The sequence below is a fragment of the Ceratotherium simum genome, chromosome 23 (assembly GCF_057802395.1).
Source record: "Ceratotherium simum simum isolate JZ-2026a chromosome 23, ASM5780239v1, whole genome shotgun sequence".
In the NCBI taxonomy this organism is placed as follows: Eukaryota; Metazoa; Chordata; class Mammalia; order Perissodactyla; family Rhinocerotidae; genus Ceratotherium; species Ceratotherium simum.
Window position 1 is genome coordinate 44326984 of NC_141922.1, and position 72089 is coordinate 44399072.

The 72089-nt window shown below is 37.7% G+C and overlaps 2 protein-coding genes across 6 annotated transcripts; one reads left to right on the forward strand and one right to left on the reverse strand.

Annotated features, from left to right (window-relative positions):
- Positions 1-14217: 14217 nt before the first annotated feature.
- Positions 14218-23908, forward strand: RBM12B (RNA binding motif protein 12B). 5 transcript variants are annotated; one of them, XM_087447656.1, is made up of 3 exons: positions 14218-17621; positions 17711-17759; positions 18345-23908. In XM_087447656.1, exon 3 carries the CDS (start codon positions 18373-18375, stop codon positions 21283-21285), a length of 2913 nt encoding a protein of 970 aa, XP_087303782.1. In that variant the 5' UTR covers positions 14218-17621; positions 17711-17759; positions 18345-18372; the 3' UTR covers positions 21286-23908. The 5 variants fall into 5 exon arrangements, with proteins under 5 accessions (XP_087303782.1, XP_087303783.1, XP_087303784.1 ...); XM_087447657.1 differs by having other exon boundaries at positions 14218-16514; XM_087447658.1 differs by having other exon boundaries at positions 14218-15075.
- Positions 23909-25195: 1287 nt separating this feature from the next.
- Positions 25196-52426, reverse strand: CIBAR1 (CBY1 interacting BAR domain containing 1). Its single transcript, XM_087447659.1, has 9 exons — positions 52274-52426; positions 51490-51724; positions 49102-49170; positions 48032-48133; positions 45095-45100; positions 43767-43871; positions 34318-34431; positions 28699-28818; positions 25196-26545 (listed from the first exon to the last, which is right to left on the reverse strand). The coding sequence occupies exons 1-9, from the start codon at positions 52297-52299 to the stop codon at positions 26456-26458; spliced, it is 867 nt and encodes a 288-aa protein (XP_087303785.1). The 5' UTR covers positions 52300-52426; the 3' UTR covers positions 25196-26455.
- Between the last annotated feature and the right edge of the window lie 19663 nt (positions 52427-72089).

The window sequence follows — 72089 nt, forward strand, 5'->3', positions numbered from 1 at the left end:
AGTAGTAGCTTGAAATGACTTTTGGCTTTCTCAAAAAACAAATTTTGGGGCTGGCCTGGTGGCACAAGCAGTTAAGTGCACGTGCTCCGCTGCGGGGGCCCGGGGTTCGCTGGTTCGGATTCCGGGCGCGCACTGATGCACCACTTGCCAAGCCATGCTGTGGTGGCATCCCATGTAAAGTAGAGGAAGATGAGCATGGATGTCAGCCCAGGACCAGTCTTCCTCAGCAAAACAAAAGAGGAGGATTGGCAGATGTTAGCTCAGGGCCGATCTTCCTCACCAAAAAAAAAAAAAAACTGTAAAATAAATTTCCATTAAAAAAACAAATTTTGTAATAAAAATGATAATTTGTCACTATTAAGGAAAATACACACACACACACACAATATTCTCAATGCATGTGGAAAACACATTTAAGGAAGTTACATAACTTTAACCATTAGCTACCATTAGGCCTAGAGTTCCTCATGTGTCCTTCCCCAAAAAAACCAGCATTCACTTAGTCACTAATATCTATGACACAGGAGGTGTATGTTCTGCAAACTCTTCCTTAAAGAGGACTTCTAAAAAATGTTTTTGAGTAATTACCGTGTTGTTGGAGTGACTAATTTGAAGTGGAAACCACTTATCTGAAAACAATTTTTAAAAAACATGTGACTATACAAATGTTAATGGGGACTCAGAAACGGTGTGGTCAGAATAGTTGAGATTAATCTGCAAAAGCTTCCTACAGGCAAATTTTAACTCTAGTCTTCCTTAATGAAGTGCATACTGTTATATGCTCAGTGGAAGGGATTAGGGCAATAATATTTACTCATTGCCTACTATATAATTAAAGCAATAAAAGAGCTCCCATTCATGATGGTCTTCTTTGTGTCCCCCACTAAGCACTGTGCTAGGCACTTAACAGCATTAACCTTAACTCTTCATAATAACCCTTTGAGGGAATACTATCCATTTTTTTGTATCCTTTTACAAAAAAAGAAACTGAGGATCAAAAATGTTACATTTTAGGAAGTGGTGAAACTAGAATCTATCTCCACCTGGCCAACTCCATAACCTGTTATCGTTTCAATCTATTAAGTGGCTTCTTTGTGGAATAGATAGAGAAAAATTTTGGTATATTCTACATGTAGGACAAACCTACTGTCTTTAGTTAACAAGATGATATTGACATAATATACCACAGACAGCTGAATGATGGTTATCTGAGACCTTTGAGTGCTGCATCTAACAAAACTGCCCCAAAGAGCTAAATAGAGATTATTTGTAGCAGAAGGACTAAAAATAGACACAGTTAAATTTGAGATAACTGTAGATACTATAGGTTTGTCTGTATAAATTGCCTATAAGGATAGGAGAAAGAATGTTAGCTAAAGCTGTTAAGCATCAATTGGGACTGTATCATTAGGGATATTTTTGCTACAAGTAATAGAAGATCAGGTAGTTTAAGCCAGTTCACAATGGCTTAAACAAAAATAAATATGAGAAGTCTGGAGGTAGGTGGCTGCTGGTGTTCGTTCAATGATGTCAGATAGTCATCTCTGCAGTTCTCTTGGCTTTTCCCTCCTAGTTGCAATATGAATGCCTTACACCAGATATCAAAATTCAGATTTAAGATGAGAAGAAGGAAAAGAGCTGAACTAGAGATGTTGCGTCTGTCTCTTTAATCAGGAAAGCAAATGTTGTCTCTATGCCATGTGTTGTGCTAAACTTCCTCCATGCATCATTTCAGTCTTTTTAACAACCCTATGAATAGGCAGTACGGTTATACCCATTTATCAGGCTTAAAGACATGCCCAGAATCATCCAGCTGAAATGTGCAAGAGTTATACATAGAAGTGGATGTGACTAGGAGAACATGGTTTAATGTCAGCTTAGGAAGAAGGGTACCAAAAAAGGTGAGAAAGTGGGTTCAAAGAGGATATCAAACGCTTATTGAACACCTAGAATGAGATAGGTACTGTACCATGCCTTACCTACATTATCAAAATTAATCCACTCAACAACCTTATGAAACCTATAGTGTTGTTACCGTCTTTTTATAGATGATTGAATGGAAGCACATAGAGATTTTTTAAAACCTGCGTCAAAGCACAGCTTGTAATTTACAGACACAAACTTTGAATCATGGTATTTTAACTCTTGGGGCTGCTTAACCACATGCCCCCTAACAGTATAAATGCTGCAAAAAAGTCAAGGAGGCTGAGGATGGAGAAAAAGTGTTTGGATTTGGCAATTAGGTGATCATTAGTTACCTTTTAGAGTGCAGTTTCATTACAGTGGTAGGAGTGGAAGCAAGCCATAGAGCAGTAGTGAGAAAGAACAAGCACCAGATAGAGGCTACTCTGAGGAACTTGGCATTGAAAGGAAGGCAAAAGAAGGGACTGAGCTAAAAGAATTTAATTTTTTTTTTTTTTTTTTTTTTAGGATAAGGAGAATATGTCTATAAGTGGAAAGGAAAGGAGTAGTAGAAGAGAGATTCAAAATAAAGAGAGGAATAATTGACTCTCTCTTGAGCTCCTAGGAAGGGGTCAAGGACTAGGATGTAAGAGTGGGAGAAGGACCATCTCAGAGGAGGAGAGTCATTCTTTCACAGATTGGAAGAAAACAGGAAGATGAGTGAATCCATAAAGAAATCCTGGGCTGGGGAGCAAAGAAATAGAGCAAAATCAGTTTCCTGAGTAAAGAACATAGGTAAAAGTAGGAAATATTTTGAAAAGGCAGAGTGGATAATTGGAAGGGAAATCATTTAGAGATGAAAACTGACAGCAAGTCTAGATCTTGCCTTCAAGGCTAAATCCTGTTGGAGCAAGAGCAGATAGAGGACAGGCCAGGATATTTCTAGGGTTAAGGTGAACAGTTTGTGGAGAAGATGAGTGCAGTTTGGTTATGCTGAACATGAGTTGCCTACTTAGGTAGAGAGGTATAGTAGAAATGGATGTCAAGGTGTAGTGCTTGATGAAGAAGTTGGTACCAGAAATGGGAATCATCTTGAGTATTCCAAAGACTATTGTGTTTTGAATCCCCAAGCTGAGTTAAGAGAGACATAATCAACAGGAAAGAGAGCCCTAGGTGAGAAGTCAGAAGGTAGCTCATCTTTGGTAGGGAGTTCAATAATTTTTCAAACATTTATTGAGCACTTGTATGAGTAGACACTTGTTAGGGACAAGAGCTATCTGTGGTGCTTTTCCTCAGGGGCATCTTAATCTAGTAGAGAAACAGACATAGAAACAACTCATTAAAATATGTTCAGATAACTGTTCTAATTGAGACCGTAGAACTGGAAGATGGGATTAACCCTGCCTTAAGAAATGGGAAGGAGATCAATGGAGAAGTCACAGAGGAGGAGATATTGTAGGACAGGACAGGCAGAGGGACCAGCAGGAACAGACCCAGACATATGAGTGAGCGAGCAGACTGGGGAATGGTACGTATCCCCACATCCCTGAGGTGTACAGTGTGGTCAGTGGCAGGAGATGAGGCTGGAGAAGTAGGAAGGAATAAAAATGAAGGCTCTTGAATGCCTATATTTGCCTACCATTTCAAGCTTGTTAGGACTTTAAGCTAGGGAATACCATGATCAGATTTGCATTTTAGAAAATATCTTGGAGGGCCCGGCCCGGTGGCATGGTGGTTAAGTTCGCATGCTCAGCTTTGGTGGTTTGCAGGTGTGAATCCTCGGCATGGACCTGCGCACTGCTTGTCAAGCTATGCTGTGGGGGCATCCCATATACAAAATAGAGGAAGATGGGCACAGATGTTAGCTCAGAGCTAATCTTCCTCAGAAAAAAGAGGAAGATTGGCAATGGATGTTAGCTCTGGGCCAATCCTTCTCACCAAAAAAAAAAAAAAAAAAAAGAGAGAAAAGAAAATATCTTGGAGAAGAGGTATATGGAAACCTCTAGAGGTAGAGATCACTTGGGAGGCTAAAGCAGAAGTCTAGGGTCTAAATTAGGGCAATGGAAGAAGGGAGAGGCAGAGAGGATGAATGAAAGAGCTGTTTAGGAAGAAGAATCATGAGAATTTTATGACAGAGGAAGTAAAGAAACAGAAACAAGGATCACTCCCAGTTTCTAATTTGGGTGGCTGGGTGGATTATGACATTAAAGGAAGATAGGAAATACCTGAGGCAGATAAAAGCTTCTTATTGAATAAAGAAAAAAATTTAAAGGTAGAAATTAAAGCTATAACAATTATCTAATATGTTGGTGCAAGTTAGGGCCATGGATAATAATTGAAATAATTGATATTAATTGCTTGCTTTCAATGTATCAGGCACTGTAATATCTCATCTCATAAAATTGTGGCCATTATCATCACCTTTATTTTACAGAAGAGAAAACCAAGGCTTAGAAACCATATGTGACTTCCTAAGGTCACACTCAGATCATGATTCTAACCCTAGCAATTTGATACCAGAGCCCACACTCTTAACCCCGATTCCTTACTGCTGCTCTGGAATCCCTGGATGTGCTTTCTTGGGCATTAATTTTAAAAAAAGGGAGAGGCCAATGAGCCTATGAGGGGATTAATGAATTAAAATATTACAAAGAACTTGAAGAACAAATTCAAAGTGTGGAAGCGGAGGTGGTGGTCAGAAAGGGGAATTAGTGAGGTCAGAATCTTACAGTTGGGGCACTTTGTGTGGTGAGCCCTGCACTCTTTCCCAGTCTCCTGACTCTTAGTGCCAATGCCTAGTAGACATAAACAACCACTGCATCATATTCAGTATGTTCCAAACTGAACTTGGCTTCCATGATGGAATACTCTCCTGGTTTTCCTCCAGGTTATTCCTAGAATAAACTTTCTGGTTATTCCTGCTCTCTGCCCTTTGTAGGCTCCGTCTCCTTTACTTGGCTATTAAATGTGGAGTCCCTGAGGGTCACTCTAGACTTTTGTCTCTTCTCATTCTTCGGTTTCCCTCCTAGGTGATGTCAGCCATGTCCATGACTTCACTGACTACTTTTTGCAGATGACTCACATATTTATATATATCCAGGCCAAGTATCTTTTCTGAACTCTGAACCAGTATTTCTACTGCTTGCTTGAAAACTCCATTTGGGTGGAATAAAGCATCTTTAATTCAAAGTGTCCAAAAACAACTTATCTCCATCCCTTCCCCTGCCCCTAACCTTGTCCTCTTCCAGTGACCTCTATCTCAGTTAATGACAACATCATCCAACCTGTAATATAGGCCAAAAATCTAGGAGCCACTTTCGATGCTTTCCTTTACTTCACCTTCCCATTTCAGTCTATTAGCAAGACTTCTTGATTTTTATCTTCTAAATATCCCTTGAATTCTTTTACTTTTCTTAGCCTCTACCATCACTACCACCCTAAAATGCTATCTTCTTCCATATGAATTACTGCAATGACCTATATTAAAACTTAATTTTTCAGTTTTAGGCATTATCAATTGCCTGACTGCTGTAAAAGATGAAAATTTGCTTTCTACTACATTTTCCAAACTTCTTCATCTTCCTAATATATTTATTTTAAAATTTCAGTTAGAGTAGTAATCATTTTACATTATTATGACTACTTAAATGCTACTCACAATTGTGTCCTGTACCATACCACATTTTTATCTTTCTCTTATATGAATAACTGTCTTCTTTAGTTATCCTCCGCTATCATTAATTAATTCCTAAATTCTTCCTCAGAGCTATTAATCGCCTGTCAATACAGTTAATACATTTACTATGTGCCAGGTTCTCCTCCAAGTGCTTTTAATCCTCATCATAGCCCTTTGAAGTAGATTCTGTTAGCCTCAATTAATAGATGAGGAAATTTAGGCATAGAGAGAGCCAATAAAAACTGGCATTAGGATCCACACAACTATGTTTTTTTTTTAGAAAAATATTTTAACTTTTTTATTGAGGTATAATTGACATATAACATGATATTAGTTTCAAATATGATGATTCCATATTTGTATATATTGCAAAATGATCACCAACAGTAAGTTTAGTTATCTGTCAACATACAGTTACAAAAATTTTTTTTCTTGTGAATGAGAACTTTTAATATCTACTCTCTTAGCAACTTTCAAATATGCAATACAGTATTATTAACTATAGTCACCATGCTGTACATTACATCCCCATGACTTATTTATTTTGTAATTGGAAGTTTGTACCTTTTGACTCCCTTCACCCATCCACCCCCCATCCTCAACTCCTGCCTCTGGCAACCACCAATCTGTTCTCTGTGTGAGCTTGGGTTTTTTTTTGTTTTTAGATTCCACATATATATGTGAGATCATATGGTATTTGCTTATTTTATACAGTAATCTGAGTTATTTCACTTAGCATAATGCCCCTAAGGTCCATCCGTGTGGTTGCAAATCACAAGATTTCATCCTTTTTTATGGTTGAATAATATTCCATTATATATATATTCCATTTTATATATATATATACACACACAAACACACACACACACACCACATTTTCTTTATTCATCTCTATATGGATACTTAGGTTTTTTTCTGTATCTTGGCTATTGTAAATAATGCTACAGTGAACATGGAGGTGCATATATCTTTCAAGTTAGTGGCTTTGTTTTCTTTGGATAAATAACCAGAAGTGGAATTTCTGGATCATATGGTTGTTCTATTTTTAATTTTTTGAGGAACTTCCATAATGTTTTCCATAGTGGTTTCACCAATTTACATTCCCACCAACAGAGCAGAGGGTTCGCTTTTCTCCACATCCTCACCAACACTTATTTCTTATTTTTTAGATAATAACCATTCTAATACATGTGAGGTGATATCTCATTGTGGTTTTGATTTGCATTTCCCTGACGATTAGTGATGTTGAGCATATTTTCATGTACCTGTTGGCCATCTGTATGTCTTCCTTGGAAAAATATCTGTTCAGATCTTCTGCCCACTTTTCAATCAGATTGTTTGTTTTTTTGCTATTGAGTTGTTTATATATTTTGGATATTAACCCCTTATCAGATATATGATTTGCAAATATTTTCTCTCATTCAGTAGGTTGCCTTTTCGTTTTGTTGATGGTTTCCTTTGCTGAGCAGAAGCTTTTTAGTTTGATGTAGTTCCACTTGTTTATTTTTGCTTTTGTTGCTTCAGGCATTATGTTCTTACCACTGTGTTATGTGGTCTCTCTTCAAGGCAGTAAACCAAGAATGAAGAGAGTATACAATCTATTAAACTGGAAGGCGGAAAGGGAGTGATATTAAAGAGCCATCTCAAGTTGAGTGGATTGCATATCCTCTTTCTTGGTTTACTTCCTTATTTGGGTAGAGCTCATACTTTAGCAGCTTCCTGAGAAATGGTGCATAAGATGTAAATTTTTGAGACTTTGCATATCTGAAAATGTCTTCTTCCCTCACACTTACTTAGTAGTTTACTTGGGTATGGAATTCTAGTTTGGGAGTAATTTCCCCTCAGAATTTTGAAGGCACTGCTCCTTTTCCTTTTGGTTTCTAACATTGCTGTTGAAAAATCTGCTGCCATTTTGATTCTTAATCTTTTGTGCGTAACTTGTTATTTACTCTATGGAAGTCTTTAGGATGTCCCTTTGCTCTCATTTTTCTTAATTTTACAGTTTTATATGGAGTGTTTGATTATCTTCTTTTGTATTGAGTCCCTATTGGACCTCAATTATTTCTTTGAAGATCTCCTCTCCTTTTTTGGTATTCTTTCTGGATACCCTATTTTTCAGATATTAGACCTTCTAGATTATTCTTCTAATTTTCATATTATCTTTTCCACTTTTCCTTTTATTTTGTTTTGCTCTACCTTCTGGAAGATTTTCTAAGCTTTCCCTGTCAAACCTTCCCTTGAACTTTTCATTTCCACTATTATTAATTCAATTTCTAAAATCTCTTTTTTGTTTTCTGACTATATCTTATTTATAACATTCTAGTATTCTTTCGTGGGTGCAATATTTTATCTCTTTGAGGACATTACTGATAGTGTTTTAAAGTTTTCTTCTACCTGCATAATCTCTGTTTCTTCAAAGTTATGTTTTGTATCAGAGGATTTCCTCATAAATCTGGTGACCCTTTGCTATCTATGTATATCTATATTATATATGTATATTATATATATGTAAGATATATAGATATATCTTCAATCTATATTAGAGTGAAGCACACTGAAAAGCTAACTGGAAACTCTGCAAGAATCAGTGGGGCTTCTTGCCTGGGCTACAATGTGTAAGGTGATTTGCCTGGGCTGTTTCATAGGGCATTCCCCCATGTCAGAATTTTTTCTTTTTTTCCCCTCTGTTGTACTGATCAAATTCTCCAGAAAGAATCTTCTCCCTGGAGGATTTAAGCCTGGGTGTCAGGTTTAGTGGGGAACGAGGGTGTGAGTTTCATCATTCACATAATCCCCTTCTACTATATATAGACCTCTGATCTCATCTGTACCCATTGTCCCCTAGTCATACTCTCTCCGGACAATAAACCTTCAATATTCTGCTTAGTGGGGGAGAGAGAGATTTCTTCATACTGGAAGGAAAGGGTGTTAAATGCATGTCTTTAGTGCTTTATAAATTGATATTCAACCAACTCTGTTTTCACCTCCTTCCTAAACAGAAGATATTGAGGCCTCCTAAGCCTTTGAGGACTTATTTGGTGCATATCAGGTTGCTTCTTGGCTTTTCCCACTGTTAATTTAGGATTCAGCCCTCTTGGATTCACAAAAGAAATTATCACCTATCCGTCTGCTTCCTGCTTGCAAAGTTTTATTGCTGTTGCCAACTGACCTATTATCTTGTCAGTCTTTGCTTCTTTTGAAAGTCCCTTTCTTGTTATTTTATTAGGATTTCTGGAAGAAGTGGACATAAATACCTGTGTTCAAACTGTCACCTTAAACTGGAAGTCAAAATAACCTGTTAACCTGTCTTCATACACATACTCTTGCCACCCTCTAATCCATTCTGCACACCTCAGCTGGAGTAACCTTTGAAATGCAAGTCTAATATGTCACCTCTCTGCCTAAAATACTTCATTGGCTTTCCAGTGGAGAGCTCCAAGTCCTTCACATGAACTGTAACCCCAGCAGGCTCTGCCTTCTTCCTGCAGCCTCTCACTGTCCTGTGCACTCCTGTGCACTCTGCCCTCACTGGTCTTCTTTCAGTTCTCTGAATGTGCTAAGCCTGCGCACATCTCTGCGTGGACTGCTCCTCCTTTCTCCCCCTTCCCAGCAACTTCCCTTTACCTTGTTAACTCCTCCTTCCTTCCAGCTCATCCACCACTTCCTTAGGGAACTCCTCCTGCCTTCCGTGTCCAGGCCAGGCCCTCCTGTGAAATGTTCTCACAGCACCGTGTAGTTCCCTTTTATAGCTCTCATCTCTGGTGTAAATTTACATTTAGTTGAATACTTCTTTCAGTATTTTTTCTCTCGTTCCTAGACTGCAAGCTTTGTGAGATCGAGGATTATGTCCACTTTTGTTCACCATTGTCTCCTTAGCACCTAGAGTTGTGCATAATACATTGTAAGCATTTAATACACATTTGTCGCAATGGAAAAGAATAAATCAAAACTTGCTTCATTCTCTCATTCTCTAATTTATTGTCATCTTCCAAACTCTAAGAAGAGCTCAATTTCATCCTCCCCTCATTTCATCCCTGGGAAGGGGACAGAGGACAATGTGGGTTAAGCCTGGACCAGGAGGCCTCTGGCCATAGTCCTAAGGGGCAGAATTTTTGTGAGTCCACATGGGACGGTGTCAAGTAGACACCACGTCTGCAGTACCATGCACCAGTTACCAATCCCAGAGGAGGACTTCAAACACTTCTGCCTTTCGCATTTTGGTATCAGAGTCACCAAGAAAAGCACAATGCAGTCAAGCACTGGGTGGAACAATGCTTTACTTACATAGAGAAGAGACAGAGCAGGATCAGCCTCCATGGTGGGTGTCAGTCCCCCATGGTCAGTGAGTCTCTCCTGGCTGCTGACACAAGGCAATTGGCATATGTACCACACCCCTCTCAGGCTGCAGTGGAAAGAACCCTGTCCCCTCTCCTCAGAGGACAGATATAACAGTGCAGTTGCCCACGTGCCATATGATGCACATGCTTTAAGCAGAGACGAGTCCTCACTGAGCCTGAAACAAGGGAAGATATTCTGACACATGGTGATAAGACAAGGCACAGTGGGTGTGGGCTCTTTAACTCTCAGTAAGGAAGTGTTCCAGACCCAAGGCCCATTCTTATGTGGCTGAGTTTGCTTGCATGAGACTGCCTTTTCCAACACAAGCTCTTCTGGATTTTCTTTTTTTTTGGTTTTCTCCTCATATTCTCTCTGTGGAATTTCTCTTAGATTCTTAGGTTTTCCCCTTGCTTCTTCCTGTTGTTTTATGTACCGGTGCTGGATGGAATGCAGGGTAAGGAAGCCTATGCAGAAGGAGACATCCTGTCTCCCATGTGGTCCTGCCTGTTCACTAGAAATGGGCTCTACACTGAGATTTGGGGGCCAAAGCTTCATCAGTAAAACACAGAGATTTTATCCAGGACCCTTTCTGCATGCCTACTTTGTTAACCTATCGCATCCATAGAACATTCAGGATCTCAGTCTCCTCCATCTTTCCACCGTAGAGACAAGACTCTCATTTACCTCAGGTAAGAAGTTATCCAAGTTGGAAAGCTGGAGGTCCTGTTCAATTCTTGTTTACCACACATCATTCAGTTGTTGATTCTATTAAGGCCTCCTGAATCTCACTTCTGTCACTCACAACTAAGCAACCTCCTTTACTTAATTAGTAGCGCCCAAATCCAGCCTTGGTGGTCTAGTGGTTAAGAATCAGTGCTCTCACAGCTGCAGCCTCGGGTTTGTTTTCTGCTGGTATTTGAAATACCAGTGGCATAGCTTTCAGCATCACAGCAACACTCAGCTACCACAGTATGACACCCAACAGATGGGTGGTTTCTGAGGCCCACTGCAGGGGACAAGTTGGAAAGCAGTATGCAGGCCATCAGAGCAACATGTAAGATTTCATGTTATATGCCTTTCTTGGTGCTTTACTATGTGCTCTTAATGTTCTTATATATTAGCTCATTTTATCTACATAACAACCCTACTATTGTCTTCATTTGATAGGTGAAGAAATTGAGGAACAGAGAGGTTCAGCAAGTAAAGTGATACAGCTAGCAAGTGGCAGTTAGGCTTGGAACTATGATATTCTTATTTCTGAGCCAGACTGTTTTTTTTTTTTTAAATTTTATTTATTTATTTTTTTCCCCCAAAGCCCCAGTAGATAGTTGTATGTCATAGTTGCACATCCTTCTAGTTGCCGTATGTGGGACGCGGCCTCAGCATGGCCAGAGAAGCAGTGTGTCAGTGCACGCCTGGGATCCGAACCCGGGCCGCCAGCAGCGGAGCGCGCACACTTAACCTCTAAGCCACGGGGCCGGCCCCTAAGCCAGCCTTCTTAATTTCTAAGTTTTACTGGGGTTTATTGTGTGTTAGGGACTGTACTAAGTGCTTTACAAGCATTATTTCATTCAATCCTCATAATGGCCCTGGATGGTGGGTCCTGTTATCTTCACTCTACAAATGGAGAAGTCTAAGGATAAAGAATTTGTCCACTGTCGTGAAGTGGCAGAGGTGGGATTCACATTCGGATCTGCCTGATCTGAGAGCCCATGGTCTTAATCCCCATGCTCTACATGTCCTCCTGTGTGTTATGACTGGCTGCATGTGTGCACTGTCTCTTCGGCTATAGCGTGAGCTTCTTGAGGAGAGAGGACTGTAAGTTCTTCACCTTTGTCTTTCAGAAGCCTTAGCAAGGTGCTTGACACACATTCCATGCTCAATAAATACCAGTTGAATTGAATGGAAGTCAAGGTGTGCAAGAGGGATGAGGGTCGTTGGAGTTGAGAGGATGGAGGAACTCTGAGACCAAGTGATGAAAGGCTGTTCTTGTGGATGTTGAAGACCTAGAAAGGGCAGCTGAAAACTGATACCAAAATTATTCAGGAGGGTAGGTAGTGCTGTAGTTGTGGTAACACGCTTGGGGAGGGGGCTCTTGCCCAGGCAGAGCCACAGAATGACCATGGCTTGGTGTGGTTACCATATCTCAATCTCACGGTATAGTCTTCTGTTTTGCTGTTCCAGAAAGTTAGTTTTCTCTTTGTCCTCTAAAATGGTTAGGTTTTTATGTTGACACACGAAAGGCCCAAGAAACTATTCAATAACCAGAATACCATGTAGTTAAACCCAATTACCTTGACCGGAATTTTCTTTGTTTGTAATGGTATGGTCATCTGAGAAAGGCAGAAGGCAGACTAGAAAAGACAGGCGTTCACTATAGTGTCCTGTTTGTAGAAAATCTGTGTGACTAGAAGGGGATGGTCATTCCAGAACAACATAGGAGGCTGGCAATACCTATCTGAGTCTGTCCAAGGGAGGGAGTTTGATCTAAGCATGCTTGTTCAGATGAGCCTTTCTGTAAGTGCTCACTAAGTGATGACAGCTGTGATTTTTGTTAAGATGAGTGACAATGCTTCCAGGTACCCTTAACTGAGAAACACTTTTTGAGATTAGGTAACTCTCCATGTTCTATTTCCATGATTAGTGAACAACCCTCTGATCATCTGACTTCATACAGAGAGCGTATACAGCCAGGAAAGTACTGATCAGCCTGAGTTGATCTCAGGTTCACTTTATTACTGTTTCTTCTTGTCAATTAATAATGACACTATTGACATTCTCAAGCATTGCTTCTGTGTGCTTGTTTAAAGAGACTCTGCATCAAGGGACAGAATCCTCCCCACATGTAATACCAAGTAGTGTCCTCTGGAAGCAAACTACCAGGGTTCAATTCCTGGCTTGTACTATCTATGTAACCTTGGGCAAGCTATGCAATCTTTTATGCTTCAGTTTCCCTTATTTGTAAAATAGGAAAAATAATAGTACCTACCTCTAAAAGTAGTTGGAGAATAAAATGAGATAATGCACGGGGCCTTGTACCTAATAAACCCTCAATAAATGTTAGCTTTTAAGTTCAGGTTCCCGAGCTTGCCAGGCCAGGACCAAACCCTGGACTGTGGGGGAATAATCAAGGTAAATGCTGCCTACTCAATGAGCCTAGCTCCCCAAGATGATATCCTCTGCTTGTCTATGGAACACCTTAACATTTGAAACAAGTCACTGATACTTATACAGTCTCAGATATTTACATATATTAACTCATTTAACCTTTCTGGCAACCCAAAGAGGTAGGTACTCTTATTATCCTCATTTTACAGATGAGGAAACTGAGGCATAGAGAGGCTAAGTAATTTGCCCAAGTGAGTATATGGTGGCTGTCACTCCTGGAACCATCTTTTATTCACTTGTTAAACTACCTCTTTTCTTCTCACAATCATACCATTAAATTAAAGACTGGGTATTTTGCAGTGAGAAAGGGATTGAAAACATTTTTTCTCTCATCTGTAATGGTATTTTAAAGACATAGTTTCTGCTTTCTTAGTGAGCTTTGCATCCACCCATAAATGCATCATGTAGCTATAAAACATGGTGGGCTGCTTTGTTACTTGCAAATAAAATCAAACAAGGTTGTTCACCAGTTATTACATAGCAGGCATCACAGAACGTGCTATAATTGTGCTTTTTACTTCCCAATTTTCAAGATTAGTCTATCTGTTCTCACGTTTCAAAAAACCAGAAGGTAGGAACAACAAATGTATAACGGCACTTCTTCATAAAGTTTTTAATGTCTATAAAAAATTGAATAAGTATGCCTTAAGCCCCCTGGGTGTTAGCATTGTACCTGGCGAACGTCTAAGGCAGTAAACTAACGTTTCTGTGGCCTTTTAGAGCTCAGAGAGCCTTTCAGAAGATGCTTACACCACACAGTAAATGCAACGATGAAAAGACAAAGAAATCGCCAGCTTCTCTCCGCTTTTGCATCTCCTTCCTTAACTCCTGGAAATTACGTACGTTTGCCCAGTGTACGCCGGCAGTTATTTACTGAAGCTTCTCATTACCGCAACGGGTTTACTCCTAAGTGCGTCTCGGAATCTCTTCTTTCCCTGGTAGAGGCTCTCGGGTTGGCTGGAATCTGAGCATGCGCAGAAGCTCAGCAGACCCAGGGCGGGCTGGCGCTCTCGCGGGCGCCGCCTCCCTTCCCTTGACAACGGGAAGCGGGTGAGCGTCAGGGCGCGTGCGCAAACGTGGCCCGGGCGCCGGGGCGGTGGGTTACGCCTGGAGAGCGCATGGGCAGACAAACTGTACGTCCGTTTGTCCAGAGCGGAGGGGAGAGTGGGCGCCATCTTCTAGGCTCACGGAGGGCTCCACCTGTTCTGGAGAGGCTGCTGCGACAAGCAGTGTCCCCCGCCCCCGGCGTTGTGTGTCCGCCTCGGCAGCAGTGGTGTGTGTTTATTGCCAAGTGCGAAGTAGTTACCCTTGGGGCGTCGGGGGTGAGGAGGGGCTGGCGACGGGGACGGAAGAACAGGGAAAGGCGGGGCCGGCTTCTGCCGTTAGGGCACTCTCTCTCCTTGCCAAACACCGACTCTCCCGTCACCTCCATGTAGTGGTGTGTGCGCGCTTCCCAGTCTTCTTGAGAGTGAAGATCTCGAAGGATTTCATAGGTATTTTTTTCTTTGCTATGTCATCGTAGTCAGTGGTGGCAGGAAGGCGCTGAAGGCCCGGCTGCTTAGGCTTGAGAGGGGCCCCGGTGTTTGAGTTAGATCTGGGGGCAGTTCTCCCTCTGGCGAGTTAGGGCGGCATGTGTGCCCTTGGGACGGCGTAACGGAAAGGCACGGAGGTTGGGCGGTCCAGGTTAATTTGAAGGCTGATTTTGGCTGAAGGTCTGGCGACAGCATCGGATCCCACGTAGCAACTTCGGCCTGGCGCGAAAGAAGGAAACACTGACCCCCTGGGATATGGACAAAGGCTTTGGGCTATAGAAGCGATGTCTTCGGATGATCCCCGTTTGAGAATGATGGATGTTATGGGAAATCCTGTGCCGTGTGGATTCGTCTTCATTTACACTTCCTGTTGGGGACTATGGCTCTGTGTCGTCATGCTCTGGTTTTTATTTTAACCATCTACATTTTAAAAGGATAAAAGGCAGATCATCATAAAGAGTAATTATGGACTGGGATAGATCATTTTCTTGCAGGGGAAACTCAGGCGTTTACAATTTGAATGTGCTTCATCATAACTTTGGGGTTTAAGAAATAGTCACAGTTTTATCTCCCTTACCATGTCTAGAAAATGACTTAAAATCAAACGGATCTGAGATAATACGTATTCAGGTTTAGCCTCCCTACCGTTTCCCTCAGGCTTGTTTAGAAGATGCACATTTCGTATTGTTTAATGATAATGGTGAACAAGTGGGATGAATCGTCAGTTAAAATCAGCAAAGTTATTTAAAATGAGCTTATTAATTTCAGTGACTTGTCTTTAAATGTGCTTTCTTTAAATGTGCTTTTAAAAACCCACTTCCTTCTTTTCATGGATTAGAAGTTTTAACAGATCACTGTCTTTAGATCAACACAGTCACAAAAATACTTTTGTTGCATTCATAAGTAGAAAATTTTTAAGTGCAGAGTACTTTTGGTGTGTTTTGATTTTTGTGTAATGTTCTTAGAATTTCTGGGGAATTTGCATAAGGAAATAACATGGAAACCACAGGAAAAGTGCTCATTTTGAGAGCTGTTCTCTTTAGGTGGTCTCCTAGCTGTGTTATTGTAGAGGGAAAAATGGTACATTAACCTACTATCTCAAGGGCAAGAAAGTTAAAGCATTAGTTACATTTAACTGGCAAATTAGAACAAATTTTTTAGATAGTCTGCTTGAATTAGAATTCATGAGATTTGCACTCATGGTATGACTTAGTTAAAATAGTGTTTTTAAGTTAGGGAGTATAAATTACTAGAAATTTTTTGAATTTGACTTATAATTATTCCTTGAAACGTCCCTAACTTTTTTTGTAGATATATTTATGTTTTCAAGGTAAATTCCTTTAAAATTTTTTAAAAAATTTAGGAGGGACAAAATGATGTGTATCTTACACTGCTTTCTAAAATATTTTAAAAGTTAAAAAGGAGCTAAGTCAATTTGCATGGGAAGGAGTCTTGGAACTTAAGTGTGGACAACTAGTCCATAAGCCATTTATAGTTTTTGTTAAAATGTTGATGTGGATATTGGTTTGGGGAAGAAACTAGGCTTATACTTTTTTTTTTTTTTTTTTTTTGGCACCATACAGATTTTTATTTTAATAGACTCTTTTAAGAGCAGTTTTTTATGTTCACAGCAATATTGAGCAGAAGGTACAGAGATTTCCCATATGCCCCGTGCCCCTACACATGTACTGTGCAAATATATTTTAATAGTAAACCTCATTAATATTTTTAGTATCAATTTCGCATTGATAATTGAGATGTAGAATATGCCAAGTAATTTCTTGTAGTTTAGCTTGTAGTTTAAAACGTTTATGGCCCCCTTTCAAAGGAAAATAAACCTTGCATACCTCAAAGAATATATCTTCAGACCCCACTTTGTGGAAGAGTGGTACTTAAGTGTAAGTACTGAATTAAAGCAACATTTATTTGCACATTAAAAACATAAATTTATAATTATTAATTTAGCAGTTCTTTAAAACTTACTTGGTTAAGACTGCAGTATGTATTGTTAGTTTGGGTATCTCTGAAAGTATTAGATGTAAATTTCCTTAAAGATATACTAAGTTGAGGTTTTTCAGTAGTTAATACTGATAATCCCCAAACATTCGCAATTAATGTATGTTTATTATATTTTTACTGTTCTACATTGTATTTGGGTTTCGTCAGTAGAATGCAGGACAGTTTAAATGGAAAAAACTTATTAGCATAATATTCTGTATTTATCTGAACATTTTCTACTTGGCTTGAGATGAATTTTAATAGTAATTGTTTTAGGAGTTTAAGATAAGGAGTAGTAGTTGAGTTTAAGGTAAGGAGTAGTAGTAGTTGAGAGTTTTTATTTTAGGGATATTTTAGTATTTGCCTTAATTATATTGGAGTCAGGAAATTTGGGTCTATGGAAGCATGAGCTGTGTATATAGAACTTAAATTGTATCCAATGGTCACCATTGATTTAGATGTAAAAATTGGTTTTTGAATTCAGAACATTAGTGTTCTGTTCATTTATTGTACCATATTAATTTGAGTTGGTCTTACATTTTGAAAGGGAGGAGAATTGCAAGAGTTGGACATAGTAATGAGCTAGATGTTTGGTCTTTTCAGGAGTGCAAGTAATAGAAAGTTTTTTGGGAATTTTTGGTGTTTTTAAATTATTTTACTTGTAGAATAGTTATTTTTTTTAAATGGATGTAAAATTTATATGCAGTGAAATGCACAGACCTTAAGGATAGAACTCATTTAACCTTGATAAATTTATACACCCATGTAACCAATACTCCAATCAAAATATATAACATTTCTATCACCCCTTTCCTTGTGCCACTTCCAATCAAGGAGCAATTGTTTCATTTTCAGAAGGTTTTTTTGTTCTTTAAATAATTTGCAGATGTCTACTTGGAATTTGTACCTCCTTTTTGCTGAGGGATGATTAATTTCCCTTTGGAACAAAGAAGACCATTTTATAATGCCCGTAGTTGTGGTTTCTTATATTGCTTCACTTTTAATAGGTAATTCTGAAGTGAATATCCTAATCTGGCGTTGTTTAAGATGAATTGCAGGGTCCAAGGATTAATTATATTTCATTTTCTTTCCACAGTTAAGTTGCTTTTACAGAATTAACAGGTCTTCAAGAAATTTAAACAAAGGTAAGATATCCAGAGCTTAAGGCTTTTCACAGAGGCTTGACAAAAAAAAATGTAAAGTAGAATAGTATATCTAGGTACACATGGCTTCTGTACTTTATGTCTGACCAGTGATGTACGAGGGTTAGGCAATTTATTATCATGAACAGAAATCGTATACTGACCATAGATGGCTTTTCTAAATATGTAAAATTCATCGTGGTTGGTAAAATTCTTTAATCCACAAAGCTCTCTCCTGTTTCAGTAGAAGATATGTTTCTAAGTGAGTCTGAAAATAGTTTGGTCTTGTTGTGAAACAGCAGTTGGCAGACTTACCAAGATTTGATATTTTTGATGCTCATACCGTATAGGATAGGTGATATGAAATGTTTCTTCAAAGTAGTTGGTATATTTGTATGTTTAGATGAGAGAAAGTTTATTCCTTATTTTTTTTTAAGAATTAGATACAATCAATATTTTTGTGAACTTGTATCTTGTTTTCATTTTTAAATGCGGAAGAAGGTAGGAACCAAGTAATTATTAAGCTTAGTTTGGGATAAGGTACTTAAAAAATAAGACTTGCTATTATGTGTACCTTTTTGTCTGCAGGTCATTATTGCTGTGGTTTGAGCTCAGCATGGCTGTAGTCATCCGTTTACTGGGGCTTCCTTTTATTGCGGGGCCTGTGGATATTCGTCACTTTTTCACGGGATTGACTATTCCTGATGGAGGAGTGCATATAATTGGAGGGGAAATTGGGGAGGCTTTTATTATTTTTGCAACAGATGAAGATGCAAGACGTGCCGTAAGTCGTTCAGGAGGGTTTATCAAGGATTCATCTATAGAGCTTTTTCTTAGTAGTAAGGCAGAAATGCAGAAGACTATAGAAATGAAAAGAACTGATCGCATAGGAAGAGAGCGACCAGGATCTGGGGCATCAGGGGTTGGCAGCTTCTCTAATTTTGTTGAAGCTATTAAAGAAGAAGCAATTAATTCTGGATATGCCTCTCCAATTAATCAAGATGCTGGGTTTCATACTAATGGTACAGGACATGGTGATTTAAGGCCGAGAAAGACACGACCATTGAAGGCCGAGAATCCTTACTTGTTTCTACGAGGTTTGCCTTACTTAGTAAATGAAGATGACGTACGTGTCTTTTTCTCTGGTTTGTGTGTGGATGGAGTAATTTTCTTAAAACATCACGATGGCCGAAATAATGGTGATGCTGTAGTAAAATTTGCTTCATGTATTGATGCTTCAGGAGGTCTTAAATGTCATAGAAGTTTTATGGGTTCACGATTTATAGAAGTAATGCAAGGCTCAGAACAACAGTGGATTGAGTTTGGTGGTAATGCAGTTAAGGAGGGTGATATTCCTATGAGAACTGAAAAACATTCTCCACCAAGAGGAATTAATGATAGACATTTTCGAAAACGATCTCATTCAAAAACTCCCAGAAGAACACGTTCTCGTTCCCCTCTCGGATTTTATGTTCACTTAAAAAATCTGTCTCTCAGTATTAACAAAAGAGATTTAAGAAATTTCTTTAGAGATACTGATCTGACTAATGAACAGATTAGGTTTTTATATAAAGATGAAAGAAGAACAAGATATGCCTTTGTGATGTTCAAGACTCTGAAAGACTACAACACTGCTCTGGGTTTACATAAGACTGTTTTACAATATCGTCCAGTTCATATTGATCCAGTTTCTAAAAAACAAATGCTGAAGTTCATTGAATGTTATGAAAAGAAAAGACCAGTGTCAATAGAGAAAGAGAGGCTTGGACATGTTTCACAAAAATACTCTCAAGAAGGCTACTCTGGCCAAAAACTGTGCATATATATACGAAATTTTCCATTCGATGTTACAAAAGTTGAAGTGCAAAACTTCTTTGCAGATTTTTCTCTTGCTGAGGATGACATTTACTTGCTTTATGATGACAAAGGAGTTGGTCTGGGAGAAGCATTGGTGAGATTCAAATCAGAAGAACAGGCCATGAAAGCTGAACGTTTGAACCGACGAAGATTCCTAGGGACAGAGGTATTGTTAAGAATTATATCTGAGGCACAAATGCAGGAGTTTGGTGTAAGTTTTTCCTTGATGTCCAGTGAGAGAATGCAAGACCATTCACAGTCATGTGAGAGAGATGACCACTCCCACTCATTCGACTCAAATGATCCACCGGTATACTTAGTTGGCCCTTCTGAAAACTTTAGGCATCAGGAAGAGGACTTGAGGCAACTGGACAATTTCAAACATCCCCAGGGGGAGTTCGGACAGCCTGATAGGCGCCCTCCAGAAGACTTTAGGCATTCCCCAGAGGACTTCAGGTGCTCCCCGGAAGACTTCAGGCACCCTCGGGAGGAACACTTAAGGCGGCCTCTTGAGGAGGACTTCAGGGGCCCTTGGGAGGAGGACTTCAGATACCCTCGGGAGGAGGACTGGAGACGGCCACCTGAGGAAGATTTCAGGCGGCCTCCCAAGGAGGACTTCAGGCGACTCCCTGAGGAGGACTGGAGGCGGCCCCTGGAGGGAGAATTCAGGCGACCCCCTGAGGAGGATTGGAGGCGGCCTCCTGAGGAGGACTTCAGGAGGCTTCCCCCCGGGGAATGGAGGCGACTACCTGAGGAGGACTTCAGGTGGCCCCCTGAGGAGGATTTCAGGCGACTTCCAGAGGAAGACTTCAGGCGGCCCCCTGAGGAGGACTTCAGGCATTCTCCCGAGGAGGATTTCAGGCGTTCTCCTGAGGAAGATTTCAGGCGGCCACCCCAGGAACACTTCAGGCGGCCACCCCCAGAGCACTTCCGGCGGCCACCCCAGGAGCACTTCCGGCGGCCACCCCAGGAGCACTTCCGGCGGCCATCCCAGGAGCATTTCAGGCGGCCACCTCAGGAGCATTTCAGGCGGCCACCCCAGGAGCATTTCAGGCGTCCCCGAGAGGAAGATTTCAGGCACCCACCGGATGAAGATTTCAGGGGCCTTCCTGATGAAGACTTTAGACACCCTCCTGATGAGGACTTCAGGAGCCCCCAGGAGGAAGATTTTAGATGTCCTTCTGATGAGGACTTCAGGCGGCTCCCAGAGGAAGACCTCAGGGAAGGTCCAGAGGAGGACCCTAGACTTCCTGACAATTTTAGACCTCCTGGTGAGGAGTTTAGGAGCCCACCTGATGATTTTAGAAGTCATCGCCCTTTTGTGAATTTTGGTCGCCCAGAGGGTGGCAAGTTTGATTTTGGAAAGCGTAATATGGGAAGTTTTCCTGAGGGGAGATTTATGCCTGATCCAAAATTAAATTGTAGTTCAGGTAGAGTAACACCTATTAAGATAATGAATCTTCCATTTAAAGCTAATGTTAATGAAATTCTAGACTTTTTCCATGGTTATAGAATCATACCTGATTCAGTTTCAATACAATATAATGAGCAAGGATTACCTACAGGGGAAGCCATTGTTGCTATGATAAACTATAATGAAGCTATGGCTGCTATTAAAGACCTAAATGATAGGCCAGTTGGTCCGCGCAAAGTTAAGTTAATTTTGCTCTAAAGAGCATTTATAAATTCAGAGTTACCTCCCCACAGTATTGATGCAGTAAAATGCATTTTTTTATGGTGTTTATTTTTAATTATCTAGTGAAAAATATTTTAATTTTGACCTGTGAATAGAACAAATGTAAATAGTAGAATGTGAATCTGATTTTCTTTTGTTTGCAAATTGCCGTTCATTTTTTCTAATTTAAAATTATATATGCCTTTTTTTTTTTGACAGTGGGGGAGAGAACTAATATTCCGAGTGCATTAATTTTTGTTGCTGTCATGGGTAAACCTCAAGACTTGTATAAAGTAGAGCTGTATTTGGGGAAGATAAATTTTATATTCACTTTTGTTTCCATTCTGTATTCTGCATCCTTTACTCAAACTTTATAAGGAAATGGTCAGTGACTGATTGTTCAGGTTTAGCATTTTCCTTGCTAACTGCCTGCAAAATTAATGCCCTCTTCCTCGTCTGAGATATTACTGTGTTAAGCCTCCCGTTAATTATAAATAGTTCAAAATGGACAGACTGTGAACTTGAAGTTTACTCATGTAAGAAGCTTAGGAGATTCTTAAGTTTCCATGTGCATAACTTTGGAAAGTTTTATAAAAATAAAAAGATTGCAACTGAACAGACCAACTAATTAACTTTATTTGTATTTGTATAAAAAGAAAAAAGAGCTTCTTTTGGGAAGTTTTTCAGTAGCTACGTTAAACAATATTTATGATAGGAGGACCAAACATTCTATAATAATAATGTAGAGTGCTCTGTGTAGTTCTACGGTTTCTTCAACATCTCATCAACCAAACTGATAACTCAAAATACATAAAAGACAAAAAATAAAGTAATTATAGGTACGAGGGGACTTTCAGGCTTATGCTGGGAAGAATCTGATAAATAGATATAGTTTGTGTTTCTAGGAAAGATTTACTGATGTAACTTGTATTTTTTATTAGGTTCTCATTTTTTAATTTCAAAACTTTGTATCTAAAGACTCAGTCACTAAATATAATACTTTTGTGAGATTGAATTTTGACTTCTTTGATATTCAACATTTAGTGTAGACATTTTGCAAATATTGGATTTGATTTTCTATACCCATAATAATATTAATAGCTAACATTTATTGGGTACTTACTATGTGCCAGGCAGTATAATTGCTTTATATGCATAATCTCAGTATTCCCCAAGAACCATCGAGTATTATTTACCTCTGTTTCACAAATAAGATAATGCAGTTTAGAGAGGTTAAATAACTTGCCTAAAGTCATAGCTAGTAAATCATGGAGCCAATTTCAAGCCAGACAGACCAGACTCCAGTTCATGCTCTTAAGACTTTTGCCTACTAACTTTGTTAAATGATATATATATATATTTTTTTTGTGAGGAACATCAGCCCTGAGCTAACATACATGCTAATCCTCCTTTTTTTGCTCAGAAAGACCAGCTCTGAGCTAACATCTATTGCCAATCCTCCTCTTTTTTTTCCCCAAAGCCCCAGTAGATAGTTGTACGTTGTAGTTGCACATCCTTCTAGTTGTTGTATGTGGGACACGGCCTCAGCATGGCCGGAGAAGCAGTGCGTTGGTGCATGCCCGGGATCCGAACCCGGGCCGCCAGTAGCGGAGCGTGTGCACTCAACCGATAAGCCACGGGGCCGGCCCCTAAATGATATTTTTAATTTTAGTAAGACCATGCTAAAAATATTTTCAAGAGTAAATGATATTTTCTTACCTCCATTATTGCTTTAAAAATAGCATTAAAAAAGATAAAATTAGTATGTTCATTCTTAATAAAAAACAAAGTAAAAATTTTTATCCAGAGTTTCTCTTAGATAATTATATATTGCCTTCTAATTTAAAATTGTTCGTTTTATCAAACATGATTTGACTTTGGTTAGCCTTTTATAATTTATATAAAATAAAGTTAATTTTCCTCAATTCTATGACTGAGATATTTCCCACATTGAGCAAAAAAAAATAAAATTTGAATTTATATACAGTTTAGTTATTTAATACTAGGATGCTGCAGAAGTAGAATACTTTGTCAATACTTAGTCAGTTAGTACAATAAATATTTTGGATTAATCTTCAGTGATTTAATGAAGTCTATGAGAAGCCAACTGAAGTTTCTGTGTGGTTTTTTTAATTACAGTGACTATCCTGCTTGCTAGTAGAATGAATAAACTGGTAAATTTGGTTCAAAAAGCACATCAATATGGCTCTTTAAACTAGTAAGCTTATAAATAGCTAGAAGAATGATGAACTGTAATATCCAAACCAAGCACAACAAAAAAATAGGAAGAAATGATATTTTTAAATGCTCAAAGCTTAGGTAGATGGTTCATTTGACAGCCTTGAGGAATGTATGGAAGACTTAAAAATGCTTCTCAAACACATAACAATAAAAGCTAAGATGAAGCATAAAGTGAAGTATTTAATGTGGAACTGCTTCTCAAACTAGGCTGGGGTGGGATGGTGGTGGTAGATAAGAGGCCAACAATAGTAAACACAAGCTTTGTATTTTGATTGTACAATTAATGAATTGATGTGAAGAGTAAATTTTACTCCATAATCTATAAGAAGTTTAATAATTTTTTGCCTTTTTTAAATAAAAATATTATTATAGGAAGCTGCCTACTGGTTGGGAGCCATTTTTGCACATCTCTTCCCAACTCTCCCTTCAGTGATAGGTTGATAACTTAAATTGGCCGTGGAAGGAGTATTTAAACCAAGGAAATTGGCAAATGCAGCAAATCGGCATTTTCCACCCCAGAGAGCCAGTTTACCAGCACACCACCAATTTCAAACACATGAAAGGGAATAGTGTACTAAATCTTCATATAGCCATCACCCAGCTTCAATAATTATGTCATCGCCAGTTGTACTTTCTCCTACTCCCAGATACATCAGGTACATGGGGGCATACTGGTTTAATACCCAGTGGCATTTTAATTACCTTAAAGCCAAATATTTTTATCTAGAAGTTATTTGAAAAATATAGATCATGCCTAGAAAGTAAACTTAATCCCATAACCAAGAGATAGGTAAGAATCATTATATGAAGAGTGCACTTTTATCACTTACTGAGAACATTGTCAAGAGCAATGGCTCTTGGTCCATGTATCACCTCTTACACCTCAAGCAGTGACCCTGTCACCTTCATCTTTGTGGTAAATGTTAGCTGCTATTTAGTGAGCTGCATTAGATACTATATGATCTGTAATTATATATGAATTAACTATCATTTAGTCTCAATAATCTTAATACACCTTTTTTGGAGATAAGCAATGGAGGCCTGTAGGCTATATAGCTGGTGGGGTTAGTGCCTGTTTTCTCAAGGAAGCTGAAAGAGGTCTTGACATTTTTAAAGGGGGTTACATTTTAAATGGTTATATAAGTACAGATGTAATAGCCTTGATTTTGTCTCTCGGCCCACAAATTGTAAAAATATTTACCATCTAGCCCTTTAAGAAAAAGTTTGTCAACCTATGCCTGGTCTAAAAGAACTTAATTTTACACTGATGAAAGTGTTATCGTGTATAGTGTTCCTTTTGTCCTTAGAATATTTCTTTGAGGTAAGCAGAGCATACATTTTATATTAGAATTATTGCTAATTGCTTCATATATCAGGCACTGTTTAACGTTACAGATAGGGCAGCTGATGCTCAAGAGAAGTGAGTTGCTTTAGTAAACAGCAAGAGAAATACTATAACCCTGTCTTTTCTCCCAACTACACCACCAAATTTAAAATATTGAGAAAATAAAAATGCAATGATATCCTCAGTTTCTTAAGAATATCAATTTATTTAGGGTTTTAAAGTTCTGAATATTTTATTTAAGAAGTACTGAAGTAATTTTATCTATGAGGACTATTCTTAGGAACCAGTATTTTAAGAACAGAACCATGACTAACAAAGACAAACGTTCTTAGAAAGTTTATTTTTCTGTTATGAATAATTGCTTTTTGTGGTTATGCCAGATGATTGTATAAATTTCATAATTTTTATATGCCTGACTGGGATCCATGAAATAACAAAAGTACAATTCCCTATCCAAAGAAACAAAAGCATCAGACATACTGAAAGGCTCTGATTAAACTGTTTTATATTTTTAGGAACGAAAGTGACCAAAAAGTCTTTCATTAATTACTGGTAGTTTGGTAAAATTTTTATAGAATTTTTAATGATTTATGGTTTTCCATGTTTTCTTTTCTTTGGCAACATTCCACCAAATTACAGCTTTCCATAAGTTGTAGTACCATGTAAAATGCTTTAGTATGACAGCAGTTTCATTTTAAAACCAGAATCAGGCTGAATGTGGCTTTCTTTCTCAGCTAAACTTTATGCTTTATGTATAGTCATAAAACACTGATATCCTAGTATCCCATTTTAATCAAGAGAGATTACACTCTTGTTGAAAAGTAAATTTATGTATCAACAGTGAAACTTCAGGTTGTAGTAAAAATGAAAAAAAAGTTAAGAAAACTTGTCTTTTTGATTAAGGCTTTATGAAATAGAATTTGTATTCAATCAGAATGACTCTCTAGGACCCTTTTCTGGTTATGAAAGCATGGTATCTTAACCTCAAAGAAACAAGTGGAATAGATCTTTTTTTTTTTTGTGAGGAAGATCAGCCCTGAGCTAACATCCATGCCAATCCTCCTCTTTTTGTGCTGAGGAAGACTGGCCCTGGGCTAACATCTGTGCCCATCTTCCTCCACTTTATGTGGGACACCACCACAGCATGGCCCGACAAGCGGTGTGTCGGTGCGCGCCTGGGATCCGAACCCGGGCCGCCAGCAGCGGAGCGCATGCACTTAACTGCTACGCCACGGGGCTGGCCCCCTAGATCTTTTTTTTTGTGGTCTTACTGTTACAACCTCCACTAGGTAGAGTGCATTAATATGAAATACTTTTGAAATACATCATCTTTTTTAAAAAAATGGAACTGGTACAAAAAGATCACATACTGCCAGATAGGATGTTGAAATGACTGGTGTGTAATATTTTTTAAAACCTTGATGTTGGTCAGCATAAATTTTCTTTAATTATTTTTCATTTCCAGTAGGATTTCATTTTGAGGTTTAAGGTATCAAGCCAGTATAAAGTTTTACAACTCAGTAATTTTGGATTCCAGGTCATTTAAGATGAAAATGGAAATGTGAAGTTTACTTAAGAAAATTAATTTTCTTCTTCTGTACCATCTAAGTCTTCATCCTCTTCATCATCATCATCTGCTTGTTGATCCTTTCTTAGTCGACAGGTGGATACCTGTTAAAAGTTAACACATTTTAAAAAATACTAACTTAAAAACATTTTTACACGCTTGTATCTTTTTAAATATGCCCTTATAGAGAAAGACACATAGAACAAATATTTCAGAGAAATGTCTGTTAAGTGATAATTTTTAGTAATGAAAATTTCCTATGAATTACTGTATTTTAAGGTTGAAAACAGTCACCAAGTTTTTTCATTCATTTACCATGTTATTTTTTGAATAAAAATGTGAAATTAACCATTTGATTCTGGTTGGATACCAGTACTTCAATAACATAAAATACTTTCAGCGAAAGCAGAGTCTCAGTATATTATAAATGTCAAAAATATTTTAGGTTAAACAATTCTTGGGTCACAAAACAGGTATTTGAGAATCATCAAAGGGATGGCAAAACACAAGGATATTTCAACTAGGCAGTTGAAATACTGAACTTTAACAAGTGTGATTTACATGGAATGAGTTGAGAAGCTGAATTCACCACTTGGCTTTAAGTCCTGACTTGCTACTTGGGTCATCTTGCTTCAAACCTTTCTAAGGGTGATTATTACCTCCCAGGGGACATCTGGCAATGTCTGGAGACAATGTTGATTGTCACAGCTGGGGGTGTGTGTTTGTGTCTGCTACTGGCATCTTGTGGGTAGAGGACAGGGATGCTGCTCAACATCTTGACAATGCACAGCAGCCCCTTGCACCCCCCCCCCCCCCACCAAATTATCTGGCCCAAAGTCAATAGTGCTGAGGTCGAGAAACCCTGGGATAATGTAAGATGTTAGCTCACTTAGCTCTAAATAGTGAAACAAAACTTTGTATGTACTATAATACCAGATTTATGGAATTTATGTGCAAGGCACTTAATGCTGGAATAATAAAAATAATTTGGTTAGGGGGAGAGATGCACAAATATAAAGCAGTAAGTAAACGCTTAGAGGAGAATCAAATGAAAATAGAAGGTATTGGGTCAAATTTACCTAAAAGTTATATTTTGAAAATATTTTGCTCAATTTTAAATTTGAAGGGTTAGATATGAAAAAGGGCATAGCTCTCTAGATCAGGAGTTGGCAAGCTCTGGCCCAGTTTGTATCCTGTTTTTGTAAATAAAATTTACAGCCATATTCATTTGTTAATGTATTGATTATGGCTGCTCTTAGTTGGGACAGAGACCACATGGCCTGCAAAACCTGTTATTTTCTGTGGCCCCTTAGAGAAGAAGGCTGTTGACCCCTTCCTGTTCTAAATACTAGGTAACTCAAACTTTCTGGATATAGAAGAAATGAGAAAATTGGCTCTTTACCTAAAGATCTGTGCTTCTGGATCTATGATAATGTTCAGCAAAAGTCCTTTTTAGATACAGTTTCCAATAAGTGGTGATAGTGGGATTTAAACCCTAAGCAGTTTGACCTCAGAATATGTCCTCTTCATATTATTTGTTGTTAGTGCTGTTGAATCAATTCTGACTCCTAGAGCGACCCTGTGGACAGCAGAGCTGAACGTTGCCTGGTCTTTTTGCTCCTCCTCCTCCTTCCAGTGCTGTATCAGACAATGCTCTGCTGTTCACAGGGTTTTCATGGCCAGTTTTTTCGGAAGTGGATGGCCAGGTCCTTCTTCTAGTCTGTCTTAGTCTGGAAGCGCCGCTGAAACCTGTCCACCATGGGTGACCCTGCTGGTATTTGAAATACCGGTGGCATAGCTTTCAGCATCACAGCAACATGCAGGCGATACAGTACCACAACCGACAGACGGAAGGTGTGGTTTCCTGACCAGGCAACGAACCTGGGCCACGGCAGTGGGAGTGCCGAATCTTAACAACTAAACCACCAGGGTTGGTTCTTCATAATCAGAACAAATCTAGATTGGCATTCTTCTGTCCTTTCCACCTCTGCTCTCAAGTATTCTGCTTTAGAGAGTAATATGTGTTACAGTATACAAGATTATATAAGAAATAACAGCTGCACCTACTACAATTTTCTGTTATTTCACCTAAGAGAGGGTAAGAAATAACAGAGCTGCACCTGCTACAATTTTCGGTCTTTTTATGTAAAAGGGGGTAAGTTACATGAGGTCATAAGACTTAAGAGAGACATTTTTAGTACTGAACAATTCCAAAGGCAGCAGCTCAAATTCCTTTAAATAACCATTGCTAGCTCACCTGTCCTGTCCCAGATACACACTTAGCTGACAGTGATCTCTGAAGAGGTGACTTCGAATTCGCTCTTACGATATCTAAACGAGATGAATAATCTGGTGGATACAGAGAATTTCGGAAAACCTGTTGCAATGATAAAACAACATTATAAAGTAGATAGTAAACAATGGAAATCTAGAAAGCCATGTTAAGTTCCTCTTAGTTAAGATTTTTTTTTTAAAGCAACCTCCCTCCCTCTGTGGACAAAATTTCAATAATTGTAAATTTAAAACACACAAAAAAATAGAAAAATATTTTAGGTTGGAAAGATGAGAGCTAAAAAAGCCTATTTGAACCATGCAAGAAGATGATGGGTCCTGAAGCAATCACTTGAGAGCTTTTGCTGGAGCAGTGTGAAAGTTCCTACCCTCGGAGTATGCAAGCCAATAGGGAGGCTGCAAGTCATACCTTTGATTCCTTCCGTTCTGCCTATCCTCAGCTCTTCTATTAATTTAACTTCACTGCAGTACTTTTATAGTACATCACATAAGAGTAAACTGTAGCCACTACAATTTATTGATTCCAATCTCACTAGGATCTGTAATGCCATTACTTGTCAGTTCTATTTCCTTAAAGCAGTAGTTCCAAATCTTGCCACTCTCTAAGCCTCCCTATCCCTGTATATATTTCTCTAACATACAGACCAACAGGTAAGGTTATCAGATGTGAATTTCTTCAGCTTTCCCTCTCTTTTTCTTCAACTCTTCACCCCATTCTTTTCTTTTTTTTTTAAAGCAAATGTTATTCTGATTCTTTCCAAGGTACATTTTACCTTTATCCAAAACTTCAAACTAAACCGACATACAAAAGTTTTCTTTCTCCACAGGTTCTCTCCGCCAGCAAACAAGGTCAAGATCAATTTTTTTTTTTAATTACTTCAAGGTTCAACTTCATCATTCTTTAAAAAACTGAAATATTCTACTTCATCTCCATTCATCCGTCAACAAACTACAGTTAGGCTTTCATCTTCCACTCAAATTGCTCTTGCCAAAAATCACCAAAGTCATCTTTTTGCCTTCCTCTTCACTGACCTTGTCCTGAAACTTTTTCCTGCATGCCGTCACTAAACTCTTTCATGTGCTAGCTGCCCTGTTTCTTCACATCTCCTTTTCTACTGCTTGCACCTTAAATATTTTTAAAGGGTTTCCCTTAGGCCACTTTTCCTTTTTTGATACATTTTTCTGAAAGATCTTATCTACACAGTGTGTTTAATGGTTACCCTTCAACCAATTCTCTATAGACTCTTTTTATAGGCATATTTATGCTCCCAAACTACATTTTGTTCTCTTAGACCAGCACTGTCCAATAGGACTTTCTGAGATGATGGAAATAAATGCTTGCTGTTCTGTGCTGTCCAAAGAGGACACATATAGCTACTGAGCCCTTGAAATGTGGTTCATGTGACTGAGGAACTGAATTTTTAATTTAACCTTAAAATGCCACATATGCCTAGTGGCTACTATATTAGATGGTGTAGCTCTAGATTCATCGTTATAATGAAAGACATTACCATACACTTAGTAGACCAGGTTAGAAGTCTGGGCATTCCCCTAAATTTCTCACCTGAGGTACTTGTATTTTAATTTATTGACTCGACACATCTTTCCTTATAGCTTACTTAGAATTATCTTACTAAAGGCCAATGTATGCTTTCTCTATTAAAAAACTTGGTGGCTCCTGACTACCCAGAGTCCAGATGCCTTTGGTGACATTCAAGGCTTACGATCACCCAAACCTACCCATCACTCTTCACTTCTAGCCTATATACCCATATGCAGAACATGTTATACTCTTAGCAATGCTGATTCCTCAGCCTGGAATTCCAGCAAACTTACTTGTTCAAGAGCCAAGTCAAATGCTGTCTGTCTTCTGCTTTCCCCTGTTCTCTGTCAGTAGCTCCTGTTCATACCCTCAGTACAGCATTCATCTCACTGTGTTGTAATTACCTATCTGTCTCTATCACTAGTTTTAAGTTCCTCTAGGGCAAGGAGCCCTGTTCTATCTTTGCAACTCCTCCCAGCTTAAGACAGTAACTTGGTAAATGAGTGATGTTAATATGAGTTTTGGGGAAAAAAGGAGACCCAAACTAGGGGATGTCTCCACACATTTCTTTAAACCTTAGAGAAGTATAGGACGCAAAAGGAATCAAGGGATGCAACTTAATACGAGAGGTATTTAGGTTATTTAGGTTAACCTAATTAGGTTATTTAACAAGTTACTGAGGACCCCGTTGTATTCTGGTGCCAGACATGGAATACTGGCATTCTGGTATGATATAAAAATTAGACGACTCATTTATCAACTGGTATTTGGAAGGGATGTATTTTTGTTAGAACAGCATTCCTTTTTTAACTTTTCTAGCAAAGATCAAGTTAAAAGTGGGAAACAGAAGACAATATACAACCCTTGGGATAACAGTCTAAACAAGTTAAATATTAAAATTAATCTCTTACTGCAAAACAACAGATTTACAGAAATATTAGTTTATTGGCAATAATGCGTTTCTCAATATGGTCCAAGATCTCTTCTAGGAGTGAGTCTCAAGATCTGAATATGCTCTGAAGTGATTACACAGAAATGATCTTTTGAAGGGGAAAATGGGTCTGACAATACTTTTTATGTGAAGAACAAATAAGGTAAGATGGTTTGTGATAATACCTAGATGCCTAACTGCAAAAAAATAGCTGCTGCCAGAATAAGTCTCAGCAGTTCTCATAAAGCACGGACTACCTAAGAAGAATAGCAAGTTATTTCTCTGCCCCTCTCTGCATATTTTCTCTACTTGTTTCTAAGAAACCTTGTGTTTAAAGGATTCTTTCTCATCTTGGTACCTTATTGATATAATTTTACTTCTGTTGGTCCCACAACTCTCCCCAGACTGCTCTCCTCCCTCTCTACAATTTCGATGTGGCATAATAGTTTATGCCTGTAATTCATTATGCCCCAGGACCTTTGCATATCTATCTATACCCTCCACCTGGAAGTTGTTGCCAGGCATCCTCCTACTCATCCCTCAAGCTTCTACTTAAGAAATCATTCTTTGATTCTCCAGACTAGCATTTAGGATCCTCCAATACATAAACTCACCACACACTATATTTCTTCTTTAGGGGACTGGTTGCATTATAAAACTTAAATAGTTACATAGTATACTTTTTTAATGTCTGAACTCCCTGGTAGATTTTTAAGTTTCTGCTTTGACAACTCGGACCATTTCTAATTTATAATGCTAAATCCTCAGCACTTAGAATGGTGCCTGGCAATATAACAGGAGCTCAATAAACAGTTGATGAGTGAACATTTTATGACATAAGTACTATAAGTATCTCCATTTTAGAGAGGAGGAGGCTTAAATGTGAAGAAGTTAACTGCTCAATATTGCCCCACTAGAAAGTGGGCAAGTTGACACTCAAAAACACATCTACCACACAGCCCTGAGATCTTTAGTTTTTTATAAATCTCTCCTCCTACAAGCTACCTAGCTAGCTGATTAGGAGTAGTGGTAAGAGAAGTTATAAAAGAAATGGTGTGACAGGGGCCGGCCCCATGGCTTAGCGGTTAAGTGCGGGTGCTCCACTGCTGGCAGCCTGGGTTTGGATCCCGGGCGTGTACTGACGCACTGCTTGTCTGGCCAGGCTGAGGCGGTGTCCCACATACAGCAACTAGAAGGATGTGCAACTATGACATACAACTGTCTACTGGGGCTTTGGGGAGAAAAAGGAGGAGGATTGGCAATAGATGTTAGCTCAGGGCTGGTCTTCCTCAGCAAAAAAAGAGGAGGACTGGCATGGATGTTAGCTCAGGGCTGATCTTCCACACACACAAAAAAAACAAATGGTGTGACAAAAAAGATATTGAGGAGCTCTGGAATGACAAGGAAAATCTAGGGGTCCAAAGGGCTTGAAGGAACTTTAGTGTCAGTTAACAAATGTCATGTCAAGGGTATCGGAAAAAGGAGAATAAAAATATTTGTAAAAGGAACTCCAGTCTTGTAGGAAAAGTGGGGGATCAATTTTGAACCTGCCCCTCAATGCAGTGTTGTTTCTTGCAGGAAATGGTTCATGTCACTCATCAAGAACCACGCTTCTGGCATTATAGTGCAGAGAGGGTGAAAACACAGTGTCTGTAGTCAGACTTCCAGGTTTGGCTCTCAGCTATGTTACCTGCTAGCTATGGGACCCTCTGGGAAGTTTCTTAACCTCACTGTGCCTCAGTTTTCTCATCCATGGAAGAGGACAATAAGTACTTTTATCAAAGTTGAAAGGAGGATTAAAATAATTAAAGTGCATAGATCAGTAGCTGCTCCAAAGTAATCATTCTATAAACATCTGCTATTTTATTATTTTACAAATGACAGGTAAAAGCATGATAATCTATTTTTTAAAAAATAGGACATGAAACAGAGTGAAAATTAAGAAACCTTAGCTTTAGTATTTGGAAGGAATGGACATTTAGGAAGCAATCTATTGACAATTAATAGAAAAACAATAAGGTATGCGTAACATGTAAAACTGTGAGATCAGATTTTGGCATTGGAAAACATATATACACATACTAAAACATGTACCTTTCTTCATTTTAGTCAAGCTATAATCTGGTTTTACTGAATTAAGTTTCCTGGAACCAATGGAGTAGTGGAAAGGCGCAGGGGATCTCTTTATGGATAGTGAAGTTAGTAAAAAAATTGGAGGAATCTTCAGAATTGTCAAATGGCAGATACTCCCAAATTCTATCACTAATTAATACAGAATTCTAGGTATATCTTGAGAGTACATGGATTTTTTCACTTCTGTAGAGATAATATGGGCAAAGTATGTCTCGAATATTTGACTTATATCAGCAAAAATACTTCTGTGCCTTTTTTCCCCTCTTCTGGAAGGTAAGAGGGTGGGACATTTACTCTGCAGATGTGCTTGCTGAAGCCAGGCTTTGATATTTAATTGCTCTGTTAGCTGGCCAATCAGATTTATTTGCATTTAACTGTCAGTAGAAAGCAAGCCTTATATATAAACCTACATTTATTTCAGAGCTTACTGATTAAGTCACACAAAACTGGTTAGAATCCTGATTTTGCTATTTACTAGCAAGGTGGCATGGGCAAGTTAAGTTACGTAAAGCTTCTAACTCTGTTTCTGCAGTTGTACAGAACTACAGAAACAGATGAGAGGAAAAATAAATCAACTGTTGTAAAATGAGATAGTAACAGCACGTACCTCACTGGGTGTGTGAGGAGTAGATGAGGAGATGCATGTAAAGCTTTGGGTCCTGGGCATGGCATCAACACTCAACGTTCGTTCATATCAATGAACGTTATTCTTAGTGCACTTAGTGACTTATATCACCAGTCAAAATGATATTTTACTGGCTATTAATACATTAACTCTTGGAACTTCACCGTGGTTAATTTGAAAAGTTAAAAATAAATAAATAGAAAATCAAAAGTTCAGCTATTTGGGGCTGCACACAATAACATATCCATTGTAGTGTTCTAATTTAAGATTATTTTACCCACACAAACTAATGCTCTCTTTTAAACATTTCCATATTAATAGAAAAACTGAGCTTAGAAAGACATAGTCCTACCTCTAAATCTTCTTCTTCATCAATCTTTTGTATATTTTGATAGGCAGCAGTGTAGACTTCTAAAGCTTTGCCATGAAATAACATTTCGATAGTGATAAATTCTGAAAATATAGTCTAAAAAAAACCAAAGATTTGAATTTAAACAATCATAAAAATTGCTTTCTGAATTTAGAAAATCTATTCCTGACTATAGTCTTGGCTTTTTATGAAATACAGAGGTATCTGTTTTTCTACAGGATAAATTAAGTACAAAAGATAACTGGAATAAAAACAGCTAGAAAGACCTTCTGCAGCAAGCCTTCAAATTATACAAAATATTTCCTATCTCACCATTTACTTCTCATTTTTTCAGTCAGTTCTTCTATTTATACCTTGTAATTGACATCTGTGATTAAAAAAGATCTGACTACCGTGTATGCCATTGTGTACTCTGTTACCATATGCCTTATGATTTAGATAAGGCAGCTCAGTTCTGAAGCTGCTATTTTAGCAACTCCAATTGATGTTTAAACAATAGGATGTTTTTAGACAGGAATAATATCCCATCATATTTCTGACTGTATGTTACTTGAATTCTCTAACCACAAAAGAATTGGTAATAATGATTTTCCTACCACTGATAATAGCACCATATATTTGCGAACAGCATTCCAGTTTACAAATATATGACTTGCCCAGTGTTGCTCACAGCTAAAATGTTGAGACTTGGATCTGATTCTTCAAAGGTTATAGCTCTTGCTCACTGTACTGGGCTGTTTTTGCTGGAATCAATCATTTCCTTCACAAATAAACTGTGCAGGTAAACTCTTTAAACTCGTATGAGCATGATGACAACTTATGACAAGGAAGATAATGAGCAAAGAGAATGAATGAAGATGTGCATGTTGATCTAAGCAGGGGTGAGATAACAGGAGGCAAGGAAAGGATAGAAACCAGGCAAGTTTTCAATAAAATAGGATCTTATCCTTTTGTTAATTATCTTGTCCCTTATCAAAAATAAAAAACCAGAGTATTAATATAGAGAGAAGTGGGCAGAATAAGAACAAGGTAGAGGGCCGGCCCCGTGGTTTAGCGGTTAAGTGCACGTGCTCTGCTACTGGCGGCCCAGGTTCGGATCCCTGGCGCGCACCAACGCACCACTTCTCAGGCCATGTTGAGGCCGCGTCCCACATACAGCAGCTAAAAGGATGTGCAACTACGACATACAACTATCTACTGGGGGTTTGGGGGGAAAAAAAGAAGGAGGATTGGCAATAGATGTTAGCTCAGGGCCGGTCTTCCTCAGCAAAAAGAGGAGGATTAGCATGGATGTTAGCTCAGGGCTGATCTTCCTCACAAAAAAAAAAAAAAAAAACAAGGTAGAAAATACTCAAGCACTGTCCTTAAAGGAGCAAGATAGAAGAAATGAGTTAGGCTAGAAGGCAACAGTCAAATACCCACTTCCCTTCATTCCTGCTTTCCTGTGGTGACCACCCAGAGAGGAGTAGTCCTGTACTTTGGAAGATAGCCATACAGATATCCCACAGTGTCCTGTGATTTTTTTTTTCTCTATGTCTATTCTTTCTTAAGGATTAGAAAAATATTTAAGGGAGTACTAACAGGCTTTGGATCTCTACTCAATGGAAGCAGATCTGTAGTTGAAAGTATCCCTTTTGGGCTGCCAAGCACATGTTGGTTTAACTGCAAAGACTGGGCTCTGGGATAAGAGACTCATAACTCTGACTAACAGCAACCCTTACTGTCACTTCATATAGGTCACAGAGGGCTCTGGCATACTGGACTGGCAACTGACTACTCGAATAAACAGCATTATGCCAAGATACAATTTTGGATTTGACACTAAGAATCTCCATATACCCAGGAATACCTTAGAAGTGGAATGGTTTTGGCTAGGGCTGGGACTTACTCTCTTAACTGTCAGTCTTCCTAAGATAGTTGGCTAGCTAGAAAGGAGTCACGTGCTGTTTCAGAGCGTGGAAACTCCCAGAGGGAAAACAGCAGAACTAGAAGTCAATGACAAGCCAAAATGCTGATCTCAAAATTTAGTTTCAATTAGTGATAAAAACACTTTACAAAGTATCTTTAATTTATAAATAGCTATTATTTACTACTTGGAAGGTGGGAAAATCACTCTCAAGTTTCGTGATACTTTGGTTTAATCCTTTACAATTTGAACTTTTATTTCTTGACAAAACCAAATTATACACCTATATAAGATGGGAATGGCCCTTTTAATTTTTTATACTGTTTATTTTTCTTTCAAAAATAGTGATGGGGAATCAGTGGCATTGCTAATATAGTATCCCAGACTTGGTATTTTTGACCCAAGAGCCATAAAGCCTTAGGATTATCACAGAGGAGAGTTATATCCCTAGTACAGTGAGGAGGGAAAACTGCCAGTTATACTCTTTCCTTTCTAGCTAGAATTTCATAAAGCATCCAAAAACAGGAAGAAGGGAGGAGAGTAGCAAGGAACAGAAAAGTCAGATGGCAACTGGTATAAGACAGAACCTAAAAAGCATTATGTTTTTGAAATAAAATAATTTCAGTGAGTCACCAGAAAGGTGGTGGAACTTTCTAGGACTTAATCATATATAGAAATGATTTTCCTCAAATAAATCTAGCTAACTGGCAACGATCTTGTGTAGTCTTTTTGTCTGGAGTGGGTCAGCCTGGTCAGAGACAGAGGCATTGATGAGTTACTTTGTTTCCCCTTTTCAATTTTATTGTGTGTGACTAGAAGGCCATTCGGGCACATACAGTCATAGGCCACATAATGACACTTCAGTCAGTGATGGGCCGCATACGACGGTGGTCCCATAAGATTAGTACCATATAGTCTAGGTGTGTAGCTATGCCATCTAGGTTTGTGTAACCACACTCTATGATGTTCACATGACGACAGTGCCTAGTGACACATTTCTCAGAATGTATCCCCATCGTCAAGCGACACATGACTGTACTTAATTTTTATTGGGGGGGGGATGAGGGAGCTAATCTGAAATTCTCTACCCACTGGCAAGTATTCTGTAAAGCAGGACAGCATCGTAGTTAACAATATGGGCTCTGGATTAAGATAAACCTGGGTTCAAATCGTGACTGAAACATACCAGCTATGTAATATTAAGCAGTTTATCTGCTCTTTTTCCTCATTTTCCTCAACTGTACAACAGGGCTAACAACAGTATCAACCTCAGAAGTTTTACCTTAAGGATTAAATGAGATAATTCAAGAAAAGGTATAGTATGGTAACTGCCTTAGAGTAAGTGCTCAACACAAATTAGCTATTTTAATGCTCAAGAAGTAAACCAGCTAAATTAGAAACTATTCCTTATCCTAATATTAAAGCCTCCATCTGGTTTAATTAGCAAGCAGTATATTTAACAAAAAAGTTATAAAAGGTCTTGTTAACATTTTGGCAAATAAAGGGGAAATGATAGCGCTCCATAGTAGAAGCTAATCAATAAATGATGTCAGGAGAACTTTCTATTCATTTGAAAATAATAAAGTTAGATATCTACCTCATGCCATATGCACAAACTGCCAGATAAAATACTTAAATATTTAAAATATTTAAAAAACAAATATTAGAAGAAAATATAAGCAAATATTTATATAATGTTGAGGATGAAAGCAACCTTTCTAAGCATGACACCAAGGCAGAAACCAAAATGAAGACCAATAGATTTGGCAACAAAAATAAAACTTTAAGGTGGCAAAAACAAACCATAAGCAACAAAATGTGAAAATACATTTGCAACGTATCTTCTCTTTAATATAAATGGTTAATTTTCTCAATATAAAGAATTTTTATAAATTAAGAAAAATGCCAACACTCAATAAAAATATAGGCTAAGAACAAGTGTCATTTACTAAAGAAGAAATAGAATGTCATTAAATATATGAAAAAATACTCTGCCTCAACATTAGTAATAATGCAAATTAAGATGATACTGATTTTTCACCTATCAGATTGGCTATTATTAAAAATGCTACTACTCATCACTGTTACATTGGGGTACTCATGCAGGGTTTTGTAGGAATGTAAACTAATTCAAGCTTTGTGGACAGAAGTTTAAATATAGGTATCAAAATTGAAAATGTATGCTCTTTGAATGAGAAATGCCACATCTGGTCATTTATCCCAAAAGAATAACTGTACCAGCAAAAAGGCTGATGTTTAGTGATGCAATGAGATCTTTAATTGCAAAAATAACCTAGATGTCCACCAATGAGGACTAGTGAAATAATATATCCATATGGCAAAATACTATGAGGACACCAAAAAGGATGATATAGATGTATTTCTTAGCACAAATAAGTCCATGATATATTAAATTTTAAAAAGAGATGCTACATATAGTGTGGTCCCATTTCAAGATAATTGTATAGGGCTAATAATATTACCTTCCTCATAAGGATGTTGTGAGGAGTAAATGAGTTTATCCACATAAAATCCTTGGAATGTGTGACATAGTCAATGCCTAAGAAATGTTATTATCACCATATCTCTTGTGTATACATACATAGAAAAAAAAATCTGGAAGGATATAAACTAAAATGTTAACTGATTATTCTGAATAGTGAGATTATTACATTTTTCTCAATAATTTTATGAAAAAATTTATGGTGATTTTATATTTATAAGAAAAATAAAGCTATTATAAATTATATATTATATATTATAAATTTAGAAGATGTTTCTTACTCATGTCACCTACTTTACCACATACTGAATTCCTGTCCCTATCTGTTTCACGAGTGATCCCTGGTCAAGATCTTTTTTGTACGTCTGAAATTCCCTTGACATACCATGTAACATGACTCTTCCTTTTACCTGGGAAACAAATGGGATTTTGATTTTTCTTTCACATTCTGTACACTAAGTTCCCTACCAATTTTTCTCAGAGAGACAAATTCTTTGCAAGGTTCCTATGAAAAGTCTTCATCTAAAAAATGTGCTACCTTGCTGATTAATGCTGATACCAAAATTCAGATGGACTTGTCGATTAAACCCCATCTCAAACAAAGTAATACAGTTATGAGCAGTGGCCACTATTGGCAATCATTTCTGCCCCCAGGGAGGTTAAATAAGGAGCCGGAAGCTCTACCCCCATCTGAAGCAATAACCTGATAATAGGTAAGAATAAGAATGTTCTAAGTCTGGTTCTCCCAAAATATAATTGGCAGCAACAATTTTGACTTTTCCAAGAATTTTCCTAACAAACAAAAACGTTTGTGAGACATGCTAAAATCAACATGGCAATATCTGAATATTGTTTTTATTAGAAATAACCCTTTTTGGCTGATCTTTGAAGCTTTTAGTAAGGGATTTGTGTACCCCCTTTATCATAAAAGATCTCAAATGAGGGCTCATGTGGAAAAGAAACAATTTTACAGTGAGGAGGAAATATGTACAGGAGATTCAGAACCCTAACAGACTGGTATTGATCTCTGGAACTCATATTTCTGGGAATTTGCTAGAGTCATGGGGGTCTGCATTAAAAGTGTAGGTTGTCACAGATGACATGATCTTGTATGTAGAACATCCAAGAGAAGCTACTAAAAAACTATCAGAGCTAATGAGTTCTGTAAGGTTGCAGGATATAAGATCAGCGTATAAAAATCAGTTGTATTTCTGTGCATTTGCAATGAATAATCCGAAAATGAGATTAAGGAAACAATTCCATTTACAATAGCATCAAGAATTATAAAACACTTAGGAAAAAGTTGAAGAAAAGAAGCATAAAATTTATACTCTGAAAACTACAAACATTGTTAAAAGAAATTAAGGAAAATTTAAATAAATCAAAAAATATTCCATGTTCATCGGTTGGAAGAATTAATCTTAAGATGGCAGTACTCCCCAGATTGATCTATAGATTTGATGCAAACCCTATCAGAATCTCAGCTGACTTCTTTATAGAAACTTACAAGCCAATTCTAAAATTCATACTGAATTGCAACACATCAGAATAGCCAAAGCAATCTTAAAAAAGAACAAAGTAGAAGAATTCACACACCCTAATTTTAAAATTTATTACAAAGCAATGTTAATTAATCAAGAGAGTGTGATACTGGCATAAGGATAGACAGATCAATGAAAGAGAACAAGAGTCCAGAAACAAAACCAAGTCAACTGATTCTCAACAAGGATGCCAAGACTATTCAATGGGGAAAGAGTAGTCTCTTCAACATGGTGCTGGGACAAGTGGATAGTGACGTTAAAAGAGTAAAGTTTATGCAGCATTATTCACTATAGCCAAGACATGGAAGCAACCCAACTGCCCCTCAACTGATGAGTGGATAAAGAAGATGTGGTAGATATACACCATGGAATACTACTCAGCCATAAAAAAAGACAAAATCGTCCCATGTGCAACAACATGGATGGACCTGGAGGATATTATGTTAAGTGAAATAAGCCAGAAATAGAAAGACAAACACTGCATGATTTCACTCAAATGTGGAAGATAAATCAACACACAGACAGACAGAACTGTTTGGTGGTTACCAGGGGCTAGGGGGGTGGGGGGTGGGCACAAGGGGTGGAGGGATGCATTTATATGGTGACTGACAAACAATAACGTACAACAAAAATTTCGCAATAAAAAAAAATAAAGTTTAACCTTTAGCTCACACCATATACAAAAATTAACTCGAATGGATCAAAGACTTATATGTGACAATAAAAACTATAAAACCGTTGGAAGAAAACATAGAGGTAAAGCTTCATGATCTCAAATTTGGCGATGGGTTTTTAGATACGACTCTAAAATCAGGAGCAACCAAAGAAAAAATAGATATACGACTTAAAATTAAAAACTTTTGTGCTTCAAGGGACACCATCAAGATAGTGAAAAGAATCCACAAAATGGGAGGAAATAATTGTAAATTATATATCTGATAAGGGACTTGTATCTAGAATAAAAAGACTCAATACAACTCAATAATAAAAAGACAACCCAATTAAAATATGGGCAAAGGGTCTGAACAGACATTTCTTTAAGGAAGATATGCAAATGGCCAATAAGCATCAGCAGGGAAATGCAAACCAAAACGAAATATCACTTAACACCCACAAGGATGGCTATAATGAAAAAGTCTGATGAACAGCAAGTATTGGTGAGGATGCAGAGAAACTGGAACTCTCATGTACTACTGGTGGAATGTACAATGGTACAGCGCTTTGGAAAATAGTCTGGCAGTTTCTCAGATGATTAAAGACAGAGTTACCATATGATCCAGCAATTCAACTAGGTTTATACCCAAGAGAAATGAAAATATATGTCCATACAAAAAATTGTACATGAATATTTATATAATTATACATAATAGCCAAAAGGTAGAAGCAACCCAAATGTCCATCAACTGATGAATGGATAAACAAAATGTGGTAATATCCATAAAATGGAATATTATTTGGCCATAAAAAGGAATGAAGTACTGATACATGCTACAATATGGTTGAGCATTGAAAGCATTCTGCTAAGTGAAAGAAGCCAGTTACAAAAACCATGTGTTTTATGATTCCATTCGTATGAAATGTCCAGAATAGCCAAATCCAGAGACATGAGAATAGTGGAGGTTGCTTAGGGCTGGGGTGGAGGGGGTAGGGGGAACAGGGGCTAAAGTGCACTGGGTCTCACTTTGAGGTGATGAAAACGTTTTAAAATTGGTGATGGTTGCACATATCTGAACACGTTAAAAAACACTGAATTATACATTTTAAATGGATGAATTGTATGGTATATGAATTATATCTCAATTTTTTAAAAAGTAGGTTTCTTCCTGTCTTCCTTTTGTTGTGATCATCAAGCGACTTCCCTCTTCCAGAGGCAAAGAGAAAAGTTTGGGAGCCCTTTTCTTCTCTGTGTACCCTCCACTATGCAGTCCCTCACTCCTGTTGCTTCGGGAAATCCTAGGTAGCAGGAATTGTAGTTGGGAATTCTGCACTCACTCTCTCTGCCCCAGTTTTGTAATTGGTGATGCCCAGGGAATTAAAAACACCTGTAGAGGTAGCCAGCATGCAGGTGGAACACTGAAGTGAGCCCAAAGATCAGACACACAGATTGCCATACATAAAAGAAAATTTTGTAGGCAGGAGGAACAGCAGGGGAGCGAGGACTCAGACTCCCATCACTAAAGAAGCTGTCAGGTGGCAATGGGATCACGCATACGTCACCAGTCTCCATTCTCATTTTTCAGGGTAAAGCTAATTATTTTAATAACCTTCCTTCCTTTCTCCCTCAATTCAAGAGAGGATGTCAGCAATTGTAAAACATTATACCCTGTCTATACTATCTTACCTAGGTAAAAGGCTGTCTCAGGGCAGCTTCCTGAGATGTTCTTCGTGAATAGCAATCTACTATTACACAGCAGGGTGCAGAATGAATTGAGAGCCTTTAAAAAAAAGCTTTGGTCTTCAAGACCAAACCAGAGACCTTTGAGCCTGGCTATCAGAAAAATCAAAGTTCTGAAATCCTTTGAAACTATGATAGGAAATTAAAAAAAATAAATGCAAATGAATGTTCTTTCATGGTTTATAGAGAGGAATGATATAATTAAGTGGCAGATAATATTTGTTTTATTGATAAGAACATAACTTTTGAAAGCAGGACATTTTCTTTGTTAAGAGTTGTAAAATGATAAAAATACTTTAAAGCTTGTTCTAGGAAAATCTGCAATAAGCCAAAAGGAATTCTTAAATGATTTGTTTTAAAGGACATAATATGGTTATAAGCAATCCTCCAAATATTTCCAAGACACCTATGAAAAAGTCACCAAAGCCCTTCTAAAGTCCGTGATCCCAAAAGTTTCAAATCTCCTAATTTGCTACAATAAAATAGGGCAATTCTTCTTGCAACACCATATCATGGTGGATGCAAGTTTATTTGGTTGGCTACTCGTAACCTATTTATTTATTTGATAATATGTAGTTATTAGAAAGCTTAATGGTATAAAAATTAATGCTGGCATATTATAATGGAAAGCACATATGTTTAAAATACATGATTGGGTTATATGTCAGATATTTGGCTATGATATTCTGGGTAAGTTACTTTATATCTCTTCTTAATTTTTTATACACTATATGGGTAACACCACCTCATTCTCATGGCGTTGCTGTAAAGATTAAAAGATAATTTGTGTAAAGTGCCTGGAACAGCACCTGATACATAAAACATAATAAATGATAGTTCCTTTGATTAAATAGTATTTGTGATAAAAAGTTGAATATCTAGCCTCTGGTTGGGAATGTAGCCCCCTTATATACCATTGTTTCCATAAGAAAACAACATTTGATATATTTTTATTTATAATATCTTTTTCACACAGACAATTTATGGCCTAAAAAGATCAGACTAATTTAAATTTTTCATCAATTTAAATAAAACAAAAAATAAGATTAGAAAATATGTTTTGAACCTTAACAATTACTTTATTACCTTTATATCCTTTATTTTCTGCTTTTCAAAATTGTCAATAGTTTCCTCCAGGTGACGAGTTGTTCGGGTAGCATCCATTGTAGCTCTCTGCAATTCGGTTTCTGCCTACAAAAGTATTCCCCAACCAAAGACAGAAAAAAATCAAGTCAAAATCCATTCAACTGAGTCTATTTGTAAATGCTACCACTGCAGTATTGGCTTTTTGGCATAACAGTGTAAACTGTTCAATAATATATTTTACCACATGAAATAAAATGACCTATATAATTAGCACATGCAGAATAAAGAACTTTAAGTGACATGATTCATAATCTCAAACAAAACTTCTGTTTCTTTCTACGAAACCATTTTTTCCCTACATCACCCTTAGATGATTTCCTGTAAAACATTTTCTATATTTTTTACTGCTTTCATCTATTTCACTGCCTGTGCCACTTATCATGCTATCCTTTTTCTTCTCACTCTGTCTCCCCTTTAACCCTTTCTTCCCAAAAAAGAAAGGAGCTGTGACTTAAGTATTTTCAATTTTCTAGTTCTCCAAATGCATTAAATGTTTCTAATTCTGTAATATCCTAATCAGGTAGAGTAGAATATATACTATGAATATTTATTTCAGCATGGGGTTTCTATTTGTATATTCCTATAAGCTAATAATATCATACTGTTACTATTTAGTTAGTGCTTATTACAAAAAATACATATACCAGTAACTAATAAATTAGCTGGCAAGTCTAATGCTTTGCTTTATATATGCTAATGACAAGTACTCATACTATCTAGATCTGTGTTGTACAATCAATATGGTGGCCACTAATCACAGGTGGCCACCATATTTACATTTTAATTAATTAAAATTAAATGAAAATTTAAAAGCTGGTTCCTCAGTTACTCAAGTTGCATTTCAAGAGCTCAACAGCCGTATATAGCTAGTGGTTACAGTACTGTCAAGTGCAGAACATTTCCAGTCTAATCATTTATTTCTCTTAAAAAAGCATCTCATCTTTTAGGACAACAGCCACACAAAAATATTTAAAATTTTTTGTTAAACAGTAACATAGAGATTTTAAAAGACATAGTCCAATTTTCTGATTAAATTCTTTCTAATAATGTTTTGTTTCCTATGCTAGTATTGCATTTACTCAAAAGTATCACATATCATCATTTAATAGTTAATTCATGGGAAAAATCTGCATTTGTCATCAAAGTTTTGTGATGTAATATTCTGACATTTAGCCCTGGCTCTCTTTTTCAAGAAAATGTATAAATGGAAATAAGTAAAAGGGTTTACTATAAGGATCCATCTCTTGACACACCACTTTATTACCCACCTGTGACTGAAATTTTTCATAAAGGAAAAATACATTTCAAAGAGAACAATTGTTTTCAATAAATTCAAATCATATACTCTTATAGAATTATATACTCTTGCAATTAGACTATACATTAATTACATCTTTATATTGATTATATACTCCTACAATTAGGTTAATTCAAATACACAATTTCAAGATACTAAGCATTTAAAAAGATATTCATTTAATACCTGTGTGTGTATGTGTGTATATTTGCCATATAGGGTGTAAAGTTTTTTAAAACCATACAAACTTTTAACTTTTAATCATAACCAGTAATCAAAAACAATTCTCTATACTGCTACTGGGCTTGGGATTTTTAAAAAATATAACTTCATCACAGGAAATTCAAAGTAAAATAGAGCTCCTTTGAAGATTTGTTAGTATGAAAAAATTTCTATTTGATGCATGTTAACCTTTTACTAATGACAATATTCAAGCAGACTCATTTCCTAATACTATCACATGTGACTGATGCAATTCTTTACTTATTACTTCTTCTTTTTGACTTATGTCTTTCCTCTCCCCATTTACTGACAGTTCCTTTTAAAATGTGGAAGGGTAAGCAGCATTGGCTACGCTAGGCAAGCGTGGGGAAACAGCAGCCACAGCGGGGACGCGTGTGTCTTCACCTCCTACCATCCTCCAGCACCTGCTGTCCATTTCTTCAAGTCTCAAACCCTTGTACTTCAGCATAGCAACTTGCCCAAAGTTACACAGCTATTTTTAGCAAAGAGGATACAGATTTCTATTTCTTCCTTTTGTTGAAAATTCTTCAAAATCCTATAATGTCTCGATTTGAATAGGAAATGCTTTTGATTAGAATACTAAGATACAACTCTGAATTATCAGTATATTTAATGAAATTAGTCACAAGTGCAAAATGGCTTATAAAAGAGTGAGCCCGATTAGTGTTTTTCAAAATATGTTACAGGAAGCTTATTCAGAAGCCACCGGGGGCCTTGAGGGGTGAGCAGGCAAATCCCTGGGATTTTTCTTTACCCCATCTTGTGCTAGAGCTATTCCATTTTATTTTACACATTGAACTTAATGTGCTTCTTTTGAATAGTCAGATGAGTTTTAAGACTCTATCCTGGTAAATATTCTATGATGCTATGACTGAATACTTTTATATTTATATTGAATACATTTATACGTAGATTGTCTTTTATTTTCTAGTCTCAGGTCATTAAAATCCACTGGAGTCATAGATCTTTCCCAGTGAGCATCACAATTCACCCATAGCAAGAATCTACTCAGTTGCTGCATTTATTTCCCCCAACATGAACCCACAGACTGGCTTCATCTATAGTGTAAGACCCCTCCTCCACAGCAGTGTGCACAGCAGAGCATCTAAGTCAGAAACATCTTTGTATTAGGACCTTTTTTCTTTTTTTGGTGAGGAAGATCAGCCCTGAGCTAACATCTGCTAATCCTCCTCTTTTTGCTGAGGAAGACTGGCCCTGAGCTAACATCTGTGCCTGTCTTCCTCCACTTTATATGGGACGCCACCACAGCATGGCTTGCCAAGCAGTGCATCAGTGCGTGCCCAGGATCTGAACCTGCGAACGCCGGGCCGCCGCAGTGGAGTGCGTGCACTTAACCGATTGCGCCACCGGGCAGGCCCCATCTTTGTCTTAGGAATGGATTCATTTCTGTGTTGAGTGTCCTTACTAATAAGACCCGATTCAATCTTGCCAACCACTCAGGATTCCAAATGTGACATTTTTCCTGCCTTTATATACTCTCCTCCAAACAAAACAAGACAAGAAAATTTTGACCTCTGGCTTAATTCTTAAAAACTGCTGGCATTCCCTCACCTCTGTGTTAGTCCCTAGTTGTCGGTCATAAATTTTCCAGCAGTCTCTGGTTTGTCTGAACCCAGACTCTATAATCTCCAATTTATAGATCTTAAGCCTCAACTACTGTCTAGATGTTCCTGTTCCAGCCTCCAATGGGCAGTCCCAGCCCTGTGGCTGCCCATTTTTGTTTATTACAAGGTTGGGCATATGTACCTTTGGTCCAAAGGAAGGAGGACCAGGCAATTGGTGCAGCCCCAAATCACTGCTCAAGGGATTCCCCTCAGGAATGGAGGTGTTCTGGAACCTCAAATGCCCCCAAAGAGTCACTCCTCATGTGGTTTCTGGCTGATCTGGGCAGTAAAAACCTTAAGGAAGTAGGAAGGAGACATAAGAAGGAATGGGAGAAAGAAGCAGCTGGATGAGTTAGTACCTGGTATACAAGTGCACCTATCCCACTTGCTGGCAATTAGCCAGGCACTATTTTCTCTTCTTTCGTCATGAACAAGGCACATTCTAGTTTAAGAAACAGTCATTCTTAACAGAAGAATCTTGTTACAGTAGACACTCTTATCTGGATCCTTTGTGTCCAGCTGTGGACCTCAATTATACTCTTGAATCTCCTGAGGGTCTTTGGCTGGAAGTCATATTGTGGTTTCACATGGTTGTTTTTTTTTTAAAGATGAAGGGAATTATACTGGGGAAAAAATTATTTTTCCTTCCTTTTCTCAAAAGCAGGGCAGAGAGAGCATTGATATATTAGAATTAATAACAGATCTTTAAGTTAATTTTATAATTAATAATTAGTCATCATCATGTGAAAAAAATCTCAAAATCTGAATTTACTCTTTATAAAAACATTTACATTTATCAGTGTTTTATTTTTTGTATATCGATTGTGGAAAACAATATAAAGAGATTGAATTAGGTGGTGTATACTCTTTAAAATTAGCTCATTTCTACAGCAAGAATTCATAAATGCATTTATTTCTTTTCAATCTTTCTATGCAAATTCTCTGCACATTTAAAAGTAGAAATGCATAATTTCCATATATATATTTCATACTGCACACCTTACAAAACATGTTTTTTAAGACCAAAATTCAAAGGATACAATAACATGTCGATCAGATGGGTTTCGCTGACGTGTTCTTTCTAACTGAGTTAACTGTTTAGCTTCTCGATTCCTTGCTGTTAATGTTGCTTTGAGGTCATCCTGCAAATAGGCATTCTTTGTTAATAAAAATCTATGATTTAAGAAATAAAATACACACACTTTGTTTTAAGAATGAGAGAACACTCCTTGTTTGGTTCAGGCATCATTACCACAGGAATTATTACTGCTGCATAATTAGCGTGGGAGAGTGCACACGTATGGGTTTCTTTAATATCCTCTCAAAATAACGAAATAGACAAGATAATTTCAATGCAAAACTATAACCATATATATATACACACACAAAATATTTTGATTGTGGTGGTAGTTACATGTGTATACACATTTGTCAAAACAATGAACAATTAAAATGAGATTTTATTGCATATAAATTATACCTCAATAAAGTTGATTTAAAAAATAGAACTTTGGGGATGTAATGTACAGCATGGTGATTATAGTTAATAATACTGTATTGCATATTTGAAAGTTGCTAAGAGAACAGATCTGTAAAGTCCTCATCACAAGAAAAAAAAATTTTTGTAACTATGTATGGTGATAGATGTTAACTAGACTCATTGTGGTGATCATTTCACAATATATACAAATAATCAAATCATTATGCCGTACACTTGAAACTAATATAATGTTATATGTCAATTATACCTCAATTAAAAAAATAGAACTTTGTCACACTTATTTTTAGTCATGTTATTGCCTGCTTTCAAACAAAAATACAAACATTCATTTAGTAAAATAATTTGTCCATATAGTCTCCATAACTATAAATATTAAATATTTTAATGTTTCCATAATAAAATAATGCTTTATGTTGCTACACTAGTTTACTTAGTAAGCTCAATAAAAATATTTCATTATTCTCAAAGTTCTAAGAAATGACGCTTCAGAGTGTATAAAAAGAATGAATAAACATTAATTTGTACTTTTTATTAAAAGGACAATTATTGGAAACCTCATACTCTTTGCCATAATACCTAATAATAGGAGAAAGAAATGAATTTACTCACTCGTTTCATTTTTACAATGGTTCCATATGCTTTCAAAGGTTCAACTACTTTGGCTTCAAGTCTTTCAACCTATTGAAAATTATTATAAAATATAACTGAAAAGAAACACATACATATCAAAATTTAAATTCTGAAATAAAACCTGTGCTATTTAACCTGAACATAATTACTACACAGATTAATGTTTTAAATATTTTAGATTAAAATGTCACTGTTATCTTTATAAATAAAAGAATAATCATGAGAAATTAATAAGACTCAGAATATAAACTCAAACACATTAAAAACTGTAAGCTGTACAGTAACAACAAAAGCAGAAAAGCAGCCGGTGTGCAATAGGACAAGAAAATGTCTCAGGTTTCTGAGGGGCTCATCTTTGCCCCACCATCATCTCTGTATTACTTTTCTATTTTAAAGTAGTAGTTTTGGGGTAAGTTTTAAAACATCTCAAATTTTAATACAGCTACCACTTTCGGTGTGTTTAGCACACTGTTGGATACTTTACATAATCTCTGAAATGTAATAGCACAACTTTCCAAATAAAAAAAATCAAAGCTGAAAGATATAGCATAATGGAAACACTTAAAGTAACATAATCCTCAAAGGCAAAAAAGCTTCGAGACCACTGTAGTAAATGCAATTTTTTTCTGGGAAGCTACTTGTAAATCATCAAAGCTTAGAGAACAAGATAAACGGCTCAGGGTTGCTGAGCTGTCAAACTGTATGGTTTCTCTCTCTTTCATTCAGAATTAAACAGTTTTCCTTAAACATTACAATTTTTATGACATTTTGAGTAATTCTTCTTTTACTAATAGCACTACTGAAAGGCATGGAGGAAATGGATTTTTTTAAAGGCAAGTATATAAATATAGCACATGAAAAATAACTCTTGGACATTAAAATTTTCTTTTTCAGGATAGGTAATACAAGGTGACACATATTTAACTGTTTAAAATGAACATATATGACTTTTGTAGCAGGCAAAAGGCTTTTTGTGATGACAAATGTTTACATAATCAGTGAATACATTTCATATTGATTTTTCTTTTGTTTCTGTCAACAAAATGTATATGAATGTTTCATCTTAAAAGATTTTAGGAAAATGAAGAAAACTGCTCATTGAGTATTTAAATATTAGGAATCCTAAAATCAAAACCATGACTATTCAGGATAGTTTAGTCTATGCCATTTTTAATAATCCACACACTGACTATGCAGTGTAAGGATCATCCACGTCTTTTTTCTGTTCTCCTTTTGGTCGCCCACCTTTTGCTCATTGTTCATTAGCACCTCCACCATTTGGTAAGCAAGGGAAATAAAAAGAACAAGTGTACATCAATTCACTCTACTATTTGATAAATAGCATAAAAGTTTCCTAGAAAGGGACATTGAAATTATTGGCTAACATGGGATTTTAGGATTATCTGTGAGTATAAACTATTTTTGAAACAGTAAATCCCTGGTTATGTATAAATGAGAGTTACTTGTTTATTACAGAAAAAACATCATATGACAACATGAACTCAACATTTTCCCAAAAAGTACCGCTAAATATAATTACTACTCAAATTTCTGTATGAATAGCTAATATAGGTTGAAAGACCATTATCCTCATTTTGTTTTTGTGGGGTTTTTAAATTGAAATTTCTGTTTTAGGCTTTAAAAAAGGATCAAAAGCACTGATGAGAAAAGTACAAAAAAAGTAATGCAGCTCTAACTGGGCAACTTCTGACAAGTTAACGTGTATCTTGAAACCCAAAATAAATATAAATGAAAGTGTTTGTAAGGTATTAAAGGAAAAAATGAGTTTTTAGAAAGAAAACAAGTACACCACCACCTTCTTCCCTCCCCCCCAAAGCAGAAAAAACTCCCAAGTTTCACTGCTGGTTTGCACCCACGATATAAATCAGTTCCTTTTTTTTTTTGGTCGATGGACATTGGTCAACTTTACAGAGCACTGAAGCAGCAAACATCTCTTGTCCATTTATTACTTATTCACTCACATTACCATTCCCCACATCTTCCATCTCCAGACATACTTTAAAATATACTTACATGCATACAAGACACAAGTCATGCTCCTTTTCTTCCCCATGGGTATACTATGTTTACTACTCCTCTAAATAGCCACCCCTTGGCCAAAAGTTGGCAAATGAAATGGGGAAATTCAGGACTTCAAGACACCGTAAAGTTTAATTTGCAAACGGTAAAATCACGGGAAGCTTCCCTTTAATAGACTCACACAATGTTACAGACACGAAAATGTACGTTTATCATCAAGCGTGTTCGCCGCCGCACTTAGGTAGATTACGAGTGAGTCTTCCGGTTTCCTTCATCCACTACTTCAGGGCTCATTCACCAAAATCACGCTGTGACCTCACTCCATACCTCTGCTTGTCGATAATCCTGAAGTTTGGCAAACTCATCAGCAAAGTTTTTCAGGCCCTGCTTTAAGTGTGGGGTCTCTGTAGAGGCATACATGTTGATTTCATTCACCAGGAGGTCTGCTTTGTCTCGCAGTCTGGCAGTTTTCCGCACATAAGCAGCAAAGATTTGGCACAGCTCCCCAAAATGCTTCTCTACATTTGTGACAGCATCTTGCAGTTGTCTGGTTTGAGCGTCCCTAGAGAAAAAGGTGACACAAAAGGCAAATCATTCTCATTAGAGATGAGATGACTTCATCTTCACGTTAATTTGATATGCAAACATTCCCGGGGCATTTTGCAGCTTCTAAGGCGCAAACCATCAACACTCCCACCACCTCCCGAGGCGGATTCCCCTCCTCTACGTCCCCATTCGGGGCCTGGGCTCAATATCCCGACCGTGGAGGCGCACCAAGAGGCCCGGCTCCGGCCGGCCGCGCCGCTGCGAGGTGGCGCTGCTAGGGCTGCTCGGCGCTGCGCGGCCCGGGCGCCCGGCGGCCTCCCAGGCATCCGCACCGCCGGCGGCAGCGCGGGGACCGGAGCCCGGGGAGAGCGGGCGGGTGGGGCCGGCCCGGCCGCGGGCTCGCCGCAGCCCAGGGAGGTAGGCCCCAGAGCGCAGCGGGGACGGTCCAGCCCCCGGCCCGGGGTCCGAATTCGGGGCGGAGGCCCCACGGAGAGAGGCTCCACTTCTCCCACCCTGGCCCTCGCGTGTGGCGGGCCCTGGGCAGCTGGGGCCCCGGGGCTGTTACCGGTTTTCCAAGACGCGCCTCAACATCTTGCCTCGCGCACGGCCTGGGACCCGGGGCTGGACCCAATAATCGAGGCTCCGAGGCGCCCGGGCGTGCGCTGGGGCGCGAGCCGCCGCCGGGAGCCCGAGAGCCCGCCCCGCGCGCCGCCGCGCCGGCCCCGGCGTTTCTACGGCAACGCGGCGCGCGCCCCGCGGCCACGGCCCGAGTCGGCGGGAGCGCGGCGCCCACCCCCGCCCCGGCCGGGGTTGCCGGGAAGGTCGCGGAAGCCGGTGCGCGCTGCCGGGTCCTTCTCGCTCCTGGAGAGCCGCGCTTACCCAACACGCGGCTCCTGCCCTTCCCGGCCGGACTGGGAGCAAAGGAGGAAGAAAGCCCATCACCCAGTAACCAGGAGGGAAAGGCGAAACCAAAGGCCAGGGGTCCCCTCTGCGTATGCGACAGTTGGTCTTAGAACATATGCTCAGTCTGTCTGCTTCTCTGCGTAGATGCTGAAAATGTGGTCTCTTGGAAGCTGCCTTTGGAAGGAGCAGTGCTTATCGCCTCATCTTTAACTTTTCATTTAGTCAGCAAATATTTTCGAGCTCCTATTTAGTGGAAAAGATTGTATTAGACAATCTTAGAAGAAGAGGCCTCTACGCTGAAGGGCCTTAGAGTGATGAGGAGACAGACACGTAAACCGTAACAATACCCTGAAATAAAGAACAAACAGGAGACTTGCCTTTGAACACCCGTGTTCTTTCCGCCCTCTTGGCCTTCGCTTGTGCACCTGTTCTCCGTTAGGACTAAATTCGAGATTTACCCCTCTCCAGAAACCTCTCTTGACAACTCCGGCGCTTCCCTTTTCCAGACAGCGTTAGAGCCCCCTTCCTCTGGTAGTCTATTCTGTTGATTTTGTACTGTCTCCTGTAGTCTAGACTTTGAGCTCTTGGAGGCAGAGGAAATGTAATTTTGGTCTTGTATTCCTCAGTGCTTTGTGCTGATAAAGGTTTCTTTTGGACAAAGGGATGTCCCCAGTCCTTTGTTACTTTTCTTACAGAACTCCTCTTAGGCTCTCATGTTACAGTGTATACTCCTCCTCTCCCCTTGCATTCCTTCAGCAAGTTGTGTTGAATGCCTGTTGTATTCCAGATATTATGCCGAGCTCTGAGCTGGAGTAACTTAAAATCAGAATAGTCTTTGCTCTTACAGAGCTTGCAGTCTGATCGCAGGGATAGACACCAATCAAACAAATACATGTAAAATTGCAGCTAAGGTATGTGCTACTGTATCAGCTTTTGCTGTGTAACAAACTACCATAAAACCTAGTGGCTTACAACAATCCTTTAGCTAACTCAACATTCTCTGAGTGGGCTGAGTGGTTCTTCTACTTTGGGTCTGCTTGACTGGGCTCTTGCATACTTTTCTGGTCAGCTGGCAGGTCTGCAAGTGGCTGGATGAGCTGGGAAGGCCCCACAAGTCTGAGGGTGGGAAGGCTGTCAGCAGGGGCAACATGTTAGTGGCCACTTTTGCAATGTAACACAGCTACTAAGGGAAAGTACATGGCACCAAGAAAGCATGGATGTACTTAGTACAGAAGTTTCATTTGAACTAGTTGGGGAAAGAAATTCATTGAGAAAGTGACGTTTAAGCTGAGATCCAAAGATTGGGAAGGGGTTAACTAGGTGAAGAGGGAGGGAAAAACAGTCCAGAGAGGACAGTGTAGGCAAATTGTCCTCCTCCCAACCCCATTCCCATCTCTACCCCAACTTCTATGTCTCAGAAAATGATGCCACCCTCAGGCTGATTGTTCAAGTCAAAAACCAAGGAGTCATTCTTTCTTTTCCCCGGGTGCACTGGCAATTTCCATCTGGTCCACCTCCAAAACATATCCTGAATCATTCAGACTTCATTTTTCTACATCACCATAATCCAAGCATCACTCACTTTTACTGAAAACCTTTCTTACTGTTCTCTTCACATCCACAGTTACACAGTGCAATGCAAAACCAAAAATGTAGATCAGATTATGCCAACCTTTCAAAGCCTCTGCTAAATGATCTGAATATTTGTGTCTCCCCAAAACCTATATGTTGAAATCCTAACCCCTAAGGTCGTGGTATTAGGAGATGGGGCCTTTGTGAGGTACTTGGGTCATGAGGGTGGAGCCCTCATCAGTGTGATTAGTGCTCTTATAAAAGACACTCCAGAGATGTCCCTAGCTCCTTCTGTATGTTACACTGAGAAGATGACCATCAATGAGGCTCTCACCAGGCCCTGAATCTGTCAGTGCCATGATCTTGGACTTCCCAGCCTCTAGAACTGTGAGAAATAAATTTCTGTTTTTATAAGCTATCTGGTTTATGGTTTTTTTGTTATAGCAGCTCAAGCGGACTAAGAAAGATTCCCAGTGTGCTTAAAATAAAATTTTGAATCCTTATTCTGGCTGTTAAGGCTATATCTCATTCCTGCCTACCCATCTACCTTCTCTCACTGCCCTGCTGTGCTATAGCTACAAAATCTTTCTTTCTGTTCCTAGCATGTTTCAAGCTCAGAGTCAGTTTTGTGTTTGTTATTTTCTCTGTCTAGAACACTCCTTACTCAGATCTTCGTATGGCTAGCCCCTTCTTATCATATAGCATTCTGCTTAAAGGCACCCACAGAGTGAGGCTTTCTCTGATCACCTAGTTATTACCATATCACCCTGTTTTGTTTCCTTTGAAGCACATGTCACTCTGTGAAATTAACCTATTTGTTTATATGCTGTTTCTGTCTCCCATGACTAGAATACATTCTGTATGAAACTAGTGCTATCTGGTTCACATTATATTCCCCATACCTCCGCAGTCTTTGACTCACAGCGGGAACTCAATAGTTGAATTTATTGATGAATAAGTGAGTGAGTGAAAACCCCATGACAGAGAGCATGGTGTGTGTGAGGAAATGGGAGAACACCAATGAGGTTGGAGTGGAGGAGGTGGGCATGATGATATATGATATAGCTAGAGGGGTAGGTACGGACCAGGTCATGAGGATGTTTTGGCCATGCTAAGGAGTTTGGTCCTTGTGTTGGTCAGGGTTCTCCGGAGAAACAGAGGCAATAGAAAGAAAAGAATATATATAATGATGTATGTATATATGTGGTTTTATTATAAAGAACTGACTCGTGATTATGGAGGCTTAGTCCCAAGATATGCAGTCAGCAAGCTGGAGACCCAGGAGAGCGGATAGTCTAAAGTCCAGTCTGAAAGCTGGCAGGCTCAAGACCTGAGAAGGGCTGATGTTTCTGGCTGAGTCTGAAGGCTGGAAAAAGCCAATATCCCAGCTTAAGCAGTCAGGCAGGAGGAGTTCTCTCTTCTTCTAGCCTTTTTGTTCCAGTCAGGTTTTAAATTGATTGGATGGGGCCCACCCACATTAAGGAGGGCAATCTTTTTACCCAGTCTACCAATTCAAATGTTAATCTCATCCAGAAACACCCTCACAAACACACCCAGAATAATGTTTGGCCAAATGTCTGGGCATCCTGTGGCCCAGTCAAGTTAACACAAACCAACCATCACAGTCCTTATCTTAGTATTGATGTGTTACAGCAAGGACTACCTTATTCCTCACGTATCTCGTAAATTTGTTAGCAAATGCCTCATGTATAGTATGGTAATTATTGAACAAATGTACATTGAATTGCACTGTTTCAGTCTCCACTCAATATATGGAATGAATATGTTCTAGGAACCCTTCTCCTGAGACCTGGGCCCTTTGTCTCCTGTCAACAGACATTTCAAAACATGCATCAACACAATTGTTCTCAAGTCTTTTCACTGCTTGGAGGCACTTTCTTTAAGGCTATGCTTCTCCTAGGACACATCATCTCCTAGAAGAGGAGCTGGGAGCCTGGGGTGGCCAAGTACCTTGGCCAAAGTCGCATGATGAAATGGTAGGGGAGCTGGAATTAAATCCTTTGTCTTCCCTCTCCAATACTCTTCCCCCTGTACCAGAACATATCTATCTTTCTATCTTTCTCTCTCTTTCATTATGATTTTTTTGCAAAGTTCTTAAACAAATGTAAACATAAATAAATTACTTTAGGTAGTTAATGAATGCCATTCCATATTTGGATTAAGGAGAATGTGTGTCAATGATCAATCATTGGGTGCAGCATTCCAAAGTTTCTGGAAATTATTGTTCCAAATTATAAGCAGTATAACATGACATTTCAGGACTTTTCCTAAACTACTACATGATACTTGTGTATTTATTGTGAAAACAGCACAATCTTATTTTGCATAATATTGGGTGAATTTCAGTTTGTTTAGGATGGTTTAAGAAAGGTCCAGTGGAGGCACAGAGTTACATTAACCTGCTTCACTCATTTATTCAACACCACTCACTGAGAACTCATCGCGTACCCGGTGCTGGGTTTACCATTCTTTAACCCAAGTGCTCTAAGGTGGAGAGAGACAGCAATACACATAACTGGATCATTTTTTGAATTTTCTTCCAGTCTTATTTCTTTGGAACTTTAGAGGTGATGATGTAGTTTAAATTAGGTCATTTTATTTAAATTATGTTGTTATTTTGTTAATCTTAGCTTTCTCCTTCCCTCCTACTTTGTCCCACTTTAGAAATGAAGAAAGATGGTAAGTGACCAACCATGATGTATTTATTTGCCATTGTTTATGCCTGAACAATGTAACTTCAAATGAAGCTGTTCCATGTTAAGTAGCTTAAGCAAATTGTTTTAATGCTGATACATAGAAATAAAACTTCTCTCCAGAAAAAGATTTAATGTTTTGTTTGTTTGGTTTTGTTTATTTTTTGCTCCTTAAAGATTCAATATTTGAAAGGTTATAGGGACTCCCTCTAGTGGTGAATTTAGTACCTAAACTAATTTGGTCAAGCGCTAGAAGCTAAGGGGATAGAATGAAACTGCCCCAGACTCCGATCTCTTTTATGACCAGTTTTTAAGTAGAAATCACCTATAACTGGTTTTCTTCTTAGTATATTGAGGAGGGAGTATTACTAAGTGATAAAGCTCATGGGTTTTGATGGGATCTGAGGTCTCACACCTGGATTTAAAGTCTGCCTCCATCACTCTTTCAAGGGTTAGCATGCCTCAGAATCACCTGGAGGGTATGTTAACACACAGATTTCTAGGCCCCTGCCCCAGAGTTTCTGATTCAGGAGATCTGGAGTGAAAGCCAAGAATATGCATTTGTAACAAGTTCTCAAGTGGTACTGATGCTGCTGGTCCAGGGACCACACTTGGAGAAGCACTGTCCTTGATTCCTAGAGTGATAAAACTAAGCCTTATATTCCTCAAGGTTAGCTGTAGGGTTGTTGTGAGGATTAAATGGAGCAGTAGATGTTAAGTGCTTATCATGGTACCTGACACAGTAAGTGCTCCACAAAGGTTAGCTCTTACTAATATCATAGATCTCTCAGTGTTTTCTGATTGGAAAATTTAAAAAATAAGGTAGAACTTTTTAATAATATTGTTGTTGAGCTAGTGTTGTTAGCTGTTATATCAGTAACTTTACTTATGATTAAGGTCTTTGTGCTTGGGCCCTCCCGTGGCTTAGCTGTTAAAAGCGCGCGCTCCACTTCTGGCGGCCCGGGTTCGGATCAGGGCGCGCACCCATGCACTGCTTCTCCGGCCATGCTGAGGCCAAGTCCCACATACAGCAACTAGAAGGGTGTGCAGCTATGACATACAACTATCTACTGGGGCTTTGGGGGAAAAAAGGAGGAGTATTGGCAATGGATGTTAGCTCAGAGCTGGTCTTCCTCAGCAAAAAGAGGAGGATTAGCATGGATGTTAGCTCAGGGCTGATTTTCCTCACAAAAATAAATAAATAAATAAATAAATAAATAAATAAATAAATAAATAAATAAATAAATAAGGTCTTTGTGCTTGACACTGTACTAAGCCTATTAATATATCTCTTAGCATCTATCTCATTACTAATACATTAATCTTTTTGCATATTGCTTTGAAAAATTGACACAAAACAAAACAAAAACAACACACTGAGGGGGTATGTAAGAGGGATACAGAGACCAAATGAAAGAGCTCCCAACAACATAGCATTAAAGTAAAGTAGTAATGGATTATAACCCAAAGTAAAAAAGAAATGTCCCTGAGTCCATGCTGAGATAAATAAATGAGTGAATGAGTGAATAAATAAATAAATGGAGAGGGAAAGACACATCTCCCAGGCAGAACAATTCCAAATAATTAGTGTAGATACTCTGCCCTCAGAGAGGTGGAGCGTAGCTGCCCACTTCTTAAGGGTGGACAGCACATAGCGACTTCCTTCCAAAGAAAGGGGAAGAGAGTAATTTACAGCGCAGAAACATGGCAAACAGCACCTCAGCCAGTTGAGTAACGTCAATATCAACAGTGATAAGTCATGTTACCAATATGTCCCCTTGATATGATATGATGAAAAGAGCACCTTACACCTGTGGTCTTCCTCCTCAAATCCCATAACTCTGTGTAATCTTGAGAAACACATCAGATAAATCCCAGCATAGGGACATTTTACAAAATGCCTGACTAGTACTCCTCCTCAAAACTGCCAAGGTCATCAAAAATAAGGAAAGCCTAAAAATCTGTCACAGCCAAGAGGAGTTTAAGGAGACATGACAACTAAATGTAATGTGGTGTCCTGGATGGGGTCCTGGAACAGGAAATGGACATTAGGTAAAAAGTAAGGAAATCTGAATAAAGTATGGAAAAAAAATAAAGCAAAGCTTTTATTAAAAAAATTGATACATATTTATTATCAAAACTTCCATCAAAACTTGAGAAGCACAATAAAGAAGAGCATGCCAATGCTGTATGCTAAAATATTATGTTGATATTAGGTGAACATTTTTCTAGATTGATCTATCTATTTTTCTAGATTGATCTATCTATCTATCTGACAGGTAGAGGTAGAGCATATATATATATAAATATGCATATGTATAACAGACATGACGACAAACAATCTTATAAAAATAGGATTTGTGTGTGTTTAAAAATTTTATTTGGGGCATTATTTAACTTTTTTTTTTTTACATTATGAAATGTATCAAACATACAGAAAATAGTTAACTGACCCCTATATATTCACTGGGCAGATTTTACCATATTTTCTTCAGATTTTTTTTTACAAGAAAACATTTTTTATTTTTATTTTTCAGATAAAGAAAGCTGCCGAATTCAAATGAAAACATGACAAGGTTTAAAAGGGAGAAAAACAAAAAACATTCACAATAGTGATATGATTTACAATATGTAGGTAGACCTTTTGGATAAAACAAAGTGTTGCTTGAACAATAGAAAATTAGAAATGTGTAACAATTTAATGTTTTTTCTTTTATTGAGGTCATATTGGTTTATAACATTGTGTAATTTCAGGTGTACATTATTATATATCAGTTTCTGTATAGACTGCATTGTACTCACCACCCAATAGTGTAGTTTTTATCTGTCACCATTCATATGTGCCTCTTTACCCCTTTTGCCCATCCCCCTACCCCCTTCACCTCTGGTAACCACTAATCTGTTCTCTTTATCCATGTGTTTGTTTATCTTCCACATATGAGTGAAATCATACAGTGTTTGTCTTTCTCTGTCTGGCTTATTTCACTTCACATCATACCCTCAAGGTCCATCCGTGTTGTTGCAAATGGGATGATTTTGTCTTTTTTTAGACTGAGTAGTATTCTATTGTATATATATACCACATCTTCTTTACTCATTCATCAGTTGATGGACACTTGGGTTGCTTCCACATCTTGGCTACTGTGAATAATGCTGCAATGAACATAGGGGTGCATAACTCTCTTTGAATTGTTGACTTCAAGCTCTTTGGATAAATACGCAGTAGTGGGATAGTTCTATCCAACTATACCAATAGAAATGGTATTTCTATTTTTAATGTTTTGAGAAATCTCCATACTGTTTTCCATAGAGGCTGCATCAGTTTGCATTCCCACCAGCAGTGGATTAGGTTTCCCTTTTCTCCTCATCCTTCCCAAGACTATTTCTCTTCTTGTTAATTATAGCCATTCTGATGGGTGTGAGGTGATATCTCATTGTAGTTTTGATTTGCATTTCTCTAGTAATTAGTGTAATTAGTGACATTGAACATCTTTTCATGTGCCTGTTGGCCATCTGTGTATCTTCTTTGGAAATGTCTGTTCATATCCTCTGCCCATTTTTTGATCAGGTTGTTTGTCTTTTTGTTGTTGAGTTGCATGAGTTCTTTATATATTTCGGAAATTACCCCCTTGTAGGATATATGATTTGTTAATATTTTCTCCCAGTTGGTGGGTTGTCTTTTCATTTTGTTCATGATTTCCTTTGCCTTGCAGAAGCTTTTTGGTCTGATGTAGTCCCATTTGTTTATTTTTTCTTTTGTTTCCCTTGCCTGAGTAGACATGGTATTCAAAAAGATGCCGCTAAGACTGATGTCAAAGAGTGTACTGCCTATATTTTCTTCAACGAATTTTGTGATTTCAGGTCTTACATTCAAGTCTTTAATTCATTTTGAGTTAATTTTTGTGTATGGTGTAAGATAATGATCTACTTTCATTCTTCTGCATGTGGCCGCCCAGTTTTCCCAACACCATTTATTGAAGAGACTTTCCATTCTCTATTGTATGTTCTTGTCTCCTTTCTCAAAGATTAGCTGCCCATAGGTGTGTGGTTTTATGTCTGGGCTTTCAATTCTGTTCCATTGATCTGTGTGTCTGTTTTTGTGCCAGTACCATGCTGTTTTGGTTACTATAGCTTTGTAGTATATTTTGAAGTCAGGTATTGTGGTACCTCGAGCTTTGTTCTTTTTTCTCAGGATTCCTTTGGCTATTTGGGGGTCTTTTGTTGTTCCATATAAATGTTAGGATTCTTTGTTCTCTTTCTGTGAAGAATGTCGTTGGGATTCTGATTGGGGTTGCATTGAATCTGTAGATTGCTTTAGGTAATATGGACATTTTATCTATGTCTATCCTTCCAATCCATGAGCATGGAATATCTTTCCATTTCTTTATGTCTTCTTTGAATTTTTTCAATAATGTCTTTCATTGTATAGGTCTTTCACCTCCTCGGTTAAATTTATTCCTAGATATTTTATTCTTTTTTTGCAATTGTAAATGAAATTGTATTCTTGACTGCTCTTTTTGCTAGTTCATTTGTAGTGTATAGAAATACAACTGATTTCTGTAAGTTGATTTTGTACTCTGCAACTTTGCTGTTGTTGTTGATTATTTCTAATAGTTTTCCAATGGATTCTTTAGGGTTTTCTATATATAAGGTCATGTCATCTGCAAACAGCGAGAGTTTCATTTCTTTGTTGCCTATTTGGATTCCTTTCATTCATTTTTCTTGACTAATTGCTCTGGCCAGAACCTCCAGTACTGTGTTGAATGAGAGTGGCGAGGGTGGGCACACTTGTCTTGTTCCTGTTTTCAGAGGGATGGCTTTCAGTTTTTCCCCATTTAGTATGATGTTGGCTGTGGGTTTGTCATATATGGCCTTTATTATGTTAAGGTACTTTCCTTCTATACCCATTTTGTTGAGAGTTTTTATCATAAATGAATGTTGTATCTTGTCAAATGCCTTCTCTGCATCTATTGAGATGATCATATGGTTTTTATTCCTTGTTTTGTTAATGTGGTGTATGACATTGATTGATTTGCAGATTTTGAACCATCCCTGCATCCCTGGTACAAATCCCACTTGATCATAGTGTATATTCCTTTTAATGTATTACTGTATTCGATTTGCTAGTGTATTTTGTTGAGGCTTTTTGCATCTATGTTCATTAGCATATTGGCCTGTAATTTTCCTTCTTTGTGTTGTCCTTGCCTGGCTTTGATATCAGGGTAATGTTGGCCTCATAGAATGAGTTAGGAAGCAATCCATCTTCTTCAATTTTTTGGAATAGTTTGAGAAGGATAGGTATTAAATCCTCTTTGAATGTTTGGTAGAATTGTCCAGAGAAGCCATCTGGTGCTGGACTTTTGTTTTCTGGGGACATTTTTGATTACTGTTTCAATCTCTTTACTTGTGATTGGTCTATTCAGATTCTCTATTTCTTCTTGATTCAGTTGTGGAAGGTTGTATGAGTCTAAGAATTTATCCATTTCTTCTAGGTTGTCCAATTTGTTGGCATATAGTTTTTCATAGTATTCTCTGATAATCCTCTGTATTTCTGTGGTATCTGTTGTAATTTATCCTCTTTCATTTCTAATTTTATTTATTTGAGTCTTCTCTCTTTTTTTCCTAGTGAGTCTGGCTAGGGGTTTGTCAATTTTGTTTATCTTCTCAAAGAACCAGCTCTTAGTTTCATTGGCCCTTTATATTGTCTTTTTTTGTCTCTATTTCATTTATTTATGCTCCAATTTTTATTGTTTCCCTCCTTCTGCTGACTTTGGGCTTTGTTTGTTCTTCTTGTTCTGTTAAGTATAGTTTAAGACTACTTATTTGAGATTTTTCTTCTTTGTTGAGGTAGTCCTGTATTGCTATACATTTCCCTTTTAGAACCGCTTTTGCTGCATTCCATAAGATTTGGTATGTTGTGTTTTCATTTTCATTTGTCTCCAGGTATTTTTTGATTTCTCCTTTGATTTCTTCATTGATCCAATGGTTGTTCGGTAGCATGTTGTTTAGTCTCCAAATATTTCTGACTTTCCCAGTCTTTTTTTAAATAGTTGATTTCTTGTTTCATAGCATTGTGGTCAGAAAAGATGCTTGATATGATTTCAATCTTCTTAAATTTATTGAAGCTTGCCTTGTTTCCCGAAATATGATCTATCTTTGAGAATGCTCCATGTGCACTTGAGAAGAATGTATATTCTGCTGTTTTTGGATGGAATGTTCTCTATATATCTATTAAGTCCATCTGGTCTAGTATTTCATTTAAGGCCATTGTTTCCTTGTTGACTTTCTATCTGGATGATCTATCCATTGATGTATGTGGGGTGTTGAGGCCCCCTACTATTATTGTGTTGATAATTTCTCCTTTTAGGTCTGTTAATAGTTGCTTTATATACTTTTGTGCTCCCATGTTAGGTGCATATATATTCATAAGTGTTATGTCCTCTTGGTGGAATGTCCCTTTTATCATTATATACTGCCCCTCTTTGTCTCTCATTGTCTTTTTTATCTTGAAGTCTGCTTTGTGTGATATAAGTATGGCAAAACCTGCTTTCTTTTGCTTGCTATTTGCTTGGAGTATTGTCTTCCATCCCTTCACTCTGAGCCTATGTTTGTCTTTAGAGCTGAGATGTGTTTTCTGTAGGCAGCATATTGTTGGGTCTTATTTTTTAATCCATCCAGCCACTCTGTGTCTTTTGATTGGTAAATTCAATCCATTTACATTTAGAGTGATTTTTGGTGTGTGAGGACTTAATACTGTCATTTTATCTCTTGTTGTCTGGTTGTTCTATATTTCCATTGTTTCTTTTACCTTATATTTCTGACTGCCATTTCAGTTTTGTGGTTTTCTGTGATGGTTTTTTCAGTTTTCTCTTTTTTTATGATTTGTGGCTCTGCTCAGATTTTTTGTTTAGTGGTTACCATGAGGTTTGTATAAAAGATCTCACAGATGAGATGGTCCATTTTCTGGTAGCCTCTTATCTCCCTTAGCCTAAGCTGGTCCCATCTCTTTGCTCTTCCCCTTCTGAGTTAGTGTTGTCACAAATTGTTCTTTTCTGTCTTGTAAGTTTGTGACTAAATTGAAGAGTTTATAGTTATTTACTTCCCTTCGTATTTTATGTTTTAATTAACTGTTTACTGACCTGACTAGAGCTGCAATTTTCTGATGCTATCTGTCTATTTATCTCCTTGCTCAAGGTTTTGTAAACCTATGACTTTTTGTTATAGGTAGGAGGGCTTCCTTCATTGTTTCTTGTAAGTGAGGTCTAGTGGCAATGAACTCCCTCAGCTTTTGTTTACCTGGGAAAGATTTTATTTCTCCATCATATTGGAAAGATAGTTTCACTGGATAGAGAATTCTTGGCTGAAAGTGCTGGTCTTTCAGTATTTTGAATATATCATTCCATTCTCTCCTAGCCTGTAAGGTTTCTGCTAAGAAATCTGCTGAAAGCCTGATAGGGGTTCCTTTGTAGATTATTTTCTTCTGCCTTGCTGCCCTTAGTAGTTTTTCTTTGTCATTGACTTTTGCCAGTTTTAATAGTTATATGCCTTGGAGAAGGTCTTTTTGCATTGATGTAATGAGGAGTTCTATTGGCTTCATGTACTTGTAAGACCAGTTCCTTCCCCAGGTTTGGGAAGTTCTCTGCTATTATTTCTTTGAACAAGCTCTCTGCTCCTTTGTCCCTCACTTCTCCCTCTGGAATACCTATAATCCTTATGTTGCTTTTCCTAATTGAGTCAAATTTTTTTCGAAGGATTTCTTTGTTTTTTTAAGTCTCAGTTCTCTCTCCTCCTCCATCTGAAGCATTTCTATATTTCTATCCTCTAAATCACTAATTCTGTCCTCCATAATGTCAGATCTATTTTTTTATGTGTTCTAGATTTTTTTATCTCGTTAATTGTGTTCTTCATATCCAGAATTTCTGTTTGATTTTTTTTAGTTTCAGTCTCTGCGGTGAAGTATTCCTTCTGCCCATTAATTTTATTCCTGAGTTCATTGAACTGTCTTTCTGAGTTTTCTTGTAGCTCCTTGAGTTTCTGTATGATAACTATTTTTGAATTCTCTGTCATTTAGATTGTAAATTTCTGTGACTTCAGGATTGGTTTCTGGATACTTGTCATGTTCCTTCTGCTCTGAAGTGTTAATGTAGTTCTTCATGGTGTTTGATGAAATGATCCTATGCCAGTGCATTTGAGGTAGTATTAGGTCGCAGATTCCACCTGTCACTACTGGAGGGCAGGTAGGAGCTGTGTTTTCTGATCCTGCCCCATCTGCTGAAAGTCGTGTGGATAGGGCTACTCTGCATTCCCCTGGGCTGGCCGCAGCCACTCTGCAGGTTGTGCTTATGTAGGCAGGGCCTCTGCATTGTGTGAGTGGTCGGGCACCTGCTGAGCTGCTGCACACTAGACGGGAGGGGCACCTACACAGGGGCTGAGCTACCACTCAGTGGGTCCCATGGGCTACTGTGCTCTGTGGGTGGGGTGCCTTCTGAGTGGATGGCGCACCTTCTTGCCCTCGCTGTGCTAAGGGTGAGGGGCGCCCAGGTAGGGGCTGAGCTACCACTTGGTGGATCCCATGGACTGCTGTGCTCCATGGGCAGGGGCACATTCTGAGCTTGCAGGGTGCCTTCTCACCTATGCTGTGCTGTGGATTGGGGCGTCCATGGGGTAGCTGAGCCACTGCCACTTGGGTGTAGAGCATTCCCTCGAGCAGGGCTGCCATGGCATGTTGGGCGCTCCTGCAGGCCAGGTTGCTACTCCTAAAGTGTTTGCATAGGCTGGGCTGTCCCTGCCTCCTCTTACTTGCACATGGCTGCTATGTGAGGATCTCAGAACTGGCTCGCTGCTGCTGGGTAGGGGGAAGAGTGCACTTACTTAGTTCTACTGCCTCCCAGGGATCCAGTCCACCCACCTTCAGATGTACAGCTGCGTGGGTCTCTCAGAAGTCTTGTGTTGTGCAGGGAGTCCTCTGCTGGTTAATGAATGCCCATTTAGTTGTAACCTAAAGGGGAGAGACTGAGGGAATAACTCACTCTGCCATGATGCTGATGTCACTCCAGATATTTTTAATAAGCAAAAGTTGTAGATAGTTAAAGCCATACTCCTGGGCCGGCCCCGTGGCTTAGTGGTTAAGTGAGCGCGCTCCACTGCTGGCGACCCGGGTTCGGATCCCGGGCTCGCACCGACGCGCTGCTTCTCGGGCCATGCTGAGGCCGCGTCCCACATACAGCAACTAGAAGGATGTGCAGCTATGACACACAACTATCTACTGGGGCTTTGGGGGGAAAATAAATAAATAAAATCTTTAAAAAAAAAAAAAAAGCCATCCTCCTACATCTTGTTCCCTCTCTCCATTTTTCTCATGATAATCATTGTCTTCAATGTGGTGTGTGTTCTTTCCATGCCTATTTGTATACTTCTACTTTAGATGTTTGTATCCATTAATGATGTAGTATTTTTGTGTTTTTAGATTTTATATAACTGGTATAATATTTTACATACATTTTTGAAATTTACTTTTTAACAGAATGTTGTGTTTTTAGAGATTTATCCATGTTGTTACATTTAATGCTGTATAGATTTCTATTGTACGAATAAATCACAACGTTTGCATCCTCCAGGTGAGTATCAGTTGTTTCCATTTTTTCCTGTTACAAAATATGCTGCACTGTTTATGTACTTGAGAATCTCTATAGAAATGGCTTGTCTTTTTGTGTCATTTGTAATAACTTTTGCAGAACAGAATTTTTTTAATATTAAGTCTTTAATCTAGCTAGAATTTATTTTTGAATATACTATGAGGTAAGGATCTAATTTTATCTTTTTCTGTATGGATAACCACTTGTGCCAAATTAATTTATTGAATTAATCATTCTGTTCCTCCATCCCAAATGATTTTTATTACTACTTCTATGTGTCTAGTTTCCATACATAAGTTGGCTTGTTTCTAGGCATTCTATTCCATTGGCCTATTTGTTTATAGCTGGGCCAATTCTAAACCATTTTAATTAGGGATATTCTGAATGGATCAAATTATTTGAAACCAATATAAATTTATTTGTAGATTTGTAAGATAAATCAAGTTGGCCTTAACACACAAAATTTTTTTTTTTTTTGTGAGGAAGATCAGCGCTGAGCTAACATACATACTAATCCTCCTCTTTTTGTTGAGGAAGAGCGGCTCTGAGCTAACATCTGTTGCCAATCTTCCTCCTTTTTTTTTCCCCCAAAGCCCCAGTAGATAGTTGTATGTCATAGTTGCACATCCTTCTAGTTGCTGTATGTGGGACGTGGCCTCAGCATGGCCGGAGAAGCAGTGCGTCGGTGTGTGCCTGGGATCTGAACCCGGGCCGCCAGTAAGCAGAGTGCACTCACTTAATCGCTAAGCCACGGGGCCGGCCCCACAAAAAATTTTTAATGGATGTAATCACATTTTATTTTCCTAATCCACTTTTTTGGGGACAGATTTTTTTGAGATATAATTTACACACCATACAATTCACCTATTTAAAGTGTACAATTTAATCATTTTTAATATATCCACAGAGTTGTGCAACCATCACCACAATCAATTTTAGAACATTTTCATCACTTCCAAAAGAAATTACACACATTAGCAGTCATTCTCCATTTCTCCTCAATTCTCCCAGCCGTAGGCAATCAGAAATCTACTTTGTGTCTCTGTAGATTTGCCTCTTCTGGACATGTCATATAAATGGAATCATATAATATGTGGCCTTTTGTGATTGACCTCTTTCACTTAGCATAATATTTTCAAGGTTCATTCCTGGTGTAACACATAACATTTTTATTGCTGAGTAATATTTCATCGGGTGGATATACTATTTTGATTTATCCACTCATCAGTTGGTAGAAGTTTAGGTTATTTCCACTTTTTAGCTATTATGAATAATACTGCTGTGAACATTTATGTACAATTTTTGTGTGGACATATGTTTGCATTTCTCTTGGGTATATACTTAGGAGGGGAATTGCTAGATCATGTGGTAACACTATGTTTAACCTTTTGAGGAACTTCCAGGCTGTTTTGCAAAGTGGCCGCACTATTTTACATTCCCACTAACGGTGTATGAGGGCTCCAATTTCTCTACATCCTTGTCAACACTTGTTATTTTCTGACTTTATTGATTCTAGCCATCCTAGTGGGTATTAAGTGATATCTCATAGTTATTTTGATTTCCATTTCCTTGATGGATAATAATGTTGAGCATCTTTTCAAGTTCTTATTGATCATTTATATATCTTCTTTGGAGAAACATCTATTTAGATCCTTTGCTTATTTTTTAAAATTGGTTCTCATTTTGTTACTGTTATGATTTCTTTATATATTCTTGATACAAGACCCTTATCAGGTATATGATTTGCAAATATTTTCTTCCATTATATGGATTGTCTCTTCATTTTTTGATGGAGTCTTTTGAAGCACAAAAGTTTTTAATTTTGATGAAATCCAATTTATTTAATTTTTCTTTTGTTGCTTGTGCTTTTGGTGTTATTAAAGAAGGCTTTGCCTAACCTGAGGTCATGTAGAATCACTCATATATTTTCTTCTAAGAGTTTTATAGTTTTGGCACTTACATTTTTGTCTATGGTCCGTTTTAAGTTAATTTTTGTGTATGATTTGAGGAAGGAGTTGAATTTTATTCTTTTTCATGTGAATATCCAGTTGTTCCAGAACACTCATTGAAGAGACTATTTTTTTCCCAGTTGAATTGTCTTTGCACCATTGTGAAAATCAACTGACCATTAATATAAGGATTTATTTCTGGATCTCAACTGTCTTCTATTGAGCTATATGTTGATCTTTATGCCAGTACTACTCTGTCCTGATTACTGTAATTTTGTAGTCAGTTTTAAAATTGGGAGAAAATAGGATATTTTTAAGATACTGTTTTTTATTAAAATGTTAACTTTAATTTTATTGAATTTAATCACAGAGAAAAAGACAACAAAGTAGAGCACAAGGATTGCTTGAAATTTAGGAAATAAATAAGTTTCTAAATGAGTTTCCTGTTTCACAAGATGTTAGTTCCTAAAAGATCTCACTAAGATTTTAAAAAAAGAGAAGATTACAGAAGTAATTAAGAATTGAAGTTTTTATATTTTGTAAACATGTAGTTCAATTTCAGATTCCATGCTTAACTTTCTGCCATGAAAAATAAGGAAATTAGCATCTTCATATTCCCTATCAGTTCCCTTTCTCACATATTTTGTTTGTATTAGTAATGCTATTATTTTATATTATCAATGTTACTAACAATATATTTGAAACTGTAACCCATACAATGATTAGTCTTAGTTCTACATTAGTTCTACATTTACATGGACTGAATGCTCCCTACCAGTCCTTTTCGTCTAAGTTGTTGACTTTATAAAGTCAAAATTGTGTGTAGCAGTCCCTTATCAGTATTTTAATATCTGTGGGGCCTGTAGTGATGCTTCCTCTTTCATTTATGAGATTGATAATTCGTGTCTTCTCTCTTTCTTGATTAGTCTGGCTAGAGGTTTATCAATTTTATTGATCTTTTCAAAGAACTAGCTTTTGGTTTCATTTTCTTTTTTCTTTCTCTCTACCTCTCCATCTCTCTCCCTTTCTTTTTTTCTTCTTATTTTCTACCTTCTGCTCACTATAAGGTTGACTTGCTCTTCCCTTTTTTTCTAGTTTCTTAAGATAGAAGCTTAGAACATGGTATTTAAATCTTTCTTCTTTTCTAATATGTGCATTTAATGCTATATAAATGCTAGGCACTTTTCTCTAAGCACTGCTTTTGCTGCATTCCACAAATTTTAATGTGTTGTGTCTTTATTTTCATTCAATTCAAAGTATTTTCTAATTTTCCTGTGGTTCCATTTTTGATTCATTCTTTATTTAGAAGTATGTTGCTTAATTTAAAAAATTTAGGGGGATTTTATAGATATATTTCTGTTATTGATTTCTAGTTTAATTCTGTTCTGATCAGAGAATATACAATTTATGATTTCAATTCTTTTAAATTTGTTGAAGGATTTTTTTAATGGCCCAGAATATTGTCAGTCTTGGTGAATGTTCCATATGCTCTTGGAAAGAATTTGTACTCTGCTGTTGTTGGGTTGAATGTTCTATAAATGTTAATTAGGTTAAGTAGTTGATAGCATTGTATTATAGATTTTCTATAACCTTACTGAATTTCTCTCAACTTGCTCTGACCATTACTGAAATAGGAGTGTTGAAGTCTCCAACTATAACTGTGGATTTGTCTATTTCTCCTTTCAGTTCCATCAGCTTTTGTTTCATTCATCTTGAATCTGTGCTGTTAGGTCCATACATATTTAGTCTATGTAGCATAATGTTATGTCTTCGTGGTGAAATGACCCTTTAATCATTATGTAATATTGCTCTTTATCCCTGGTACTATTCCTTAATCCAAAGACTATTGTGTCTGATATTAATATAGTCCTCCAGCTTTCTTTTCACTAGTGTTAGCATGCTATAACTTTTTCCTTCCTTTTCCTTTAACTTATCTCTGTCTTTCTACTTAAAATGAGTTTCTTATAGGTGGAATATAGTTAGGTTGCTTCTTTATCCAACTCGACATCTCTGCCATTAACTGGTTTGTTTAGACCATTTACATTTAATGTAAATATAGATATAGTATTATTAAAATCTACCATTTTGCTGGTTGTTTTCTATATTCCATATTTCCTTTTTTGGAAGACCTGAGTCCTACTATTTCTTGATGTCTTTGTTAACGTCCTGTGTCAGGGCTTACTCCGTGCACTTGGAGTATATTCTATGCCTATGATGTGGGATGTCTGATGGCTCCAATTCATCATGTGGCCATGAGATACAGTCACTTCAAGTTCTTCTTCTATCACAGTGATGCCCAACTCTGGATGTACCTTGGAAATACCTGAGGGACTTTAAAAAATAATGCCTGTATCCTGCCAATAAAAATTATAATTTAGTTTATCTGGAATGCAGCCTGGCATTTGATAATTTTAAGAGCTTCCCAGATGATTCTAATGTGCAACCAGGTTCCAGCCTCTGGGCAGATCCTGAATGAGAAGTAGCAAATTCTACTTTCATTGATTTTTCTTGATGCTTCTCTGAGCTGCCTACTCATTTCTCTAAAAATTTGGGGATAAAAGAGAATTCCCAGGGTTTAGCTGAACTCAATATTTTCCTTTATAACCATTCCTTGGACAAAAGTATGAGATTATGATCCAGTCTTGGCTGAAACTTTTCAAGGTTTATGACATGATTTAGTACCCTTTATTGTGTTTTACTTTTGCTTGTAATTATTTGCAAGTTTTTACAACCTTTGTTTGTTTATTTTGTCAAATATTGGAGGAAAAGGATTCTGTGATCCAACTCTATTCTATCATCTTTGCCTGGAAGTATTGACACTTTTTATTGTATTATACTATTTTCTCTAATCCTCATAATAACCTTGTGAATAGCTGTTGCAACAACAACAACTACTACTATAGTTATAGCTTTTCTTGTTTTACAGATTCCTAGGTTTCCTCAATCACAAAAACGAGACAATACTGGTGCCCACCACATATGTTGCTATGAAGATTAAATGAGAGAATGTAAGACATTTTGCACAATGCTTAGAAAATAGTAAGTGCTCAATGAATGTTAACTAATAATAATTGTTCCATATTAAATATTATTACCCATGAATATAAAGACAATAGTTATATTCTACTCAAGGCCCATTAATTTCATTTCTTGGTCATATTAACTTTTCAAAGGATAAAATTAGGTATAAATTATCATTTTTTTCTGACAGAAATTTGAAAATATTCAAACTACTGTATTTTGAGCTTATTTCATAACTTTTTTTTGTCCTTTATATTGGAAGATTATCTTTCTCAACTTGTAAAAGCATATGTTAGCAACTAATTTTATTTCACATTTTAGCTTCATAGTTTTGTCCATATGCATTTTTTCTTTATTGGTTTTCAGTATTGGTATGAGTTTTTCTGAGTCTTCACAGATGTTTTTAGTGAGCAATTAGATTTTTACTTAGTCAATGTATTACAAGTGATTGAGCCATTATTCTTTTAGATGCGCCAATTATCTAAAAGTTGGCCAGTGGGAGCCCTTCCAGCTGGCTCTTGTGTTTGACATGTTCCCATTTTTCTTAAATGTGTCCTGGGTTCTGGCACAAGATGTTCCATGTTCAT

Excerpts from the sequence above, each read along its gene's own strand:
- RBM12B (XM_087447656.1), top strand. The coding sequence starts at position 18,373 with ATGGCTGTAGTCATCCGTTTACTGGGGCTTCCTTTTATTGCGGGGCCT.
- CIBAR1 (XM_087447659.1), bottom strand. The coding sequence starts at position 52,299 with ATGTTGAGGCGCGTCTTGGAAAACCG. Across the intron at positions 49,171-51,489 it reads AGGATTATCGACAAGCAGAG|GTTGAAAGACTTGAAGCCAA; the intron begins GTATGGAGTGAG and ends AATTTTCAATAG. Across the intron at positions 34,432-43,766 it reads AGAAAATAAAGGATATAAAG|ACTATATTTTCAGAATTTAT; the intron begins GTAATAAAGTAA and ends GGTTTTTTTTAG.